Genomic DNA, 72089 nt, shown 5'->3' with positions numbered 1-72089 from the left:
TGTGGTTCCATAGAAAACTTCCTTGCATCATTTCGGTTTCTTGTTTATACTAATGTTATAAACAGCCATTAAACTTCATTTCAGTGAAGTCTGAAGTCTGCTGCTGACATGTCCTTTTTTAGCTAAGTCTGTGCTGAAATAAAATGTCCTATGGCTAGGGGTCGTAACATTACATGAGTATGTCCTATATAGTCGGATCTACTTTGCGTCATGTGAGTGTAGGGGAGTCGAAACCAGTAGTGACCCATGATGTCATATCAACTGGAGATTTTTTTATACATGGTATTCATTTCTAAACGTTATTGATTATTTGCAGAGTAAAGAATTTAATTATGTACAACATTTAATAGGTAAAGAGTTTTAATGAGACAGATATAAATATGTTTTCACATAGCAAATAACCGTGCATTATGCATGATATGTTTTCTCTTTGTAAGAAAAAAACTTCCGTGCTGCTCAAGTGCGCGATCAAGTAGTAGTCGAGTGGGGATCTGCTGTAACTTTCAAGAATGGTCATAGAATTGTTAATTTACAACCCGCAGTTGATTTACAAATTATTCTAGGGAACCACGGCCCGACTATGGTGCAAACAAATCGCGCGCGAATTCTCAAATATCGGCGCGGAGTTCAAGATACGCGGCTGGATATCGGGTGTTGTTGTTGCGTGTGTGATTCAGTAACATTAACCGCAATTTACGGACATTAGCTTGATAATAGCGATCAAAGACTTATATGAGTGGCATAGTAATCGTGTTGATGCTTAAAGCAAGTGAGAAGCGATTTACTGTTGGGATATGACAAATATTAATCATTGCATAGTCAACTCGTTGATACGTTGCTTAGCAACTCATAAACGGACAGTGATAGAATTATTGAAACGCTCTTTTAAGTATTAATGACCGCCACACAAACATTAGGAACTAATTACCCAAAATGTGAGTGACTTCTGGATTGGATGAGTTTTTTTTTATTTCAGCTAATTGGTATTAATAAACTACTTTCGAGGTTGACACTTCATCAATGATGTCGCGCTCATTCAACTTAGTAGAACGATAGATAGTACTAGCTACGCTACTATTTATAGTTCTAAAAGAAAAGAGAGCACATACTTGTTTTTCTTTTGAGAAATGTTCGTACTTCAGTTGTCAGTCTTCTCAAACCAGAGGTACGAGTGATGCTCCCTCACAGCACTACGATATCATGAACCACCACACACATGTGCCCCCTTCCACTACATTTCTGCATTGAAAACCCTGTGATATAGCCACGGTAAGAAGAAGATAGAAAAAGGAGGAAAGATCAGCGAAAGAAACTAAGCAAAGAGGGAAGGGGACGTCACAGGCCTCCCGTCAGGTAGACCGGTCACCTGGTGCAAGTCTCTTGAGTTGACGCCACTTCGGCGAGCCACGGTACGAAGAAGGAAGACAGAAGAGGAAAGGTCAGCGAAAGAAACGGAGCAAAGAGAGAAGGGGAGGTCTCATTTGGCGCCCAACGTGGGGCTCGAGTACTTTGCAGCGCAAGAGACATCTGGTCGCAACATCTAACTTCGCACAGACCGACTGAATAAGTACTCGCTATTGAAAAATGCGAGACTCGCAGTTATGAGTAGACTAGTGAATCAAAATTTGTTATTGTTGTCTTTTGTGTGTGTCGTAACGACGCCAGTAGCAGCAGTGTGTAGGGAGAAAATTTGTGAAAATGCATACTCGAAGAAAAAAATATTTTAATAAAAGTGCGAAAAACATGAATGCAGGGAGCAGTGATAAGGAAATAGAACCTGAGCCTCAGGGTGAGGCGTTTCAGGAATTAAATGTGGGACAGACATTGCATGGGTTAAGGGAGGAGAGCCATGACATGTCACATGTGAAAGAGATAGAATCACAAACATCAGGTTTGGGTGAAAGTGATGTGCAAGATACTGAAACAGATAGGGAGAGAGGTGCCACAGCTGGTGGCCCAAGTGAGGCAGAGAAGTCCACTAGTGTGATAACGGACAGGGACACCAAGATATTGGATTTGTTAGTGGTATTAAACACAAACGGGCGTTCACTGAACACAGATATGAGTTCATTGAAAATGGACATGCATTTATTGAACACAGACATAGGTTCATTGAAAACGGAAATGGGTTCCTTAAATGAGAAATTTGAGAAATTACAACTTCACTGGGAAGAACAATTAAATGCTAAGTTTGAAGAATTTGAAATCAAAGTATCTAAGCATATTAATGATTTACATTCTGAATTTACAGGAAAAATAAATGAAGGAGACAGTAAATGTGATGATATTTCACAAGGGCATACTGATTTATCAAACAGAGTCAGTAGTTGAGAAAGTAGTTGTCTGAAAACCGGTGTGCAGATCGAAGATCTGTCCGCAAAAATAGCAGATTTCGAAAACGACACGTGTAAGGGTATTGATAAGTATTTAAACGAACAAACTTCAAAATTGGAGGAAGATTTTAACAAATGGATTGAGGTTAAGAATAAGGAGGTTGAGGAGAAATTTAATAACACTCTCGAAGTGAAACGATCCTAACTTATCGAAAGGAAACAGTCTCAACACGACTAACTTGTCAAATTGTTTACTTATGAATTTCAAGCAATTACAGAAAGAATAATTGAAGAACTGCCGAAGGGCCAAAGGGACATGAATTTTAAAATGTATGATTTAGGTCGGAGGTCATCACAAAATGTTTTGATTGACGATAATCATTCAATGGACAAATCGAAAAACAGTCGACACTGTAGTAAGTGTAAATGTAACTGTGGTATCACAGTACCTGATAAATCTTATGAACGTTACGAGAATGAACATAATCCATTTGTACAGAGAGGGAATCTATCGTCTCTAAAAGTTGAAAATAGCATATTTAAAAGTAGGAAATTGTCGACATTTTCGTCAGAGAAGGACAACATCCATCCCAAAATTTTCATAAATAACTTCAATCATGTTTTTCCACATAGTTGGTCGGACAAGATAAGCCTCAGTTCATCGTATCCAAAATTACAGGTGAAGCAGCGCTGTGGGCTGCAGAAGCTAGCGAGAACTGTAGTACTTGTGCAGAATTTGAGCAGCTTTTTCTGTCAAAATACTGGTCTAAGAGCAAACAGGAACGGTTGCGTACGGACGTGTACCAACCTGAATATTATAACAGTAAGAGAAGTTCACTGCGACAGTATTTCGAAAAATACATTAACAAAACGAGATACTGGTGTGAGCACATTTCACATCAGGAAGTAATACGCATTCTAAAGGGAAAATTGCCAATTCATATTCGTGAAAAACTGATAAATGTACCTGATTGTAATGTGGAACAGCTTTTGTCTGTAGTTGATTCTATTGATCTGGTTATGGAAAATGCCAGAATTTGGAATAATAATCAATAGTCTATTACACAGTGTAATGATGCGGGTATTAATAATCGTGGTGGTGGTTGTAATGTCGACAACGGAGATAGGAATGCTAAACCTACACTAACAGAAGGAAAGAAAACGACGCACTATGACTATTATAAATTTAACAATAAAAGAGATCAATATAAATGCAATGCTTATTTACTAAGAAAACTTATGGGAATAATGGTAATCGCGTAAATTATGTCAACATGGGAAAGCCTAATCGTAAACGCATACATGATAGATATCCAGAAGAAGACCCTGATAGGATACAACCGTGGGTAGATTATCTACAAGGTAGTGTACCAGCATCACAATCGCAAGGAGCGATACCACTGAGTGACAAAGCAATACCGAACTCTGAACACAATATTCGTATAGTGGAAGTTCATGAATCACCGATGAAAACATCCCCCGAAAGGTAAAACCAAAAACGGTCTTCAAAGCCTTCCTAGGATGACCGGGTATGAAAAGGAGGGCAGCCATCATTTTTCAGTAGATTTATTGATATATAATAATGATTTGGACTTAAGAGAAGAGTTGAGTGAAGAAGTGCCGAATATTTCCAATAAAGTTGCAAGAATCTTACAAGCTGTCGTGCAAGCAGTAGTAAATGGTATCGATATTGAGATCTTGATCGACACAGGCGCAAACATTGGCGCAATGATGCAAGATAGTTATAAACCAATCAGCAGAGGAGGGAGAGTATTAACATTTCCTGTTACTGGATTCACTGTATCCGGCGCATTTGGTGCGAAAGCACAGAGAATATCAAAACAGGTATGAGTCGACATTATAATGTGGGGGCTACTATAGATAGTACCTTTCTGATTGTTTCGAAAATGACCGTACCCTGTGTTTGGGGTCTCGATTTTTTGTGTAGAGCCGGAGTGATAATTAATTTGAAAGAAGGGATGTGTACTTTGAACTCCGGAAACGAGATTATGACTGTTCCTATGATGAAGGGGCAAGTAGTCCCAGAGAAATGTTGTATAAAGCTAATGGTTAGCTATATTGGTGTTAAGTGCGATTCAGCAAATGAAATTTATTTTATCGAATCTTCTGAAGAAGAGATAGATCAAGGCACACTACAGGACAAAGTTTTTGAATCTGAATGTCGGACGTCAGATCAGAGGGAAGACTTACTATGATTGTTAACTAATTATGTACCAGTATTTAGTAAACATCCAGGAATCATCAAAGAGCTCGAGTTTAATATTCAAACCTATCCTCATGAAGCCTTTTGTCCGACTTAATACTCTATTCCATGGTCTAAGAGAGAGGCAGTGAAAAAAGAAATCACTAAGATGTTAGAGTGGGGAATAATAGAACCCTCTAATTCTCAATATTGAAGCCCTATCTTGGCTGTCATAAAATCAAATGGTAATGTAAGACTAGTTCTTGACGCTAGGGAAACTAACAAAATTATTATTCCAGTACAAACGAGACCCAAGAATTTAGAAGAACTTATTCAGAAGTTTAATGGTGCCCGCTTTTTGACATCCCTGGATATGGGGAGCTCCTATTGGCAGACGAGAATATCATCTGAATCACGGAAGTACACTGCTTTTACCTTTCTTGGGAGAAGCTATCAATTCACGGTTATGCCATTCGGCTTAAACATCAGTGGAGGAGTGTTTATTTCCGCATTAGATACCGTAATAGGACGAGGTCTCCTCGACAAAGTTACTTTGTATGTAGACGACCTTTTGATCGCGACTACGACGTGGGAGGAGCATCTCGATTTGTTAGAGAAAGTATTAATGAAATTCTCAGAGTACGGAGTGACAGTGAGTCTGACATAGTCAAAATTCGCTAGGAATGCAATAAAGTTTCTCAGACACATAATTGGGCCAAACGGAATTAAGCCCGACCCCAAGAAGATGAATGTTATCAAAAGGTGCCTGTATCCTCGGAGTAAAAAAGAACTAAAGTCTTTTTTGGGGCTTGCTTCATTCTTCCGTCGATTTCTACCTGACCAAATAATTACCCAAAACTGTTTACTACAACTACTGCAAAAAAAGGTTACTTGAAAATGGACGCAGGAATGCAGCCAAGCCTCTGATAAAATCCGGCATGCTCTGATTAATGCACAACTTCTGCACCATCTGAATCTTGAACAAGTCTTTTGTATTGTGACAGATGCTTCAGAAACAGGTTTAGGTGCCACATTGTTTCAAATAGATGATCTGCGTGACCTGAACACCATCAAAATTATAGGGTTTGCAAGCATAACATTGTCTAAATGCGAGAGAGCGTATTGTACCACTGAATTAGAGGTTTTAGCTGTCATTTGGGCACTCAAGATGTTCAGATACTTTGTTTATGGCAAGAAGATTACGATATACTGTCATCATAAGGCTTTATCATTTACCTTGACAGGTCGAATGTTTCATTCACGGTTAACCTGATGGGCCCTGTTGTTACAAGAATACAACATTTCGATGCTGTTCATAAGAGGAAAAGACAATGTAATTTCTGATGCTTTATCTCGACTTAGAAAAGGGAGAACGAATGAAGAGGATGATGAACTATCTTTAAATTTTAAAGTAATGGACATATCAGTAAATTATTATGAAGAGCAAGTTTCAGAGCTGTGTCAAAAGCTGCCACAGTTGCAAGATGACCTACATTGGAAGCCTATTAGGGACAAGATTAAGCACAAAAATCCTACTAATACTAAATATCAACATACTGTACAATCTAGGGTATTATTTAGGAAAGAATCTACCAACACCAACTGGAAAGTTTGTGTCCCACAAGGTTATATACAGCCATTACTTCGGTGTACTCATTTGAAGTGGGGACATTCTAGGACTTCTAAATGTAAAGCCAAGTTGGGTGAATATTGCTATTATCCGAACCTAGAACGACTAGCGAATAATATTCTGAAGACGTGCAAAATATGCCAACAGATCAAACCCATAAATTTTTGTCAAAGAATCGAACTACATCCTATAATTCCTCACCAACCTTTAACACTAATAGCTTGTGATGTGTGTGGTCCGTGTCCCACTGCACGTGCAAGATTTGAGCATATACTAGCTTTTTATGATATTTTTTCAAAATATGTCCAATTATATCCATTACGGAGTGTACATGTCCGACCAATGTTAAGGACAATTATCATCAGTTACATTACTGATTATGGGAAACCGAAAATGATTCTGACTGAGAGTGCAGCATATTTTACTAGTGGATTGTGGAAAAGGTCTATGAAGGTACATAACATCAAACATATATACATATCCAGATTTTATCCTTGTGGTAATCCGATAGAGAGTCTATTTCGAGAATAAAACCGCTTTCCATGGGCACATACACCACAGCAACAACACCAATAGATCAATCGGTTGCCAGAATTCGAGAGGATCTACAATGACCTACCACATGGTTCGACTGGATATTCACCGAACCAGATAATGCGTGGAAGAAACGAATTTCAAGATTGGTCAGGGAATTGGCCCAGAATTCAAGAAGATGACTGTACACAAGAGGATATTGTGCAAAAGGTTTATGAGAACATACAACATCAGGCTAAACTGTGGAAAGCACAGTTTGACAAAAGTGTAAAGAAAGTAATCACATATACAATTGTTGAGAAAATACTATTAAGAAATCATCCTTAACCATCCAGCAAGAAGAAACTTAACAAAAAGTGGCAGTATTTGTATACTGGGCCTTACAAGATAATCCAAATACCACATTAAGGAAGTTACATATTAGCTGACTGTGACCCAGATACCAAAAGGGACTGTTTCACCATACAGAAATTAAGAAATACTTTCAGTAAGAAGAGAAGGACAATAATATAGAAATAAACTGCAAGAAAGAAAAAGAAAGAAGGACTTTGATACTGAGACACCATAAATGGAATGAAGCCTTATGAATAATACAAAAGTATATCATGAATGCTACTCTGTGTTGGTAATATACAGTTAAGAAGAGTATTTTGTTTTTTTTATGAAGATAATATATGTACATTGTAGAAAGTATTAATATATATATATATACTCAAGTTTAAGTAGTTCTAAGTTCTAGGGGACTGATGACCACAGATGTTAAGTCCCATAGTGCTCAGAGCCAGTAAAGAAAGTCATAATAAACTAAAAGAGTTATCCAAATTGGAAAAATAATTAGATAACAGATTTTCCGTTAAAGAGAGGTAGAGGGAATGCTAACGGATTCCAAAAGTGTTATTCAGTGGAATGAAGAATTGATCTAAGATTTGTAAATATTTTTCTTACATTTTTATATGTTATGAAGAATACGTTATTAGCAATAGTATTAAGATGAAAAATAATTTCATGTGTGTGTGTGTAGGGTTTGAGGAAGAAAAAGGACATGACTTGATAAGAAGTAACATGTATATGGAAAAGGAAAAGGAGATCATCATCGTCAAGATGATGACCTGCATCACATCACATCGGAGAATTCATTGTCAATTAGAGTGAATCTGGACACGAGATATATTAAAATAATTTTGTGACTATTATCGAAAAATAATCATCAGTAATGTACGAATTGGGAGGATGAACATGGTGTAAACACGAAAATGATGGAAACAGTGGAATGGTTCATCAAAGTAATTTAGAAACAACAGCCGATAGGAAAGGATTTTATTATAAAATGGAAGAGAATTATGACACAATGTAAAAGTGACTTGCAAGCAAAAACACAACAAATATACTCACTCTATATATGAAGGATAAACCAATTCAACATTGAAGAGAACTCACAACATATTCGCAGAATGTATCACACGATAGTGAAGTCTGTATTCAACAATGAACAAATGGAGCATAGTAAATGCACACCAGTGCTAAGATGTATCAATAATGATAATATCTATTATTAAATTAAAGTTGGAAATCATACGCCATATAATTGTAGATGAAGGCTGGAACAGATTACGTTACACCATGCAACATGTTGATAAACATGAAATGTCAAGGATACAATGCTGACATCAACGAAAATAGAAAGACACACTGTTGAGATACAGGGATGACTCTGTCAGCTGAACTGCTAAATAATCCGGCAATATGAGCGGCTTGTTTAAAAGCTGGAATAGCCAATCCACGAGCAGCAGTTCCAGGATTGTCGAACGACGAAGAGAGGAAGAAGATGACCAAGCTGTCTTTAGCAGCCTGAACAGCTTGGTGGCAGCCGCTGCCTGGTCATTTTTCCATCAGAACTGGCTGCAATCCCTGCTTTGTACAGTCAGTTAAAGAAGGGATTTTCAACTAATAGTGTTGTGAAGTTAGTGCAGTGAAGTGAAAGTGTAATATTTGTGTGAAAAAGTGCTTAAAAAGCTTGGACAAATATTATGACGTTTGCGGTTTATTTAATGGGCAAATCCTGTTAGGCCCCACATTTAATCAATGTTGTAATGATCAATGTGTGAATGACACAGTACACAACACCATATTGCCATCGTTCAGAGAAAGCTCCAATATCTGTGACCTTTCAAAGATATTAGGTTTGGGGGGGCGATGTAACATTACATGAGTATGTCCTATATAGTCGGATCTACTTTGCGTCACATGAGTGTATGGGAGTCGAAACCAGTAGTGACCCATGACGTCATATCAACTTGAGATTTTTTTATACATGTCATTCATTTCTAAATTTTATTGATTATTTACAGAGTAAAGAACGTAATTATGTACAACATTTAATAGGTAATGAGTTTTAATGAGATAGATATAAATGTGTTTTCACATAGTAAATAACCTTGTTGCATTATGCATGATATGTTTTCTCTTTGTAAGAAAAAATCTTTCGTGTTGCTCGAGTTTGCGATCAAGTAGTCATCAAGTGCGGATCTGCTGTAACTTTCATGAATGGGCGTAGAATTGTTAATTTACAACACGCAGTTGATTTACAAACTATTCTAGGGAACCACGACCCGACTTTGGTGCAAACAAATCGCGCACGAATTCTCAAATACCGGCGCGGAGTTCAAGATACGCGGCTGGATATCGGGTGTTATCGTCGGGTGTGTGATTCACTAACATTAACTGCAATTTACGGACATTAGTTTGATAATAACTATCAAAGGCTTGTATGAGCGGCATAGTAATCGTCTTGATGCTTAAAGCAAGCGAGAAGCGATTTACTGTCGGGATACGACAAATATTAATCATTGCATAGTCAACTTGTTGATACGTTGCTTAGCAACTCATAAACGGACAGTGATAGAATTACTGATACGATCTTTTAAGTATTAATGACCACTACACACACTTTAGAAACTAATTACCCTAAATGTGGGTGACTTCTGGATTGGATGAGTTTTTTTTTATTTCAGCTAATTGGTATTAATAAACTACTTTCGAGGTTGACACTTCATCAATGATGTCGCGCTCATTCAACTTAGTAGAACGATAGATAGTACTAGCTACGCTACTATTTATAGTTTTAAAAGAAATGAGAGCACATACCTGCTTTTCTTTTGAGAAAGGTTCATACTTCAGTCGTCAGTCCTCTCAAACCAGGAGCATGAGTGATGCTCCCTCACAGCACTACGATATCGTGAACCACCACACACATGTGCCCCCTTCTCACTACATTTCTGCATTGAAAACCCTGTGATATAGCCACGGTAAGAAGAAGATAGAAAAAGGAGGAAAGATCAGCGAAAGAAACTAAGCAAAGAGAGAAGGGGACGTTACAGGCCTCCCGTCAAGTAGACCGGTCACCTGGTGCAAGTCTCTTGAGTTGACGCCACTTCGGCGAGTTGCGCGTGCATGGTGATGATATGATGATGAGGAAAACACAACACCCAGTCCCTGAGCGGAGAAAATCTCCGACCCAGTTGGGAATCGAACCCAGGCCCCTTTGCACAGCCTTCCATCGTGCTGTCACCTCAGCTGTCAGGGAAGGCTGTGCTAATGAGTTACAAATGCAAAACAATAAAGAGAACTTTAGTCTAATCATATTGTACCTTATCGTGAATGAACGCACGCTGGATAAGGGTAAGACATCTGTGAAAACGCTTTTCGTAACTTAAAATCCATTTCAAGTGGATATAAATCTTGAATATTTAGCTTTAGTTGAAAAATGTGATAAATATACATTTTTAGAATTTGTGATGGATGAGTGTCTTATTTGGGAACAGCATACCAAATTAATCTGTAAAAAAAAACGCAATATTTACGTGTTAAAACGACATACAACCATAACAATTCCTCTTGTTCTAGTACATAATTAATTGACTCACATTTACAATAATGGACAGAGATTTGAGGGGGGAAGCCTGCAGTCTGCTGATAAGTTCTTCAGGTTCTATTAGAGAGAGGCTGGGATAATTACTGTTGTGGTTTACTAACTGTATGTTCTCATAGAACAATGAATAGAGGTATGCATCATTGCAACACCCAAAGCAGAGATTACTATCATATAATACCAATTAATAAAAGGACCATGGATTACAGCCTACTTAATGCCAGAAGACAGTTTTGTAACAGATTACCTAATGATATAAAGCGACCTTATGGAAATCTTTCTAAGGATAAATTAAAACAGTTATTAAAAGATATTTATACTCACTTAAACATTTTGTTTCTGCCATATTTCGTTTTGTATGTTCAGCTCCATTATAGTAGTGTTAGCAATATTTCTAAATAGTATCTAATATGAAACTACATTTTTTATATGTTTCCACTACTGTGAATATACAAAAATGACAATATCCAAGACTGTAAAGCTATCATATGTGAATAAAGATTATTATTATTTCCTTGCAGAGTTAAAAAATCGTTCTCTGTCTCCATCATTCCCACAGTATCGCCGATCTCTATTAGCTTTTGTGCTGATGTTGTGATGTGTATGACGACTGGGAATAAACTTGGCTAGTTTTTTGCCAGGATGCAACGCCAGTTTGACATCATGGAATGATGAGCACAGAAAACTAAAATTATTATCAACACAACAAAGACGATAGTCATTGTGTCTACCAATGGATGACCAATACTCAACGATAGCAGATCCCTTCAACACAAGGTGTCAATTTCTATTAGGTGTCTATTTGGATAAGGAAGTGCTTTACACCAAAAACATCGACGATAGTAAGAACACAGCAATGAGTATGGTGCGAACCTACATTCCATTCCTTAAGAGCCAGGACTCAAATCCAAAAAACGAAGCTCCAAGTATACAAGACCATAACTTAACCAGTTATTTTGTGCAGCTCTACTTCACGGGGAATGATGTGCGAGTTGAAATATAAGAAACTGCAAACGCTCCAAAACAAGTTCTTCCAGTGAACAACTAGAGCAGTGAGACGGATCAGGAACCAAGACATCAGAACCTAACTTAAAGAAACCGACATTAAAGGGAAGTTAAGAACCAAGACAACACAGGTTCTTTACAAAATAGACGCATTGTGAGCCATAGTCCGACTATTGGAATTGTTCACAACTGTGAATCCAGAAAGATGACACTAGTATCGGGTTTCCAAGTCCATCACGATGAACCCCTCTAGCAGCTCAACTGCCAACAAGAAACATCAAATTTTTCATAACAACGCAATACCAATAGGAAGCGACTTAAATATCAAGGCAGCAGGACAAAGGACCCAAATAAGACAGCCCAAGTGCAAGATGAAAGAAAAATAAGTAAAGTCTTCATGTATCTCCACAAGTCATTAAAGACAATTACTGCAGATGACAAAAACAATGACAACAAAGAACCCTGTCATGGTCTGTTTCAGGATTGAATCAGATCTGGCATCACAATTAAGATTCATTGCGTCATGGGGCAAATGAAGAGCACAAATGGTACGAATAAAACCACTCAACATACGCTTTTAATGTGGTACTGGTTATACCTGAAAGTGGAAATAAAGATAACAATGTGAATGAAAGACTCCTTCAGTTACCTGCACACCCACACACCCACGCATGCACACACACACACACACACACACACACACACACACACACACATACTTTCAAAGTAGAGAAATAATGTTTTTTTTGACTTCATATCATTTGACAATGAGATAACAATATTGTATCTTCACACATTGAGAAGAGCAAATATTTTCATGGCTGTTATGTGCCACAAAAATGATGCAAGATGGTGGTGAGTGACGATAGTAATTAATGTGTAAAGTGCAAAAAACAGAAAACAGAAATAGTTTTTGTGTGTGGAACATGGTGTAGAAAATCGTTTCACAGTGATAGTGTAGGCCACAATAACAGCGAAGCTCGTACTGTGAAGCGACCAAAAGAGAGAATTAAGTTTCATTGTGAAGTCTGCGAGAAGAGATTATGCATCAAATTCTTTGGAGAAAAAGGAACACAGGAAGCTAAAAACTAGGAAAATTGTGTCAACAATGTCTTCATTGTACTGGATTTAGTACAAAATCTTGTCGAGTTAACAAGTGAACTATGAAACAATAACTCACAGTAAATACAAAACCAGATATAGTACTTAATTCAAATGCAGATTGGAAAAAATATATTTTTCAGATGTCTAAGTGCTTTGAAAAACGAAATGAAGAAATCCCTGAAAATGGCGTGGAGTGTGTAGAAAGTAATTCTACGAAAAACAGGGACTTGTGAACAAGACAATGACACAAATTCACACAACCTAAGAGCAAACAATAAACACATGAAATGTTGTGCACTGGAGCTCTCAAGACATAAGCCAGCTGACAATAACTGTTTGTTACGTATTACAAATGATTTCTCAAACATACTGCTCGCATCCAACAAAAAAAAAAAGCTACAGAAGGATGTGGTTCAAATGTGAGCAGGAAACAATCCCACAAAAATAAAGCAAATATGTGCAGTGACTTAATATGTACAATAACCTCTCAAGTAAACAAAAGCATATGGCTACAGTGTCATACACTCCAAATACAAACAGCAAACAATCGAAAGAAACTGAAACAAATCAGTGTTACGATTTCAGGCGTCCAAACAATCTTGCAACTTGCAAATGCCTTTAGGGGAACTCTACATTCAATTTACCACACACAGTTATGATGGAAGTAAACACTTTACTGCATTTACTCACTGTACATAGAATAATGATGCAGTGCACACAATATAATATCACCACAGTAGTCGTCTCCTAAGAATATGCATCATATCGATCAGTGCAAAGACAAATCTCATTTTCACATCACAGATAACTTACAAATCAATCCCCACACTCGCCCCATATTAACTGTCTATTTAAGTCCACCACATCAGTCCCCCCCTCCCTCATTTGTTAGGAGACCTGTATTCGGAAATTCATGTGTGCCACATATATTCTCACATGACGTGATCTGTCTCGTCCATCAACTGGATTTAACTGGAAAATCCAGGGCGCCGCTGGACTATCAGATGTTGACAAAGTACTGCTCTGCTAGACAGTGTAGATACAATCAGGTTCTCAGTCTGTTCAGGAAGACGAATGTTTCTGTGCTTGTCCAACATATCATATGGGGAATACGAGAATTGGGCTCTCTCATTCCATAGTTCGTCTGAACATGCTTCAGAAAATGTTGGCTTAAAACGGTGTCATGTTTCTCATTTTTTTAGCTATAAATGTTTTCTCACCCTTGTCAATTATGTTAAAGGTCCCCGTATATGAAGGGGAAAGAAGAGGACTAGTGCCATTGTCTCTTATTGAGACAAACCCATACCTGAACAAGTCTTTCTGGAAGAAAATTGTTTTGTCTCCACGTTGCAATGGACTAATAGGTTTGAGGAGTTGCCTATGAGTTTGCAGTGAATGTAAAAATATGGCATATTTCCGTACTGACAGGTTGCAAGGAGGAGAGGGGGAGAAAATTCGCCCGGTATTTTCAGTTACTCTCCATAGATTAACTTGACAGAGGAACATCCTACGTCTTCTTTAATTACCATGTGCAGTCCTATAAATATTAACAGTAGTGCCATTGTCCAGGATTCCGCATAGCAGGCGAAAACTGATTTCAGGTTGCAGTACATTTGCTCTATCATCCCTTTGCTTGGTGGTATAGCAACTCATATTTCGTATGTGTTTGCTCCCACATAATCTCAAGAGCTTCTCGAACAATTGGCACTCAAGCTGCCTACCCCTGTACATGGTAATAACTTGAGAAATGCCAAATCTGGCGAACAAAGTGGACATCAAGACTCTGACCACAGACACTGCTGAAATATCTGGTACTAGCGCAGTGTTGAGCCACATAGTGAATCTGTCTTCCCTGGTAACTAGAAGGGGGAAATGGGCTTACAATATTCAAATGCAAGTGTGAGAATCTCTGAGAAGGAGAGGGGAAATCTTTCAGTGCAGCAAAGTTGTGATGAGATATTTTACAACCTTTATGTCACATGTGACAGCGAGATCATTGATGGCAACCTTTCTCTATTCCTATCCAAGCAATCCTACCTCATACTATCTTAGCAGCATCTCTTATCCAGATGTGCTAGGTTGTGAAAACTGTCAAACACTGAGCATCGCCACTTTTCAGGACAAAATGGATGTATCTTGTTTTCTGAAATGTTGCAACAGATCTTTTGCCTTATGTTGTATAATGGTAGGTACTCACGACATAACCCCATGACATTATCCTGCCTTGTGACATGTTGCAGGTCTGTGGAAAATTGGGCAATGAACTCTGTTTGGCGAATTTGATGTGGTGAGGTGAGGTCAGTAGCATGTTGGAACATGAAATCCTAGGTTTATGATTGTACTGTTGTAACATTGCGCCCAGTGCCATCTGACTCGCATCAATCCACAAGACAATTTGCGAGTTCTGAAAGGGATTTATCAATAATGTAGCTTTCGCCAAAGCCTTTTTCAGGTCGCAGTACATGGATGTAGCTTCAGGAGTCCATGGAATCTTACTGCTACCGGATGTACTCTTATCAATAAGCAACTTGTTAAGCAGCAAGTGTCTTCTGTAATAACTTAAGATCCCCAGGAAACGTCTAAGGCGTTTAAATGTAGAAGGTAGGGGCACGTTTGCGATATCTGTCACTTTTTTGGGAAATGTTGAGTTATCATGGCATGATTCAATGTACTGGCAGCTAAAAAACTTTATCTCTTCTTTTGAAACAATACACTTGTCCATATTAATCATAACATTGTAACTCTCCAGTCTACTGAACAAAGTTTACAGATGCTTGATGACCTCCTTGGTTTTCAAAAACACTAAAATGTCATCCATATAACAATATATGAATGGACGCTCATGCAGAATCTCAAGTATGAAACGCTGCCACGTCTGTGCAGCGTTCTGCAGGCCAAGAGGCATAGCATTATGCTCAAAAAGGCCAAAGGGTGTAGTCACAGCTGTCTTTTTATTATTATTTGGAGCCATAGGTACTTGCAATAACTCCTTAGTGCTATCAACGACACTTAAATAACAAGTACCCTTTAGGTTACCATTAAAGTCTGCTATGTGGGGTACTGGGTACCAGTCTGGAACAGTGAATGCATTTAAGCCCCTGCAGTCTCCACAGATTCTCCATTTGCAATGGAGCTGCCCATAAGCTATGTGATCTTGATATTATTCCTTCAGCAACCACGTTAGCAAATTCCAGTTTTGCTGTGGATAATTCAGGCAAGCGCTGAGGTCTGAAAGCCACAGGATGACCCAGTGTTGTCGTCACATAAAATTGAGTGTAATGGCTTCTGTTGCTCTTCATCAACATTGGATCCACCAGTGCAGGAAACTCACACAACAGCTGTTGGCAGGGGTCATTGCCTGATCCGCAGGCGGCTTTCAAGAAGAAATGGGGGACGAAGTTCAGCCACCACCTGACTCATAGCAATGCAGCATAGGTGCCGTAAGTATTCACGTATGCAGTCCAAGTCTTTTTAGTAAAGAAATTTTCCTTCACAATTTAGCGTTTTCGTATTGTAATTCATGAGCGGTCGACCTTTCTGAAGAACATGGTCCTTGTATCTGAGAAATCTGCGCTAATGGTACTTCGCAGGTTTCTCTCTGCTCGACTGTTTCATGCAAATAAGTGTCTGTCGTCTTCTCGCATAGTGCACACATGTGTACTCCCTACTGAGACTGTAGCGATCTCCACTGCTATACAACCTACATGGAAGACGCAGTTACCCTGGAAATCTTCGCGTAACTTAAAGCAGGGCAGAGTTTTGGGCAGTACGAAGTCTGATGTGGAAGTCGGTTTGGGAGAGAGGTATTTGCATTAAGCACTGTTGCACTAAATCTAGTACAATTGAAAAATGCCAGAGAAAATTAGCTTCTAAGATTGGCCCATTCACTTTGGCAATGACAAGTGCCCATGTACGGCGGAAGTCATCGTCCGATTCCAGAGTTAGTGTTTTCTTCCCGTATGCTCTGGTTGTAGAAATGTTGGCAGCCATAGGAAAAATATCACCTTCATTTTTGCAACATTCATTCGGCATTTTTGGATATAAGCTGATTTATGAATTAGTGTCTACTAGGAAAGTGCCTCAGACTTCTGTTGTTTATAAATAATCGAGTAAAGTCAGTGACAGCTGATACCACAGGATTCTTCCTACAATTTAGGTCCTGTGAAAAATCCTAATGAGTACATGTGCCTACTGGCAACTGTCGCTCCCGTTTGGAAATGTGCCTCGCTGTGTCAGCAAAACTACTGTGGTACCAACACCATTTTCCGAATTGCTGGTCGTTCTTGCCTTGAACCCAGTCATCGTTGGGATGCCTTTTAAGCCTAGTATTTAGTCCGGTTAGTTGGTTCATCTACTGTCCCATAGATGGCTCTGCCTGTGGACCTTTTGTCTGTGATGCTGCAGTGGACATAGCTGCAGTCACAATGATGGTCCAGGGCCTCCCACCATGACCTCATTCACAGCACCACAGACTGTATTATCCAATCATGCAATCGTAACTGTATCTGCTTTGTGTGCCAGTTCGTCCAAGGAGAGTTCCGTAAAAGCATACAGAATGGCCCTCACGTTTTGTGGCAGTCTTCAAAGCCAGAAATTTTTTAAAGACTGTTCTGATAGCAGTTTGTTACCCAATATTACACGTAGTAAGCGAATCACATGAAATGGGAAGTCACTAGAACATGTTTCATTGTCAACACTTTTTTGTAACCTTGATTCTTGTGGTAGCACAAAATGCACAGCTTCTTTAAACACAGCATAATATTGTCAGTAAAACTTGGTCCAATTGTTTGATCATATTAACTCCAACTGTGACATAATTAATGTAAATTGTAAACTGTTTTGTGTCAGATACGAGTTCATGTAATCGAAAAAATAGCCCCCACCTGTGTTAACCATAGTTGCGCCTTGGCAGGCCAGAAAGGCGGAATTTTTGTGTTGTAGGTCTCGTTGCAATAGCTTGAGCCTGAGCTGATACATGGAGCAGTTGTCTGTGGTGTAGTGTTTCTGGTGGATGGTGGATCCTGACCCTCTCTCTTCACAGCAGTGATTATATTGGGACTTATTTTGTTGTACACCTGATTGAGTAGAACACTCCATATGGTTCAGCACAAGGTCATCACTTTCGGGGAATTATACTTCCAATTGCTATAAATGTGATTATGATAGTAATCAACACTTTACTGCGTTTACTCACTGTACTAGAATAATGATTCAGTGTGCACAATAGAATATCAAAACAATCATCATCACCAAACAACATATGCCACATTGATCAATAAAAAGATAAATCTCATTTTTATATCACAGCTAACTGATGAATCAATGCTTACACTCACTCCATATCCAACATCCATTTAAGTCTGCCACATACCGCAGACAAGACCTCTGCAAAAAAGCAGAGGCACATTTCCAAGAAGAACACAGGAAAACAAGAGGAAGTGTACATTTTTACACTGAAACAAAAACTTTTGTCAGTACTGAAGGGAAAAAATATGTTAGGACTGTGAATGACAAACACTAACATTCGCACAAAAGTGGACCATTAAGCACCAAACAGAATGTAAGCTCATTACCCCATAATTCTGTTGCATCCTGAACTGAAAAACTCTAAAAACAGGATCAAGATAATAATTGGTAGAGGAACCAAATGAATAACATTACATTATGATAAAGTTTTTCCAGAGAATGGCCAATATTTGTGTGAAATAGACTCTTCTGTGACAAACACACACCAAGTTTATAAGCAGTAAGCTACACAACTGAAAAACCAGGACTTCAGGTATCCACAGATAAAAAAGAAAAGGAAACAGTATAGAAAAAAAATTAAAACTAATTTTGAGTTCCATATATATCATCAAAATGTTCATTATGCTTAAAAACAGCAGAAGAGATAGACGTTTTCTTGGTGCTGAGGTACCAAATATCTTCACAATGAATGAGTTTGGATTGACTGAAAATGAGATAAAAATGTACAATTTACAGGGTTATAATAGTGTGTTATATTTTTGCAGAACTTAACATTTAGTTAAGGGGTGGCATGGTACATGGATAGTAATATAAGTAAATGTGTTCCATAGCCAGTTATAAACTGTAGAGAAATGTATTTTGAAGTAGCAGCAATTCAAACAAATTTCCAGAAGAACAAATGTCTAATGTTAGCTACATATCACCCTCCAAACACTAGGAGAAAAAATTTCCTAATAGTGCTTGAAATACTACACTGCTGGCCACCATAAATGCAACACCAAGAAAGACAAGAGGTAGCACAACAAAATTTATTTTGTAGATGACATGTTGACCAAGTATCAAATGATTACGTTTACAGACGTCTGTGACATGTGGTTCCTGCCAGAATCAGTAGCCAGAGTAGCCGCCATTGTTGGAGATCACCACTGCCACACGTCTCGGCATTGAGTCAAAGAGACGTTGGATGTGTTCCTGGGGTACAGCAGCCCAAGCAGCTTCCACACGTTGACAAAGATCATCTGGTGTGGCAGCTGGGGATGTAATCTGGGTCACTTGTTGAGCAACCATGGACCACATGTTTTCTATCGGCGAAAGATCCGGAGAGCGAGCCGGCCAGGGAAGCACTTCAATCTGGTTATTGACGAAGAACCTTTGGACAATACGTGCCACGTGTGGTCGCGCATTATCCTGTTGAAATATGGCTGTGGCCGAGCCCTAAAGGTAAGGAAGGACAACTGGCTCCAGCACCTCGGATATGTAACGCCGGGTATTTAAAGTACCGGCAATGCGTACTAGAGGCGTGCGAGAGTAATATCCAATACCGCCCCATACCATAATACCCGGTGCAAGACAAGTGTGGCAGTGCATAATGCAGCTGTCCAGCATCCTCTCTCCACGGTGTCTCCACACTCGAATCCGACCATCATGGTGCTGCAGACAGAAGCGTGCCTCGTCAGTAAAGACAACGTCATTCCATTCTGCCGTCCACATCCGTCTGTCATCACACCATTGGCGACGGAGACGTCTGTGGTTCTGCGTCAATGGTAGATGAAGCAATGGACGTCTTACGGACAGACCACTCTGCTGTAAACGGCGTCGAATGGTATGCGCAGACACTGGATGATGCGTTACAGACGCAATGTGCTGTGCTATGGTTCGGGATGTCACTGAGCGATCCGTCACTGCCATGCGCACAATTTGCCTATCAGCACGTGCAGTGGTGCACCGAGGTGAATGCGATCGACCACGTCGGTCCGTCGTACCCTCCTGCATCCAACGGTCACGTATCCGCATTACAGTTGTTTGGTTTCGTCCAACACGACTATCGATTTCTCTGTATGATAATCCACAATCTCGGTAAGCCACTATCCTTCCTCTGTCGAACTCGGATACTTGATCAAACGATGTTCGCTGTTGTCTACGAGGCATAACTGATCGTCTTGTGAAACAACCACAAGGTAAACACACGTGCCGAACGTACACTCGTCGAAATCGCCAAGCCTTAAATGGAGCTATGAGGTGGCGCCACAGTCGTGCATGATGTGCGTCTGCGCTGAAATTCTTATCAGTTGCATATCTCATCGCTGCAAACCCATGGTGTAAATTTCACTTAATTCGGATGCTTCCTTCAGGGTGTTGCATTTACGGTGGCTGGCAGTGTACTTGACAAAGCTATTAAAGAATTCACATACTTCATAGTAGGTGGTGACATCAATGTAAATACATTGAAACAGAACAGCTATGCAGAATGTTTTCATGATGCCATAAATACATACAATATGAAACTGATTGCAAACAGCCTAACAAGGACCAATGAATCATCAGATACAACAATCGATCATGTTTCTACAAATGTACCTTTAAATAAACTGAAAGTGTGCATTACTAACTTAGTCACTTCAGATCACCATAGTCAATTAACTGAGCTACAGAAAAAGAAAATTGAAATTGGAAATGTAATTGTACAGCATAAGCTGACAAACTCTGGAAATCTCAACATACTGGAAATGTTACTCATATCAGAAGAGTGGGAAAAAGTCGAAAAAATTCTGTTTCAGTCATAAATCACCACATAAATGTAACTTTCCAAATGTCAGTGACAGATAAATGTTAAACATACTAAAAAATGGATCACCAGAGATATCATGAATGCTAGGGAAGATTTAAAGATTCGTATGAAATATATAGGAAATGTACACACATAAGAAGAAAGACTACAGGAAGATGATAAGGCAACCAAAATCGAGAGATTATAAACATCAAATAGAAATTTAATCAAAGATTTCTAAGACAGTCTGTTCACACATTAATACAGACAGCAATGAATCAAGTAAGACAGAAAGTGGGAACATAGTACTTACAGTGTAAGGGAAAGAACTGACAGACTCATGTGAAATATATTCCACTTTAAATCAGTATTATGTAAATATAGTTCAGAAGCTAATAAAACAAAATGAAGCATTGGCTAAAAACAGTATAGCTTCACCAATAATAACAGAATGTCTATTCCTATTTCCAACAGATAAAACAGAAGTTACAAATATAATCAAATCACTGAAAAACAAAGACACAGAAAGCATAAATGGAACATCTGCAAAAATAATCAAACACAGTAGCTAGTTAAGCCTCTGACATTCATATTAAACTTAGTAATGGGGAGTAGACTGTTCCCCACATGTCTGAAAAAGATGGCAACAACATGTATCCTGGAAACTACAGAGCTATAACAATTACACCCACCTTATCAAAAATTGTAGAAATAGCTATTAAAAAAAGTTATGAAGTTCATAGAAAAACAAAATACCCTGAATGAAGCACATCATGGATTTAGGAAACAGAAGACTACAGAATCAGCTGTGTCAAGTATCAGGACACATAGAAACAGTTTTAGAAGAACAAAAGAAAGTCCATAACATATTCTTGATCTTTACTGTGTATCCCATACTTCTCTGTTAGATAAATTTCACAGATATAATATTACAGAAAATGCAGCCACTCTAATAAAATCATTTATAGAAAACAGAAAATAAAATGTAGAATTCACATATAATATGTGAGTACACAAGCTCTATGGACTTCCATCCCAAGAATATCGCTGCAAAAATAGTATCTCTGGACCTTGGGCAGTGTGTTCTGAGACACCAAGTGTTTAAGTTGTATCTGTCGATATAATGTGTATAAATAAATATTGCGTATGTGAATTGGTAATGTTGAGTCATTTCACATCATGAACATCGTGTTCACTACCGAAACACAACAAATATAAACAATAACATAGAAACCTTTTACTCTGTGTTTCAAGTAGTTAGGTATGGGGCAGCACAAGGCTTAATACTTGGTCCAATAATGTTTAAATTGTATGTCACTGTCAAGTCAGCATCAATAAAAGAAAATGTAATCATATATGCAGATGATACATCCCTCATTGTAAGCAGTAGCTCAATAAATTATTTAAAAACAAGAATTATCAGGGACATATTTAAGCGACAACAATGTATTTGTAAATGAAATAAAACAACCTACATAGACATACTTAGACAGGGAACAACAAATGAGGGTAAAGTATATATAAGACTTAGGACCATGTAGGTAACAGAAGTTGACAGTTGCAACTTTCTAGGATTAATAATAGGCAGATTTATGACTTGAGAAAATCATATAGAAAAGATCAGCTCAAAAACAAGTATATGTGTTTTTAATGAAGAAAATGTGCCACAGAGTTCAAGCAGATGCACTGTTAAAGACGTGCTGTAGACTAATTCATCCACATTTATCGTACTGTGTAATAATACGGGGAAGGACATCAATGTGCATAAGAACAGTCAGCTGAAACTGCAAAACAAAGCAAATAGATATAGTGGAGGCTATAGCGAAGAGAGTTCTGCAAAATCAAAACAAAAGAACATAAAATTATGACTAACCCTATATGTGTACATTTCAAACTAAGATGAATCTCAAATTGTACAATAATGCTGAACAGAGAATTACACAATTACAGTACAGGAGTAAAAGATAACTATTACATCAATATTAGCCAACTACAACTGGCCAACAAAGACACCACTGAAACAAGGTGTCCATTATACAAAATTATCGTCAAGGAGTTTAAACAATATAAATTTATGAAATATGAATATATTTTCAGGACAAAACTAAAGGAATACCTATGAACAGCATGTTTGTAAAGTGTTAAGGAATATTTTGAGTCCTGTTCACAAGAATTAGTAAGAATTGTGTATACAAAAGGAATACATTGTGTCAATGAAAAGTAAACCTAATTTTTTATGTTTCATTCATTTAAACAAAACCTGAACTCAGTTTCCTGTGTGTAATAAATTTGGTTAATATTAAAAATCTTTCTTATGCCTATGTTTTCATTAGTTATTAATATGTATGTGTCTATTACAAATTAATGATAAATGTGCTAAAATTGTAATCTCCTCTATAGTTGTGATTATAAATGTATACTGACATATCCAATATCACTGTTTCCAGTAGTGCTCTAAAGAGAGATCAAAGGATGCATAAATAAATAAATATTGAAGATGCAGTCAAAGACATGTTCTATGAAGACCTGCAGAAATGCCTGGAGAATGTTCGTGGATCAGATAAACACGTGTTACTGGGAGACTTTAATGCCAGGGTTGGGAATAAACAGAACAACTGGACCGACTGCACTGGCCCATACGGCATTGGAAATATGAATGAGAACAGTCAGCGACTGCTGGAACTTTGCACCTCTCTTTCTCTCTGCATCACTTACACTTACTTCCAGAACAGAGATGTGCACAAAGCAACATGGAAACACCCACGTTCAGGCCATTGGCATCAGCTCGACTTCATCATAACCAGAAGAAGCGACCTATGTCATGTCCTTAATTCCCACACATATCACAGTGCTGAGTGTGATACTGATCACTATTTAGTTATGACCAAATCACAGTTCACAGCAAAGAAGACTCACTCAGCTGAGAGCGTTTCTTGAAGAGTGAAGATCAACACCAAAGCCATTCAAGATGATGCGCTATACAAAAAGTTCAGTGAAGAAATTGAGAGGAAACTGAATCCTGAGCAATTTATAACTGCACAGAGCGCCGAAAATATGTGGCATCTAGCTAAAGAAAATATTATGCAGACAGTTATCGGGACATTTGGGAAGCAGGGTATGACTCAAAGTGACTAGTTTACTGAATGTGAAAGTGAGTTGCGGCCATATATAGACAAGAAACGTAATGCTCATATACAGGTTGTGAATAATCCTAAAGACCAACGAGCAATAGCTGAATACAAGGCCTGCAAAGCAGATCTGCAACGAGTTTCTCGCCATTGCGCAAATAGATATTGGACCAACCTTTGTAAAACTATTCAGATCTGCCGGGACAAAGGACATTATAGTGGCATGTATCAAGGCATCAAAAAGGCCATTTGACCAACAAGCAGGAAGTTCGCTGCAATAAAAGATCTAAATGGAGACCCAATCAACAATAAAAACCAGCAGCTAGATAGATGGGTGCAGCACTATGCTAAACTATACTCAGAAGAGGTCAACATTCCTTCAGAAGCTTTGGGCACTTTACCAACTTACCCAGTTATGTCTGAGCTTGATGATCCTCCCACTGTTGACGAACTAAAACTCGCACTTAAAAGTCTAAAGCTAGGCAAGAGTACAGGGCGTGATAACTTACCAGCAGAAATCATCAAACTTGACTGCATTTTGCCGATATTGTATCAAATCCTACTGCAGTGCTGGGAAGAAGGCACAGTACCTCAAGACATGCTAGATGCAAATATAGTAACAATCTATAAAGGAAAAGGCGACAGAGGTAATTGTAACAACTATAGAGGAATATCTCTCTTGAGCATTGCTGGAAAGGGGTATGCAAGGATAATCCTGAAGAGACTGGAAAACTTGGCTGCTCGGATCTACCCTGAGTCACAGTGTGGATTTCGAACTGGCAGATCCACAAGTGACATGATATTCACCTTGCGCTAACTACAAGAGAAGTGCCGCTAACACAAAGTGCCATTATATGTGGCTTTTGTTGACCTCAACAAAGCCTTTGACACCGTCAGTAGGGAGGGACTCTGCAGCGTATTGGAAAAAATTGGATGTCCCCCAACTTTGCTGTCTTTAATAAGATCTTTTCACGACAATATGCGTGGCTCTGTAATCTTCGATGGCAGTACATCTAAACCATTCAGTATGAACTGTGGCGTGAGAAAAGGCTGTGTGTTGGCACCTACACTTTTTGGAATTTTCCTCTCAGGTCTGCTCCAAGTGGCTTTCGAGAATTGCAATGTTGGAGTACATCTGCATACTAGGAAAGATGGAAGGCTTTTCAATGTCAGTCTTCTGAAGAGTAAGACAAAGCTCTACGAGATAGTCGCTCGTGAACTCCTGTATGCTGATGATGCTGCAGTTGTTGCGAACTCTGCAGAAGAGCTGCAAGAGCTAGTATCAAGATTTAGTCACGCATGCCACCTATTCTCGATGAGTTTAAACAGCAGTAAGACCATAATTATGGTTCAGGGTGCTAACACAAAGCCGAATATCACACTAGATGGCACTACTCTGCAAGTCGTAGATAACTTCTGCTGTATTGGATCTACTATAGAATCAAACATGTCTGTTGACAAGGAAATTGATGCTCGCATTGGAAGAGCTGCGACAACTTTTGGCAAACTCTATACACGTGCTTGGAAAAACAACAAACTCTCTTTGACCACCAAAATTCTTGTATATCAAACTTGCGTCCTCAGCATCCTTTTGTATGCATCGGAAACATGGACTACCTATGCCAAACAAGAACGTCGCCTTAATGCTTTCCACATGAGGTCCATCCTCGGCGTAACGTGGAAGGACCGAGTGAACAACGAAGCAGTGCTATCTAAAACTAACTGCAACAGTATTTCAGCTATCTTGAAGCAGAGACGACTCCGCTGGCTGGGACACGTCCACCGTATGGATCCTGACAGATTACCATGTGAGGTGATGCTTGGAGAGATCTCTATAGCCAAAGGACCTGTAGGACGTCCTGTATTGAGGTTCAAGGACTCCTGTAAACGAGATATCGAGAGCTTTGGAATCGACACAAACAGATGGGAGTCACGGGCTAGCATGAGACCAGAGTAGCGTGATGATATATCATGTGGAATGTTGAAGCGTGATGAAGGCTTGTTAGACAGATTAAGGCAGAAAAGGCTTCGCAATGCTACCATTGCTCCTGCCTCAGCAGCCAGATGCACTTGTGACAATTGCGGCAAGAAATGCCGTGCTGCCATTGACTTGACAAGTCATATGAAAAAATGCATCCCATAAACACACAGACACTGCAACAATCATCTACCAAGATATCGTGGCCAATATATATATAGTTTCTGGATGCTCCATATTCGGAACATGTGAACACTGTACCAAAGTAGTACATATTTTAAGTGTATTTATCATAATTTTCTGGTTCGAAGTATGATATTAACTAGAGTATCATATTATTATTCAGTTTCTGAAGCACCTCACAATCTATGTTCTTCAAGTCAGTAGTTAATGTCACCATTCCCTCCTTTTAAATGAGCTTTGAGTTACACTAAAGCGCTCCTCAATCTCATTTATGATTGTTTGCGTATCAGTACCCATTCGTCTTCCGCACATGTTGACAAATGTTGTTTAAAAAATATAATAGGAAATGACATTGATCTTCTCAAATAGAAAATAAACAAATGATTCTAGACAAGTTACTGTGAAGTACATAATCGTAAAAGCCAGATTTCACACGCATATTTTTAATCATTCTTCTGGAGTATATCATCTTTTAAAATTTTTAAATGAGCATGATAAGTAACGATGTGATGAACTTTGGCATAGATGATACATTTGAACGTACGTTTCAAATTAGCATCTAATTGAAATTTGTTGCATGAAGTACCATCGCTGTGGTTAACATTATTTAGTTGTTCGAGTAGGAAGAAAGATGGTACGACGAAGAGACTTTCATTCTAGACTACAGAAATAGTTAGTAACTAAACCCTCGGACAACCCATTAATTGGCACTAGCATTGCTTTTAAAAAGTCGTAACTAAAACATCTTTCATAAGAAGGTATTTTTGTTATTATTATTCTGTTCTTGCGTATCTTATCATATCAACGAATGCTTTGTTCGAATTAACACTGTTTTGCCGAAAAACGGAGTATGATAATCGCTCAAATATATTTTCCCCCTTTTCATATGAGATACGCAGCCTAACAAATACTAAAGATGAATATGGTGACCGCAGTGAACTCTGTCGGTAATCACAGAAATTACAATAGACCTAGCAAATTCCAGAAATTTCTGCATCATTTAATACAAATGAATGCTCCAGAGTTGTGTATATTCGACGCCTTCTATCTCAAATACCTTAGCATCGCTGTTCCACTGGTCTATTAATAACCACGAGACTTTTACTGGAAGGGAAAATAGTTTGTCCCTGATCGGATTTGTCACCTGCAATGTAAACGTTGAAGCTAGTCTTCATCGTTGCAAATCAATGCTCTTGCATCACAGGTTATGGTTTATTTGCACACGGCATGTGGTGTTCTTTAAAATTATATATTATACGACAGTATTATTTGTTACGCCCTCTTATCAAATAACAGTAATATTTTAGCCAAATTGGATCATATCTGCTTTCGTGTGCTACCGTCATCTCGCGGTAGTTTATGGAACTGCAGCCGGTTGATGTGTGTGCAGATCGTGCTGTTGGTGGTTATATTTGTAGTAAAATAGTGATAAAAGTCTTCAAAAGCGCATAGTGGTGGTGTCTTTAAGTTGTCTGAGCACCTGCAAAAGGGCTGGTGCGTTTTATGGATCCCAGTATAGGTTGGTTTCAGCCAGAGCAAGACGGACCATCGAAAGTGCTGTGGACACGCATTTGGGAAGCCCAAAAGGGGCTTGATAGTATGAATATTATAGATACTAGTCCAGCAATAGGACAGAAAGGACAGGATTACATTCATTTAGATAGTTTAACGAACAATGAAGATTTTCATGATCGTGTGATAAATAATAATACGTACTACAAGCGCACACGCAGGAAAAGGAAAAATCGTGCAAGTACTTATGGCATGAACTTTAACCAGGCGTCGTTGGTTGGTGAGCACGGTGGTTGCCCATGGAGAAATTCTAATAAAACCTACGGCCGTGGTGTCATCGGGTATGTGGTTTTTTTACTCAGTTCGACTTTCGAACGTTTCGTATCGTAAATTATATGCCTCTTAAAGCTAATGAAAGAATACGATTTTCAGTCTTCATGAAGAGATCGAGGACTTTTACGAGTACATGAGTCCAACGCAAGCAGAACATGAGCTTCGCCTTAGTGTGGTTCGAAAGATTAAAAAAGTTATCCGTAGTTTGTGGCCAGATTCAACAGTTGAAATATTTGGAAGTTTCAGGACAGGCCTTTATCTCCCAACAAGGTTAGTGGGTAGCGTATTTCATTTTTAGTTAAAAAAATATAAAATAGTTGTACATTTTTGAGTGTTAATTTAATAAAAATACGTGTCAGTTATTATAGAATTAATTGTCGCGTACATTGTTGTGATGCGGTGGTTGAAATGTTTTGGGTGTAGAGCCGGTTGTTTATTTTTATCCTGTAATAAAAACAATGTAAAAATCCAATACAAAACGCTGGAACAGTTCAGTCTATGTAGGTATAAGATTTTCTGCATGTTCGCAAGCTTTATGATTTACTTAACATTTACTGTCTTTTCTATCAATTCAGTAGGAAATGTAATGTGCTGAACCAAGTTTACAAGTGTTATAATCGTAAAAGTACGAAAAACCAAGTCAGGGTGTACCTCAAAAATAGTAATCTAAGATGTCAGTGTTAGGACAATGGAATTATGTATTTTTTGAAGTAGATCTTTTCCAAGTTTGTGTTACACTCCAAAAGTATATTACAGATGTGGAAAAGATGTCAGCAGCATGTTTATTGCAATTTGTGCAGTTAGTTGATAATGAACAAACTTGTTACTTCATTCAGTACAAAACATAGAAAATAGTATTCTACAGATTGCGTAATTATTTAAAAGATATGGGAACCAGTCCGTGTTTTTAGCAGTCATAGCATCATCTTTTTTCTCATAGGAATCATAGTTCAGCAAAATTCCATATTCACCAGGCATGCAACTACTCATGTCTCTATCCTAATTTTAAGCTAATAAGGCAATTGCCTTGTTGTGAATGTGACATTGTTCATGTGGAAAGTATCTTCCTTTCTGTATTGTACACACACGGTTAGAATTATTTGTTTTGTACTCGCTGTATACATTTTGACATCACAATATATTTTGCACATAATTGTTATAGTTTTACTGTCCGTGAAAGCTGAAGTTGACACTTGTGTATGGTTGTTCCTGTCAGTTATTGTGCGGTGCTAACTTAGTTTGCGCAGACAGTAATATTGATGTCTTGTAAACAAGTTGAAGACATGCTGCAACTCAAAATTGTTCTTATACAGTGAAGAGCCTGTAGGTAGAACGAAATAAACAGTGGGTCAGTTGCTAGCAAATATTCTTCACCCGTTCCTGTATGTCACACCTCTCCACCCCACATTTCCTACCCCGTCTCCTGCCTCATAGCACCACTACGTGTTTCTCATTCAGCAGGACTGAATTAAAGTGGCTCATAGATTCGTCGGACTGTTACACACTTACCATGACAGCCTATGAGCATGATGCAGTTGCGTATTTGATCTAAAGATTTCTGGCACCTCCCACACCTTTGGAATATTTCCATAGTAAAATATTTTGATAAGTGTCGGGCTTCTCAATTGCATTGAGATTATGTAAAAATTATGGTACAAATTGCTACCATCAGCATTTTGTACCATGGTGTATTTCACACTACAATCCCGTGATCAGGCATTCAATCGTGTAGCTATTAGTTTTTGCGAAGGCATTTTCAGATAAGTCGGTGTCAAAAGGGAATGTCCATTACTTGCTGGAAATAAATGAAAGGTAATGCAAAATTTTGGCTTACATGTGCTGGAAGAAACATAGGAAGGAAAAAAAATCTGTTGGACTCTCCTGATGTTTATTCAGTCCGCTTGCTCATCTCTTTTTGCCGTAAGCAAAGCAAGACTTCTACCACATTTTTTGTATCCTAGGTACACTAGTCAATGGTGTTCACTGGGATGTATATGTTGGAGAATTTTTTCAGTATTGGTTTGGTTGGTCCTGCCAATGTGCATGTCAACTGACACACATTCACAAAGCTTGAGCAGAACATTGGCAGTAGCTTGATTCTGTTTAATCTTTTGAAGTGTGATTACAGTTAGTGATTGTAGCGTAGCCAAAGGTCTGGTTAAGTTTGGAAGAGTGACAGTTTAGTTGATGATTGGCGAAGTCAACAAAATAAACCTTGTTATGACTGGTCTTTTATGTATGTCAGATTTTGTTGAGTGGTTTATGTTGCAACACTGATGATTCGGTGCAGGTCTGTGGTATTGTTAGGTTGATTGTTTCCCAAATATATCAGTGGTCATTTACACTGCTGAAGCTTATGCCAGAAGCCCCCCTCAGGTTCTTAGTGTATTAATTCATTTGTTCTGGACACACAGTGCCAGACATCTTATCCGGACTTATTGTTCAGTATCACTGATGTGAAATATCATCTGTATTTGTTCTCTCACAGTGACTGGGAAAAATTATCTAACCATTATACTTAATACATTGTTCTAAATAGTGAAACATTCTTTTCGTGCTGTTACTAAAATAAGTTCACACCTTGATTTTTGAGGTAATCAAAAGTCTGTGAAATATGGAAGTGATCCTCTCTACAGTCAGTCAATTATAATGATCTTTTACTTTTTTCTTGTTTATGAACACCTTTGTGTCTCATGACAACAAATCCTCTCATTTTATAGAAAGACAAGACTCTTTTCACAAAAAACATGGAATGGTTCGCCATGATTTACTTTTGGAAAGTGCCATTCAAGATATTGCACATAGAAACATTTGAAAATGAAAATAGTGATCCCTGCTTTTGGCACTGTGTTTTTCTTCTATTGAGAGGAAGGAGAGGTTGATAGGGGAAGGGAGCAGGTCATTAACTCTTAAACTAAGAATGACCCACCTGTTGAGGCTGAACAGAGCGAGGTGGCGCAGTGGTTAGCACACTGGACTCGCATTTGGGAGGACAGCGGCTCAATCGCGCGTCTGGCCATACTGGTTTAGGTTTTTCGTGATTTCCCTAACTCGCTTCAGGCAAATGCCGGGGTGGTTCCTTTGAAAGGGCACAGCAGACTTCCTTCCCCATCCTTCCGTAACCCCATAAGACCAATGACCTCGCTGTTTGACCTCTTCCCCCAAAACAACCCAACCCTCTTGAGGCTGACCCCGGAAGAGAAGATCACCATAAGGACGAAGCAGTCATTTCTGTCTTAGTAATTTTTATCACTATAAGCCTACTCACTTGAATTTCCTGTATGATAATTTTCCCGTGGTTTTGGGCCACAATCATGTAATACTTTTTAAATGAAAATTCCGTTGCATAACTTAACAAAGAATTCTACGTATATTCAGAACCTACCCCCCTCCTCTCTCTCTCTCTCTCTCTCTCTCTCTCTCTCTCTCTCTCTCTCTCCCCCTCCCCCTCCCTCTCCCTCCCTCACCCGCCCCTCTCCTCTCCCTCACCCGCCCCTTGGACTCTTCACTTTAGAAAGTGTCATTGAAAATTAAGAGATCAAGAGCCCTGAACCAGATTGGAAAGGAAATACTAGTCGATATAAAAACCTACTGAGGAAGAACATAAGTTCCTCAAAATATAAGCAGCACAGATACCACATGAAAAACTACTTTTTTGTGGGTGAAATAATTTCATGACTTTATGTGGAAATAAATTCTGATCCAAATGTTCCATACAGCATTGTAATACCAGGGGAGAAAAGGTGGTGAAGCAATTATGTGTAGCAATTTGAGAACCAAAGAAAATATTGAAAAGAATCCATGTGCAAAATAAATACATTGAACCTGGAAAGCCGCATATCAGCTGCCTTGGCATATGCCTGAGATTTGAAAATTGCTTAGAGATCTTTGATGAGGAAGAGAGTATTTTTGAGTGTCCTATGAACACTTGAGGAAATTTGTCATGATAATCTTTTCAATGAAAGGATAGCACTGTTACGAAGATATATGTAAATTATGTAGTGTACCCCTCCCCCCCTTGTATTTTTCGTACTTTATTAACAGTGTATATGCATAACAAGCATCAAAATACTCTTTGGATACATTCCCATTATTGTATATACATTTTCTGTATTTACCTTGCAGTTTTCGTTTTCACAGCGAAAAGTGCGTTACCTTCGTAGTACCATTAACCTTCATAGTACCACTGTGGTCAGTATGATCCCATAAGCACATTGGAAGATCATCTCACTATGCTTTTTGTTTTTTACCACCAAAATATGACTCCCTGAGTCAGTTGTACCTTGTGATGTTTTATATTTACAACACATTAAAATTTATTCATTAGTTTTAGCACTGAGTACCCCTGAAGTCAGTATGTCCCCAATTTAAATTTTTTTTGTTCATTGGCCGTAATCTTTATGAAAACGGTATCATCACTGTTACATTGAACAACTGTAATGTATGTTTTTATGTTGTTTCATTAAGATACTGACTGTATATCCAGCATATTGCTTTGGGTCTATATGACCCCTTTGCTACACAGAGAGAAGAAACCTGGTAGCAAGGTTGGCGGGGGGGGGGGGGGGGGTGTTAAATATGGCAAAGCACATTTAAATATGACACAAATGTTAACATTAGGCTACACATCATATCAGTCTGTTACTACAGTCTTCATTTGGCATTCAGTCATCGGCTTCGCATACTCTCAACCATATTACAATCTTTCTACCTAACGTTGACGTCATGCTGCACTACAAATGTTAGTCGCAACAAAAACAACCAAAATTTGAGGGAAGCTGTGAGGGATTCAAATTTCACAGACCAGCCTAGTAATATTTTAGAAGTCAACAACAGAGAACTGCAGTAGTTCACCATAGTTGTCAATGTATTCTCTTTTTGAATTTGCTAACTTCTTCAGTACTTTTGAATTTTTATAATGTGGTGACATCTGTTACAAAAATTTAATATTTATTTTAGTGATTAACAATCTGCTGATGTTTGCAGTTTTATGTGTGGAGGAATTCTGTTTGACTGAGTTGATGGTTTTGTAATCAAGTGTAATCATCTAGTGCTTGCTGGTTTAAAGTTGTTTGTGGCAGCATTTTGTATGTGCTTACATATTGTCTTTTAATTGCATTATGTATTTGAGAATTTGGTGCAGATAGACTAATCCATGTACCACTTTGTGACTGAGTGCATTGTGTGTTGGTGGGTTTCATTTTGTGACTGTGCCCAGTATCCTGCTGTCATGTGCATGTGCAAACAATAATACATCCCTGTCACCACTTTTTTGCTAGCTCAGTTCCGAAGAATACTTACTGCACAAGTTTAGCATCAATAGATTAAGTAGATCTATGTGCTAACAGCCTGTCATCTTACAGTTACCAGTTCATTACTTCATTTTCCCCAGGCAGTTTTCAGGACCAATTGAAAACGTTGTTCCCATTGTTACACTGAAGCATGTCTCTACTCAATTTTAGACAGGAAGTATTTACTGGGATTTAGTGGCTCATAATGGTTCCATTCAGGATTGAGGTAAAGTACTGTTTTCATAGTGATAATTTAGCAATAAATTGAACATTGGTCATTGCCCTTCTCTGGAGTGTCATTCAGTGTCATGCAGTACGGAGTAATAGTATCCTCAGATTGCAGAGAGCCAAGTGCCAAGCAGGTTCCAGAACTAGTCCCGTATTGGTTCTTAATGTAGATATCAGAGGTGGTAAGATCTCGGGAGTCTCTCTAAATCAGTACTGTACTCGGGAAATGAATGTTGGAGGCAGACATGAGAATCCATCATTGGCATTGTAGAGATGATAGTTCACAGTTGTCTCCCTCTGGCATTTTAGACAGTATTGAATACGTCTTCGTAGTGTGGATGAGTAATAAGAGAGCTAGTATAACATACAGTGTGGTGTTGCGTTTGTGTATTATGGATGAAGAGAACTGTCACAGTGAAGCACAGTGCCAACACAAAGACTAATCCTTTCGAATAGCACCAAGGATACCTCCTACCTGAAAATCCTCATCTGTTGGTCAAGTCGCCACCAGCAGTGTCACATGCCTATTCTCCAGAAGATACTGGACACTTTCTACTGTGTATTGTGCAAACAGATTTGGAATTTTACACAGGGCACTGCCACAAAATCTAGTGCTCAGGAACTTTGTCACCAACTCCCCTCACATCACCAGAGAAATATTAGCATTTAACATTTCTTCTGCCACCAGAGTGAAATGGATAATACATAGTTATGTGCCACTGCAGATAAAATTTTATTCCCATGGTAAATTCGGTGGAAGAAAGTTCGGAATCTTACTGTCCATCAGTTAGAAATTTAAGGAATACTTGACACAGCTCACTTGTTTATCAAGCATGTACATATGTTCATATGTACATACAACGGTGGGAAAATAATTTGCATGTAATTTGTAAAAGCTGAAGGGCTTACATTCTAGAGTAGATGAGTTCAAATTCTGAAATGTCCTTTGCTTCTAAATGAACCCACCAAACATTTTTTGTTCGAGAGTTTTCGTTCACTGTACATACTTAAAACCGCATATATTTTCCAAATTAAAATTAATTCATTATGTAAACATCACATCAGTGTGGAACACCCCCCTCCCCTCCCTTCCACACCCACCAATTGAAATAGAGCACATTATAGGCCAGCTTTGTAATCTTCACCCAATACTCCCACCTGTATCATAAACAGAAAGAAACTTTATGTATCTAGATGGTTGCTGTCTGCTTCAAAGTCAAATCTGCCTTTCCCGTTAGATTGGCTGTCCATCTAGGCTCATTTGTTTTAATGTTCTTGGTTTAAACCTGTGACAAGTATTCCTACAGTGCCTTTTGATGCCCAGCTTTGCTTGAGGGCATACACAGCATTTTATTCTTTTTGTTGATGCTCACATAAGGTGAATCCCTATCCAGACCTAATATGGACATTTCTCTTCTGCCCAGCTCCATGTTGGTCTGAAAATCATAAAAACCTTTCTCTGCCAATTTATGATTTGGTGTCACTTCCATCTAAGGTTTCTTGTATGTCGGCCAGAATAAAGGTCAGCTGGACACTTTCTACTGTGTATTGTGCATCATCTCCCCTCCACCATCATCATCCTTGCCACTGCCGCCACATCTGCAAGTGTTTTGTACCACACTTGTCAAAAATAAAAAAACTTTTCCCTGTTTCTGATCCCTGACCTACTGATTGACAGAAGGGTACATTATTGCCAGATAAGAAACTTAGTCTTCATTGGAGGGGGACTGGTCATTCCAGCATTTGCCTGAAGTAATTCAGGAAATCTACAGAAAGCTTAAATGGTTAGACGGTAATTTGACACCTGCTCCTCCAAATTAAAAATCCAGTATTAACCCTGTAGTACCTGAATTGTTTTTGTTAATTTTTTTTACATTTATTACTTCTTCCTTGTTAGTTGTATTGAAAAACAAGTATTTAAAGTGAAATATTTTTACCTTTCTTGTTTTAATATACCGTAATTTACCATATACGTAATGCTAAGAACTATTGAGTGTTGCATACATTTATATGGATAGTTTACACATCTTTCTACTGAAAGAAAGAAATCTATCACACGTGCAGATTACAAATGTAATGAGTTACTTGATATGGTATTCCATGTTCATATATTTTCACAATTGGTTGGTTTGTTCCATTACACTGGAGCTCATTTTCTACTGTACAGGAGTGCAGGGCTGATCAAAGTCCTTTCGGTGGTGTTGCAAATCTCCTCAACTTCTCATCGAAAACTTATATCAGCAATAGTATTTTCATTTTTGCAGGAGAGTATCCAGGCATTGCATACAGTGACATCCAGAAACCAACTGAGAAGAGCCCAGAACCGTTACCTGTTGCAGATATTTGTTTTTTACTGACTCACATTTTGATCCCCTCAATCAGTTTCCCCTATGCACACGTATTCTGTAAGGGTGGAGGTTTGAGGAAGTTGTATGTTTACTTGATGGCTAAGGATATCTTTTAACGTTAGTTACTGGGTTTACACCACGTGGGTTTGCAGCTGCAGAAGCAATGGAGTTATTGTGGCATTTACACAGAAAAAGACCTCTCTCTCTCTCTCTCTCTCTCTCTCTCTCTCTCTCTCTCTCTCTCTATTTTCTTTCTTTCTTTTTTTCTTTCTTCTTCTTTTCCAGCATGAATAGTACCATCTTTCTCTATTCCCTCTTCTTTGGAAAGGAGCTAATTTTAGGGAGAACATTTCATAGTCCCAATGCCTCAAAAATCATGTTTTCTTAGAAAAATTACGGCAGCAACAGGCGCAATAGAATAATGCATAAAAATTATTAGAATAGTGTCATTAGTACTTATTGTTGCTTTTAAGTAATGCTGAAAAATTAGTATCTGTTCCTGCGATAAAAATAATATTGCAGAAATACCCATGGTCTAGGGTTAGTGTCTTTGATTAGTAATCAAAAACATCCTAGGTTCTGGGTTTGAACCCCACCACTGCTTAAATTTTGAATAAAAATAAGCAATAGTGGCCAAAGACTCCTGGAATAAGTAGTTACCTCACTCTGCCAGTGGCCTTGTCAAAGAGGGCAGAGAAGCGGACAGAGGTTCAGGCCACTGTCTTAGCCTTGGGGTGGGAAACTGCCCCTAAAAAGTACAAGGCTCAGCAGTGATCAAGGGCATGAGGATGGAGGAGGCAATGGAAATCACTGCTTTAAAGACCCATACATGTGGCTTGTAATTAAAAAAGTGTTATAATGATCTCTCCAATGGCAGTAGATTCTGGATTGGTCCCCCTTTTGGATCTCTGTAAGGGTCTGCCAAGAGGGAGGTGACCATGAGAAAGATTGAGTAACCAACGAAAGTATAACCCCTCCCGAAGAGTTGTGGGTGTAGAATGCCTAAAGTTCAAAAGTGGTGGGGAAGCTAGAAAATTTGATGAGGGAAACACTAAAGCTCAGTCTAGACGCAGTGAGGTTCATTGAAGTGAAATGGAAAGAGGGCAACAATATCTGGTCAGATGAGTATAGGATAATATCAACAGCAGCAGAAAAAGTAGGGCAGAGACTAAGCTGCTGTGAACAGTTCAGTAAGAGGGTTGTTTGCATCACACTCTACAACGAACAAACGCCCAACAACAATAGTTCAGGTATACATGGCAACGTCACAAGCAGAAGATGAAGATATAGAGAAAGAATATGAGGATATTGAACAGGTAATGTGTACTTAAAAGAAGATGAAAATCTAAGAGTTATGGGGGATGATAACTTGGTTGTTGTGGAAGACATAAAAAAGGGTTATTGGAGAATATGGACTTCGTAGTAGTAATGAAAGAGGAGAAATACTAACTAAGTTCTGGAATAAATTTCAGATGGCTATAGCGAATACTCTGCTCAAGAATTGCAAAAGGAAGTAAACTTGGAAAAGGTCAGGAGGTACGAGAATGCGTTGGATTGTAAGGTGTACCCAGGGGCTGATGAACACAATTTGGTAAAGTTGAAGAGAAGGCTGAACTTTCATACTAATCAGGAATAAACGCTGGACAAGAAGTCGGATACGAAAGTACTAATGAAGGAAAAGATATGCAAGAAGTTCTTTGAGGCAATAGATACTGTAATAAGTAGCTCACTAGGCTGTTCAGTTAGGTACAAGGAAGGTAACTGCGAAAAAAGTATGAGTAACAGAGGGAGTACTTCAGATAATCAACAAAAGTAGTACAGAAATGCCCAGGGAAATTCACAAATATGGAAATACAAGTCAAACAATGGAAAATCTGGGATGGAATGATGACATTATTATGAAAAGACTAGGTGATAATCACCATGAAGCAGAGATGTTGAGTTGCCAATAGGCACAACAAAAGACTGCCAAACAAAGCTTTTGTCCAAACACGGTCTCTCTCTCTCTCTCACTCACACACACACACACACACACACACACACACACAGTGCGCGCCGTTGTATTTGAGTGAGATACTGTGTGCGTAGGTGCGTGCACACGCGCGCATGCTTGTTTATTTGTATTGTCTAATTCTCATGGAGGCCTGTTGGGCCAAAAACTTTGTTTGACAGTATTTTTGTTGTGCCTGTATGTGACTTGGCATCTCTACTACATAGTGGATAACAAGTGGCCTTTTCATAATATTGTGAGAAATACAAGTCACTTAGGAATGAAATAAATTGGAAGTGCAGGGAAGCTAAGGTGAAAAATAGCTACATGATAAATGCGAAGAAGTGATAGTTAGAAGGGATGACTCGGCATATAGAAAAGTCAAAACAACCTTTGGTGAAATTGAAAGCTGGAGCATGTAACACTAAGAATGCAGAGGAGAGAGCTGATAGATGGAAGGAGTAAATTGAAGGCCTCTATAAGGGGGAAGACTTATCTGGCAACATGATAGAATAAGAAACAGGAATTGATAGGGAAGAGATAGGGGTCCAGTATTAGAATCGGAATTTGGAAGACTTAAAATCAAATAAGGCAGAAGAGATAGATAAAACTCCATCAGAATTTGTAAAATCATTGGGGAAGTGGCAGCAAAATGATTATTCTTGGGTGTAAAATGTGGAAGACTGGCAACACACCATCAGACTTCTGGAAAAAATAATCCACATAATTCCCAAGATTGCAAAAGTCAACAAGTGCAAGAATTATCGTACAGTTAGCTTAACAGCTCATGCATGCAAGTTGCTGACAAGGCTAATTTACAGAAGGATAGAAAAGAAAATTAAGGATCTGTTAGTTTACAATTAGTTTATCTTTAGGAAAGATAAACATATCAGAGAGAGAATTGTGACATGGCGATTAGTGATAGAAGTAAGACTGAAGATTAATCACAGCAAGTTCGTAGAATTTGCTGACCTAGAAAAAGCATTTGACAATGAAAACTAGTGCAAGGTGTTTGAAAACATGATAAAAGTAGGGGTAAGTGATAGGGAAAGGCAGGTGTTATACAAGATGCACAAGAACCAAGAGGGAACAGTAAGAATGGGAAACCAAGAACGAATTGTATGCATTAAAAAGGGTGTAAGACAAGAATGTAGTCTTCCGCCCCTGCTGTTCAATCTATACATCAAAGGAGCAATGACGGAAATAAGAGAAAAGTACAAGAGTGGAATTGAAATTCAAGGTGAAAGGATATCAACAATAAGATTAGCCAGTGACATTGCTGTCTGCAGTGGTATTGAATAAGAATTACAATGTATGTTGAATGGAATCATCAGTGTAATTAGCACAGAATATGGATTGAGAGTAGATCGAAGAAATATGGAAGTGGTGAGAATTAGCAGAAATCGGAACAGTAAGAGACTTAGCATCAGAACTGGTGATCACGAAGTAGTAGTAGTTCAGGAATGTTGCTACCTAGGCTGCCAAATAACCCTAACAGATGGAGCAAGGAGGGCATAAAAAGAAGACTAACACTGGCAAAAAGGGCATTCCTGGCCAAGGCAGGTCTACTAGTGTCAAAGATCGGTCTTAATTTGAGGGAGAGATTTCTGTGAATGTATGTTTGGAGCACAGCATTGTATGGTAGTGAGACATGTATTGTGAGAAAACCAGAATGGAAAAGAGCAGAAGAATTTGAGAAGTGGTGCTTTAGAAGAATGTTAAAATTAAATGAACTCGTAAGGTAAGGAAAGATGAGGTTCTCCGCAGAATTGGAGAGGAAAGGAATATACAGAAAACACTGACAAAGAGAAGGGGCAAACACTGACAAGGAGAAGCAGCAGGATGATAGAGCACCAGTTAAGACATTAGGGAACATCTTCCAGGGTACTAGAGGGGGTTAAAACTGTGAAGGAAGACAGAGGTTGGAATTCATCCAGCAAATAATTTTGGACGTAGGTTGCAAGTGCTGCTCTGAGATGGAAAGGTTGTCGTGGGAGAGGAATTCATGGTGGACAACATCAAACCAGTCAGAAGACTGGAGACTAATAAAAGATAAATGAGATATGACAGTTGTTTAATTGAGGGAGAATTTACAGTTTCTGAACGCAATGGAAAATTATTTTACTAGTTAAACTGAATCTAAACCCATAGTCTCATGAGATTTGGGCTGCATAAGTAATGTTCAAATTCAGTTGCCAATTGTTTCCAGTAATGTATTACTTTTCAAAACAATTAAGTCAGTTATGAAAGAATAGGTGTTTTGAATGAGCTTAACGAGGTTATAGAAGTTCATTGTTGTCTTAAAAACCAGCGAAAGTCCAGTCTTGTCATGCGTACCCTTAATATAATGCTGACAACAATGAATTAATGATATTGCCAACACCTCTCTTCATTTCTTTGGTTATGGATTTGTTACATTATACACCTAGTATCTGGCGTGGCAATTCATGTGTAAGTTGTCCAATGTATTACTTAATTATTTTGCAGGTGGGAAGCTGCTTTTCAGTGTTTTTGTTCCCTACTATATTTGAGCAAACATTCACCACTTTAGCTGCTATAAGTTCAGTTAATCATACAATGGAAGACCCAGGATGAAATAATGATAATATTGTGAAAAGGGCAGATTGCTAATCACAATATAGTAGAGTCGTTGAGTCACAGATGGGCACAACTAAAAGGCTGTTACACACGTAAGCTTTCAGTCAGGATGAGGCGACTAGCAGTGTACACTTTTCCTAATAATTCAATCATATTATGAGAGAGCAAGCTATCCAGTTTCATTGATTTTGAAATATTGCAAAGGTAGCAAGTATATGAGAAGCTAACTGCAAATACTGTATAGTTGGATGGATAAAAAGATCTACTCGCAAAGCAGCGGCAGGAGAAAAAACATATTAAAGATATGGAAATGTGTGAGTTCTTAGTCAGTGGCTTGGTCTTCTGGCAGAAGGGTTGAAGGGAAAGGAAGAGGCATGGAAAAAAGGACTAATGAGTTTTAGGAAATGGGGAGAGATACAGAAAAGTCACTCAGAAACCTAGTCACAGGAGACTTTCTGGGCAACATGATGAGGAGAGACAGATTGTTGGTACCTGCGGCCAACAAGATTAAATTCAAACCACTGTCCTCATGCAATCATAACATTTTATTTACACAATTTATTGTTCTCATTCATTAGAAAAAGAGTGTCAAAGAGAGGTGACAAATCTTTTAGCATAGATTTGTGTGAAGGTGGTATGGGCTATGAATATTAGTATTCCACATAATTTCTTGCCCCCAAAAGAGAGCATTTTTCCAATTTACATGTATGTGTATGTGTTCATTCCCATATGATACATAGAATACTGTTTTGCATAATTGTTTATACAGAATATTCTGAAACGAAGATCTCTTGGCATAATAATCTGTACTTTGATGTCAGATTTTTTTTTATCTTTCTTATTATACATGTTGCTTGCATGAAAACTGAAATGGACATTTATAGAAATTGTGATGTCTTGATATGATGTTGTTAATGATGTTATTATAGTAGTAGCAGTAGTACTATTTTTATTATTATACATTATAATATGCTAAAAACCTACTTGTATTGATTTCAGTGATATAGATCTGGTTGTGATTGGCAAATGGCAGACCCTTCCACTTCGGACGTTGGAACAATCGTTGTTGGAACACAACATTGCAGAACCATCATCAATTAAAGTTCTTGACAAGGCTTCGGTAAGTTATTCACTTGCAGTATAAAAATATTAAGTTGTTTTTATTGCTCTGGTCAAAGAAATAACTAGTCTGTGTAATGCTCTGTTCTATGGGAGGGCAGGGTTTGAATGCTGGCCCTAATGATCGTAATTTATCTTGTCAGACAATTTCTTATCCTTTCCCTCCCATACCCAACTCTCCAATGTTGATAGCTTTGTCACAGAAGTTAAATGTAAATCTGTCATTGAGATGTACCCAGGATGTTGGACCTAGGCTATTTCTGTCTGCAAAAACACTTCAAGCTGCACAGGAGAAAATACCCCTCACTCACCTTCAGAAGCCGTGATATTGACACAATTCAGTGTTTTACGCCACTAATTCCATAGAAACAGGATTCTTGTTTCACTTGTGTATTCCCCATGTAAAATTTGAAATTGTCGTGGTTCATATTCTGACAATATTGTAGTCTTAAATTGTGTCGGAGGAACAAAATGATCAGTATCTAGTTTTTAGAAAATGGATACCATAGCAGCAATCAGTTGGATAATGAAGTTCATAAAGACAAAATTGATAATGAGTGTTATAATCATGCTGAGCAAACTCAGTACTACTAGTGGGGGTAATGTGAACACCCGTGCTCAGCTGTAACCCTGGGTAAATTACAGGCTGTATTTGTCCATAGTGAATGAAGAGGAATTTTTCTTGTGTTTATGCAATACATACAGCAATAAAATGTCAGCAAAATGTATAAAACCTGCAATAAGTGAAAAAAGAAGTAGCAACAACATAAATTATTAATTAAATATTGAACAAGGTCTTGGATAAAGAATGAGATCAAATGTTGAGCATGTGTAAAACGTACTGCAAGTGCTGTATAGTACAATAGTCGAGAATGACGCAACTTAATTTCAGTTACTGTAATCAACAGTACCACAATGAACAGTGTTCTCTACACACATTACATGAAAGCCTACACATTGTTTTGTATTCTCTGTAAAATGTTGTACAAATGTGATTTACAATACCCAACTCGTTGAAAATTTCTAACACACACAACCACAAAGTATCAGTAACAAATATGGTATTATTCCACTTCTGTGCTTTGAAAACATAACACATATCAGAATTTAATTTTGTAGAATCCTACAATTACAGCAAATACAGTGTTGTTTGGTTTTCAACCAGTTGTTTTAACTTTAAAATGGAATAGAGTAATGCATACTACATTATACTGTCCTACTTCAAATAATCGGTTAATTTGTTTCTTTTTTACATTTAAGATGGGCATGCACATTTTACATTTAATGCAGAGTTTTGAAACCAACAATCTGCAGGAAACAAGAATTTGAAAATAGTATAAAATTGTTGTTAGTAATCCCAAAATACGTTACAGACAGAAATGAACTTCGGACTTCATAGCTGATGTTTTTGTCTGAAAATGTAATAAAAAATTATTGTGTTTCATATAAGTTAAAATAATTGATGTTGTACAAAGTGATTTTGTAAGTATAGCATTTACATAGAATTTAGATGGGACCATTAAATTTTGCTGTTACAGCCAATATCATTAAAAGCGATGTTGCCATAAAAAGTAGTGACTGTATTAACAAAAGATGTCTGTATAATGGATCTGTTCACAAATATACCAACAGGTAAAGAACACTGAATTCACTTGCTTTCATCTGAGTAATATCTGAGCCAACTGTGAACTTGATGTATTTTTCGATAGTAATCACCTGACCCATAGCAATTACCCATAATACCTTGGATTTAAACATGATAGAACCATTTCATTTAAACAGAATCGAACAAAGACTGCAGATAAAGTGAGATCAAGAAATACTATTCTGCAAAAATTGTACAGTACAAAGTGGGATTCTGCAGCGTTGGCTCAAAGATCACCTGCCCTCTGCCTTGACTTCTCAGTGGCACTAGATAAACAGCAGCCACCTGAAGCCCGTAGATATGCAACTAAGTTGATGTACATATATAAAGTCAACTCCCGTATTCTCGTTACGTGTCCCGAGCAGCATTTCACCACCTAGCCTGAGAGGAAACAGTATCTTTCGGAGGAAATATGAGAAAATTTGCAACGATTAACAGCTGCCAATTCATGAGGATGTAACTGCTATCCACATCAGCAGACTCCACTCCAGATGAAAACCACTCCGAACAGCTAGCACCTTGCAGATTCCATGAAGCTTGGAAGAAAGAATAGTACCTAATATAATACTCTGCAGGAGTTCCTTAGCTTTCTCAAAGCCAACAACAATCTGTGGGAATTTGATCTAACCCAAAAGACAAAACACTCAGTATGATTCGGACTACCGATGAGATATGCAGTGACATACTATACAGGTAGGGAAAGAGTACCACAGTGGAATGCACCAGTGGGCTCCCAAGACACACTGTCAAACATATTGTTAAAGAATGCCCTCGGAATCCATTCCCTGGAAATCCCTTGGACTTCCTGGACACTATTGCAGATTTGATAAATTATACACGGTTACTATAAATGAGCCATTTGTTATCAAAGCTCTGTATTTTCTAAAGTGTCCTATGTACAGATAGACTGATGAATGAAAAGAATCATAAACTCACAAAGTTTGCATTTTGCACCCCACAAATTTTCTAAGATTGCCCCTACGTCCGTCGTCATCACAACAGTTATACTTTCTCAGGGCTGTTGCAATGTTCTTCGCAGTGAGAGTACGTAAACATGGCCCTTGATGTATCAAACCCTCGTCCCAAGGGAAATATTAAAAGGCCTTAGGTCAGGTGACTTGGGAGTCAAGGGAACAAAGCCACATCATCTTCACCACTACGTCTAATCGAGCAATGTGGAACTTTGTTGTTCAGTTTGTGACGAACATTGATGCTCCAATGAGGGGATGCCATGTCTTACACCAGCCACAATTTACCTGTTTTAATTGTTGCCCAAGCTGCAGACAATACGGTTTGAAATTTAACTACCATCACAAAATCTTCCAAACAATTTTCTGCAGCGTTCAAAGTCTGTGGTTTGCGCAGATCGATGAATTTTTCGTATTTCTAAAGTGATGTGTAATTGGAATGATAGTGATAAAATAGAAATAAATTGGTATAATTCTGTAAATTAACTAAAAACAGGGACAGACAATTGACATACTTGGTGTTACATGATCAGTATGGAATTTTGAGAATAAAAGTCTGCCATATTCCCACGTTTAGAAATGACCGTACTGCAGATTTTGAGAGTACCAAGGAACACCAGAGGTACAAATATTGTGAAAGGGAAATGGGAGTTCTCGTGCCTTTTGAGAGGGCAGCTCATGTATGGGTATGAAGTTCAGAAGAATTAATCACAACTTTGATCAAATAAAGATAAATATATATTTAATTCATGAAATGAAATGAAATTTGCTAACTAGTTAATAATCGCATATTCTTTGCCCTTGTAGCTCAGACCTTCGATCTGCTGCCATCATTTCAACATTTATTTTTTCTTTAGTAAATATACTTGTTGAAGGATTTCTTCGTGTGCATGTGTATGAGGGAACAATAGATACTCACATAAACATAGTGTTCATGAGCATAACTCAGCTTCTAAAATCACCTTCTCCACCAAGACGCACATACAACTGAGTCAATGATGAACACGGGTAGCTGAGCTTGATTACCAATCTTGAATATGTTCTTGTTTGTTGCTAAACATTTCCTTTGTATAGTATTCTTTTCGACTATCGCATGTGTAAGAAAAAGTAACATAGACAAAGACGTGGAAATAAAAAGTAACCGTTGAGAATGCGGCATTATTGGAAAATTGAATCGTAACATGAAGTTGGTAACATATTATAGTAAGGCATTTTAAATAAGGGGGAGGACTCCAGTTGCAGCTGCTGATACGTTGTGGATACCCTTAATCCACAATGAAGATCGCTCTGAACAAACATAATGTTGTATGTTGATGCTCCTGTTTTCAGTAATGGAAAAAGAAGACCATGTAAATGTGCTAATTTGATTTTTGTATATATTATATTTGTATATATACTAATGTTAATATTCTGTCAACAAATTGCTTCTTTATTATTTTATGTTCCTCCCCCCCCCCCCCCCCCAACAAAAAAAAACACACGCACACACACACACAATTTTTTTAAAAATAAGTAATTAGACATAATTTTTTTTCTTTTGTAATCTGTATTATTCTTATGGAGAAAAATATGTTTTGAAACCATTTTCTGTTAATGAATTCACAGGTACCAATAGTAAAGCTGAAAGATCGGGAGTCGGACATCAAGGTTGACATCAGCTTTAACATGAGCAATGGTGTGAAGTCTGCAGAGCTCATAAAGGACTTCAAAGAGCGCTTCCCAGTTTTGCCAAAGCTAGTCCTTGTACTAAAACAGTTCCTTTTACAGAGAGATTTAAATGAGGTTTTCACTGGTGGTATCTCATCTTACAGTCTCATACTCATGACGATTAGCTTCTTGCAGGTATGTAACCAGTACAAATTAATTTTGAGAGGCTGGAAAGAGCGAGCTTGCTTTTTGTGATTTTTCAAATGTGGTCATGTTCTCAGGTATTGGTGTTCTTGTTGTGTTGCGGAGTTGTTTTATTAGGTATTGGTGTAGTTTTGCTAGAATTAGTCTCTGTCTGTGCTCAAGTTGTTTCCATTTTTGTGAATATTACTGTCTTTATTGCATATTTCAAGTAAATAGGTAACTATTGGTAAAGGTTATTGATAAAGGTTAATCTTACAGTGGCACACATGTTACAACTGCCAGTATGCATATTTTCTGTATGGAATACACTATGTGGTCAAAAGTATCCGGACACTGCCAAAAACAAACGTTTTTCATATTAGGCGTATTGTGCTGCTAGCTGCTGCCAGGTACTCCATATCAGCGACCTGAGTAGTCATTAGACATCGTGAGAGAGCAAAGTGGGGCACTGCGTGGAACTCAGGGACTTCAAACATGGTCAGGTGATTGGGTCACTTATGTCATACGTCTGTACGTGAGATTTCCACACTCCTAAACATGCCTAGGTCCTCTGTTTCCGATGTGATAGTCAAGTGGAAACGTGAAGGGACACGTAAAGCATAAAAGCGTACAGGCCGACCTCGCCCGTTGACTGACAGAGACTGCTGACAGTTGAAGAGGGTCGTAATGTGTAATAAGCAGCCATCTATCCAGACCATCACACAGGAATTACAAACTGCATCAGGATCCACTGCAAGTACTTTGACAGTTAGGCGGGAGGTGAGAAAACATGGATTTCATGGTCGAGCAGCTGCTCATAAGCCAGACATCGCGCCGGTAAGTAAAAAACGACGCCTCGCTTGGTTAAGGAGCGTAAACATTGGACAATTGAACAGTGGAAAAACGTTGTGTTGAGTGACAAATCACAGTACACAATGTGGCGATCCAATGGTGCTTGTGTGGGTGTGGCAAATGCCAGGTGAACGTCGTCTGCCAGCGTGTGTTGTGCCAACAGTAAAATTCAGCGGTGGTGCTGTTATGATGTGCTCGTAGTTTTCATGGAGGAGGCTTTCACCCATTGTTGTTTTGCACGACATCATCACAGCACATGCCTACATCGATGTCTTAAGCACGTTCTTGCTTCCCACTGTTGAAGAGCAATTCGGGGATGGCGATTGCATCTTTCAGCACGATCGAGCACCTGTTTGTAATGCATGGCCTGTGGCAGAGTGTTTACACGACAATAACATCCCTGCAATGGACTGGCCTGCTCAGAGTCCTGACCTGAATCCTGTAGGATACCTTTGGGATGCTTTGGAATGCCGACTTCGTGCCAGGCCTCACCAACTGACATACCTCTCCTCAGTGCAGCGCTCTGTGAAGAATGGACTGCTATTCTCCAAGAAACCTTCCAGCACCTGATTGAAAGTATGCCTGCGAGAGTGGAAGCTGTCATCAAGGCTAAGGGTGTGCCAACACCCTATTGAATTCCAATATGACCGATGTGGGGGCCGCCATGAATTTGTAAGTCATTTTCAGCCAGGTGTTCGGATACTTTTGATCACGTAGTGTAAGTTGCTCAAACAAATAAGCCAAGCAACTTCCAGTCTTCTTATAATTGCTAGTCTTTCAAACAAACAAACAAACAAAACTAACTCCAAACATACTTGACTTATTGGTACTCGATAATACCTTATGGAACAATTTTCTGGGGCCAGTTCTCATGGGAATTAATTATTTATTGGCCAAAAGCGAGCTGTAAGAATATTATCTGTTGGTCACCTGTCGTCATCTTTTAGGAGTTAACGCTTTTTAAATGTACAGTCACAATACACTTTCTGATCAAAAGTATCCAGACATTATTAGTAGACATTAATGTGGGATGTATCCACACTTCACCTTTGATGACTCGAACTCTGCTGAGAACACTTACAGTGAAGTGTCTGAACGCCTTTGAAGTAATCACAGCACATTCTTCCCAAGGAACTGAAACCTGCTAAGATGGTGATGTTAGAGCTGGAGCCTGGAGAACAGTTGAGAGTCTTAACTCATCCCAAAGGTGTTCTTTTGGGTGTTTACTTCATATGAAATGATTTTGAATCTGGATTTCTATCTTTGTTGAGAGAGACATATTGCTATATACCATCTGTGCAATTTCCTGTACAGAATTTTCACATAATATGTATTCTGCTCTGTAAGAGCCTAATAAACTATGTTTCTCAAACTGAAACTGCTGCAAGCATTAACTTCAATTACGATTTTATTTTTCTATTCATTGCAGTTGCATCCACGTCAGAATGCGTATAGCCCAAACGCTAATCTTGGTGTGCTGCTAATTGAATTTTTTGAGCTGTATGGCCGTAAATTCAATTACATGAAGACTGGCATTCGCGTTAAGAATGGAGGCACCTACATCTCAAAGGAAGAGGTGAGTCATGTAAAAAAAAAACTAGAAGTAATTCTTTGAAATGTTGCCTAGTGCAGAAAATATTACGTAGTAATTTGAGCATTTAAATTCTGTTCTTAACCTTCATCACTACATTTCAGAAAATTTGTATGATAAGCATTGATTGTGCAACAAAAGTGTGTACATGTTTCCTGGAACATTATTATACAAAGCCATGCAACCTGCACATCGTTTTCTATTTACATCTTCATTTATTGTTATGTTGTTGTTGTTGGGGGTGGGGATGTAACACCGCCTAACCTCCAGGAAGACCAGTGATCCAGGCCATGAATACATCAGTCACTGTTCAGAGAGGAGGGTAGAATGGAAATAACGTCTTCATATTCATCTGATACTTGAATCTCTTGTAGTTGCATTTGCCTATTTAATTTTGTTTTAACAAAGGTAGTAAATTATTTCGCGAGTGACGTTTTTAGCCAGAAACTCATTAACAGAGATGGCTGTGTGTGCAGGTGCATTGTCATTTTGGAAGAACCCGTCTTCTGTCTGTCACAGTTCGGGTCTTCTTTGACAAAAACTGCTGCAAAATCTTCTTAAAACTTTCAAATAAAAGGTTTAATTGATAGTCTGATATGGGGGAACAAGCCCTTGGCATCAAGGAAGCAGATCAGCATAGTTTTGACATTTTATTTGACTTGGCGATATTTGTTTGGAGGGGGTAACTATGATGCTTTCCATTGACTTGACTGTTGTTTTGTTTCTGGGCCATTACCATAGCACCATGACTCATCAACCAGTAGTAATCTTTGACAGAAACTCTGGATCAGTTTCAAGTTGTTGTTTCAAAGCATGACATGATTCACCTTACTATTCCTTTTGATGATCACTCAAAAACCGAGGAGCAATTGTCAGCAACCTTTTTCGCTTCCAAATCTTCTGTGAAAATTCTACATCTACATTTATACTCCGCAAGCCACCCAACGGTGTGTGGCGGAGGGCACTTTACGTGCCACTGTCATTACCTCCCTTTCCTGTTCCAGTAGCATATGGTTCGCGGGAAGAACGACTGTCTGAAAGCCTCCGTGTGTGCTCTAATCTCTCTAATTTTACATTCGTGATCTCCTTGGGAGGTATAAGTAGGGGGAAGCAATATATTCGATACCTCATCCAGAAACGCACCCTCTCGAAACCTGGCGAGCAAGCTACACCGCGATGCAGAGCGCCTCTCTTGCAGAGTCTGCCACTTGAGTTTGTTAAACATCTCCGTAACGCTATCACGGTTACCAAATAACCCTGTGACGAAATGCGCCACTCTTCTTTGGATCTTCTCTATCTCCTCCGTCAACCCGATCTGGTACGGATCCCACACTGATGAGCAATACTCAAGGACAGGTCGAACGAGTGTTTTGTAAGCCACTTCCTTTGTTGATGGACTACATTTTCGAAGGACTCTCCCAATGAATCTCAACCTGGTACCAGCCTTACCAACAGTTAATTTTATATGATCATTCCACTTCAAATCGTTCCGCACGCATACTCCCAGATATTTTACAGAAGTAACTGCTACCAGTGTTTGTTCCGCTGTCATATAATCATACAATAAAGGATCATTCTTCCTATGTATTCGCAATACATTACATTTGTCTATGTTAAGGGTCAGTTGCCACTCCCTGCACCAAGTGCCTATCCGCTGCAGATCTTCCTGCATTTCGCTACAATTTTCTAATGCTGCAACTTCTCTGTATACTATAGCATCATCCGCGAAAAGCCGCATGGGACTTCCGACACTATCTACTAGGTCATTTATATATATTGTGAAAAGCAATGGTCCCATAACACTCCCCTGTGGCACGCCCATTGATAACAACATGCTGTGTTCTGTTTGCTAAAAACTCTTCAATCCAGCCACACAGCTGGTCTGATATTCCGTAGGCTCTTACTTTGTTTATCAGGCGACAGTGCGGAACTGTATCGAACGCCTTCCAGAAGTCAAGGAAAATAGCACCTACCTGGGAGCCTGTATCTAATATTTTCTGGGTCTCATGAACAAATAAAGCGAGTTGGGTCTCACACGATCGCTGTTTCCGGAATCCATGTTGATTCCTACATAGTAGATTCTGGGTTTCCAAAAACGACATGATACTCGAGCAAAAAACATGTTCTAAAATTCTACAACAGATCAACGTCAGAGATATAGGTCTATAGTTTTGCGCATCTGCTCGACGACTCTTCTTGAAGACTGGGACTACCTGTGCTCTTTTCCAATCATTTGGAACCTTCCGTTCCTCTAGGGACTTGCGGTACACGGCTGTTAGAAGGGGGGCAAGTTCTTTCGCGTACTCTGTGTAGAATCGAATTGGTATCCCGTCAGGTCCAGTGGACTTTCCTCTGTTGAGTGATTCCAGTTGCTTTTCTATTCCTGGGACAGCCAGCTCGACGACACAGGCGGCACTGAACTGGCAATGCGTTGCGCTGTACTTGCCTAGTGGCAGAAATCCATACTACATAAGCTCCACCCATGGCTATGGTATCCCAGTGTTTTTTGGGTACACTTTGTATGGACGTATTAGAACAACTAAATTTAATGAAGTAGGTTAGCTGATTCCGCACTATTGTCTTATCTTCAGTAATCGAGAAGGGTTAAAATTTCCTTCACTATCTTTTGTTATCCTTAAGACTTTTAGGTGAGCTTTTAATTTATTGGCAACTTCATTATATTTCTGGACTTTGTTGGCTTTATAAAAAATTTAATAACAAACAATAGATAGCAAATGAAGAAAAATACCTGAATTAATTGTTGTTTAGTCTTTTTTACTGTTTGCAACTGTTTCTTGAAAACATTGAGTATACGATAACGAATTGTGCCATTACATTGCACTGCTTTGGAAAGATCGATGATAATTACTTGGACAAATTCTCATTCATACAGGGGTGATTTTATTTATTTATTTTTTATTTTTTTACCTCCCCAAAGGCATATTGCAATTAGTTCCTTTAACAGCTAACATCAGACAAAACAGTTCTTGCGTACATATTTGTGTAAATTTTATTAACTTTCAACCTAGTGCATAGATCATGTAAACCAAATATTCTTCAGTCTCTTAACTGTTTTCAAGAATTAGATATTTCTGTTACCCAGGCTGTTCTCAGAAAAACTAAAACATAACCGTTGACAGGCAATTCCACTTTGTTATATGAGTGAATTATCAACAGGAAACTATTAATTAATTATTACTGATTATTAATTCAGGCCCAGACAGTCAACCAAACTTGTTATTCTTGCAGGTGCAGCGTGATATGGCAGATGGACAACACCCTTCACTTCTTTACATTGAAGACCCACTAACACCTGGGAATGACATAGGACGCAGTTCATATGGTGCACTGCAAGTAAAGCAGGCTTTCAGTTATGCTTATATTGTGCTTACACAAGCTGTGAATCCACTTAATCACCTCATCTATGATGCTAACAAGGCCAGGTATGCTTAAAATGTATTTTTACATAAAGTGAAACATGTGATGAGCCATAGAAGTGGCAGCTGTCTAATATTAAATTGTTCTGCGTACCACTTCTAGACACTTACTGTTAAGTCACAGAATGAGTGGGGTTACTGATACCCGTTTGTGTGAAGTATTGTGTAGATGAAAAAACAAAGATGTGGGCCAAAAATAGATAAAAAATTGTAATGTATATGACACTATTTTTACCTTTCACAATGGGCCTATAAAGCTTAAAAGAAACAGGTTAGGTTGAGATGAGCACTGTGACACAGTTGAGAAACATGGACTCGTATTCTGGAGGAACCATATTCAAACACCCATCTCATAACAAATTTAACTTTCCTGAGATATCCCCAAATGGCTTTAAGGGCAAATGCTGGATTCCTTCCACAATTGGAACTTCAAAAAGCGTTTTATTAAGTTTCCACAGGTATTCAAACACACACTTTTTTTTATTAGCAGTGTAGTTTCAAAGGAATGCTTGGGGAGACTTCAGACCAGTATATTTTCAGTCTGTAATGTAAATTTTATTTCACAGTATTCTAGGCCGAATCATCAGGGTGACTGATGAAGTGATCCAGTATAGAGCATGGATCCGGGAAAATTTTCCCGTATCATCTACAGAGACTGAAGGAGAGCACGAGCCTGAGGCTGAACCTGAAGCCGAGCCTGAAGCAGAAGCAGAGGAATCCTTAAGCTCGTGCAGTGATCAGTCAACTCTGGATACTGGAGATTCAAGTTTAACTTCCTCCAGCGATTCGGTGGGTCAGCTACCGCTCCCGTTTGGTGGGTGTGGTGTGCCACGTCATTCTGCATATAGTAGTAGTAGTAGTAGTAGTAGTAGTAGTAGTAAAAAGTTCCAGCTTGTTAAATGTTATTTCCACTTCTTCATCCACATTTATGTCTATAAACAGTCATTATGTATGAACAACAAATTATAAGGTATTGTGTGTCAGTTGAAGGGACTAGCAAAACAGAGAGCTAAGTCTTTCAAGTTGATGCAATTTCTATGTTTTTATGTTCAATTAAAGGGTATAAAATACAATAAGACTGACAGATATATATTTTGGGCAGTGGTTTCTAGCAGTAAATATGGAACTACTTGTTAAAGAGGTCTGTTCAAAAACTTCCAGAATATTCATAATTTTGCACCAATGGTGTGTTGTAGCAAAAAGAACTTGGCATCCCTGCACATGCCTGTGTGTAGTGCGTAACTGCCAGAAGTTTCATTGTATGTCTGTTGGTTATTGTTCAGTGCTGTATTGAGTAGAACATTGTGTTGCACAGTTTGAAAATTTTGAGATGGCAGAGTTAGAGGAGCAACACATCTGTATTAAATTTTGCGTGAAACACAAGAAAATATACCAAATGATGCAGGAAGCTTATGTTGATGAGTGCTTAAGCCATACTCGGTGTTTCGAATGGTTCACACGGTTTAAAAATGGCCAGATGTAAGTCAGAGGTGACTCTCATTCAGGATACCCTTTGATGTCCACCGATGACTCTCTCATGTCAGAGAGGTTAAAGAAATTGTGCAGGCCAGTCGAAGACTTGACTGTCTGAAAGATTACAGAAGAATGTAATACTTTAGCTGAATCATTTTATGAAATCCTGACACATCTTGGAATGAATCGTATTGCTGCCAAATTTGTCCCACAGCTTACAAGCCAATACCAGAATTCTAGACTTTGGCCTCAGGATCTGTCAAACCGACAGACTAGGAGCAGGAGAGGCATCACGGGACATTTTAACTTCCATTGGCCTGCATATAGTTTGATGCATCCACTATAAAATATACATGTTTGAATTCCACAGAGCGAAATGCAGTGACATGTGATAGAAGAATGCTGCATGAAGACCAAAAAGAACGCTTTTGGAAAGTCAATTTTTTAAATTTTTGGAGTCCTACCTCAAACAGTCAATAATTCGTTCATTTCCCTAACGTCAAATAAAAACAAAACGGATTTCTATGGTGGGAGCTATGAAGTGAATTAAAATACATTCACATAATTACAGAAGGCTAAAATATGTTGTTAGTTGCAGATTTTATTTTATTTACACCTTTCTGACATTCAAGCATTAATCGCCTTCCAGAACAATGAAGTAATTTCTGTCGGTTTGCTAAAGAAATTTGGCTTTTGTTAATCTTTCATGCTGAGGCAGTCAGTTTGTTTGAAAGTAAGTGTTTTGCATTTGAAGTGCACGTTAACATCTTCTAGCACGTATGGCATTATGCCATAATAAAGAACCAAACATGAGATAATACAGTACTGGTACTCCAGGAAAGTTTACATCTGAATCTGGACATATGAATGTGCACTTTAAGCTGAATTAAGGATTTTAATATGGTTCACGAAATTATGATGCTCTTGAAGTATCCTCCGATATCTTGTTTCTTTTATGACATAATGTAAGCTATTTTAATGTCTTACGTGTACGAATATAAAGGCTTCCTGTGTTGTCATAGCTGTGCAAGCACGGTGACACCTGTCTGGCCCTCTCAGGCAACTGCTGAAACGAACCTGTTTCCACAGTTCACGGGAAAATATTACGAATGGTGGATTGAAGAGTGTTGCTTTCAAAGCAAATTTCCTTTTACGCAAGATGAACTATATGCGAGAATGTACGATGAACTTCTTAAATCGCAGAGCATTAGACTCTCATTTAAAAATCAACTCTTTGAGGACAACCGTTCAGAAGAATTTCGAGCCCAGATTATAAGACATTTATGTCATTATTAAAAATTTTATTGGCACAATTGTATGATGTATCTTAAAGTGTAACATGCGCAAAAAAATATTAACATTATATGTGAAAGCTCAGCTTCTCTTGCAGCTTGTTAATCTCGGAGACCAATATTACATGTGAAAGCTTTGCTTTTCTTGTAGCAACACTATGTATATTAATTTAAACCATTAACATTTCCTGTTTGTGTGTTCGTGCTACACAATAGTGATGTTGCTGCTATTGGCTGACTACATCAGGTGTCCTATGCTCTATAATATCCACTGTCATCAGCTGGCAAGATCATGTGACTTGAGCTACATCTGGCTTACAGAATCACACCGCAATCTCTACTTCAGTGCTTTGGAAAGTAATATGCGTAGTTTGATGAAATTCGAACTTATACTTTCGCAATACGAAAACACGCAATGTACGTCGCAAATATCCCCCCCTCCGTGTTTCGTTCTGAAAATGCCAGGAAATTCTACATCGGTGTATAAAACCATAATGATTTAAAGGATTGATAAGTTTTACAGTTGGGAGGAAAATTATACTGCCCCTTAATACAGAAAGTGTATTTTTAACTGGGAGATCTGGAAATTTCTTTTTACTTGTCCATGTATACACCCTGTATTGCTCCCTAAAAATTTGAATACCCTACTCGAAGTGGTTTCTGAGATTTAGGGGAAAATGCAACAGCAAATGTAAATTTTCAGGAACAGCTTCTAAAGTTTTTATTTTATTTTTTTTTTTTTATTTTTAGTCACTCAGAAGCACCCTGCGCCACACTGCATATCATCCTCTTGATCTTTTTCCAAGTTTTTTCTTCTTTTTGGACTCCTTAGTAGCCAACTGTACTTCATACTCCACTTTATCAATGCGAACTTTGTCCATCCATTCAAGTTCTCTAATGCAGTTTTCTCCAGGATTAATTCCCATATGCTGTAGCACTTTCACCCTACCAATGTTGCCATCATTAAAAGCAATAACAGCATCACTGACCCCTCACTTTATTGTCTTCATTCCAACCAAAACATTTTTAGGTGTTAGAGTCCATATAAGATTATTGAACGACTCATTGAGGTTTTGTGTCTGACCATGCAGACACTTCTTCAGTAATTCAGGATTTGCCAAGTCTCTGTAAATATGCTTTATGATTTCCATGACTGCTGCTGGGCTGGAATGTTTATGGCTGTATGAATTGTTAGAGTACTGGGCATTGTGGTAATTGCACCATGAACCAGGTCCAGTAGGGCAAAAGTGGTGTACTGGTTTTTCATCAGTTGACAGTCTAGCGTACTACCTGCTTAATTTTTGATAAATCCTCAGTATTATTTCTAATGGTCATCCCATAATACTGCTATAGTTCATCAATCATTTTGTCTGTCAGCCTGCCTCTTACGGTTTTACCATAAGAAAGTTTCTTGTCTCTCAAACTTTGTTTCAACTTCCTCAAACTGGTGCCCACCCTCTTCTGGACACGACCAACACATTCCATTTTTGTGATAATCCTCTCACCATAAGGCATAGAGGCTACTTCACTTCTTTTGAGTCTCCATCATCTAAGAACTTAGTGTAACACACTTCCCTTTCGTTCACAGATCAACTAAAAATTTCACTAAGTGCAGAGGCCTCCATACCACTGTTTGTTCCTTCATCATTTTGTCACAGATATGCCATTCTTCAGTCCCTGATTTTACACTTACAACAATGTTTGGTTAAAATCTGGAAATCTGTTACCTTTCCAGTATCCACACTAGTCACCGTAGCAACAGAATTCTTAGAACTGTAGCCGCAATTCTGCCAAGTGCTATCGAAAGCTCCTGGTATGTCATTCATACCATCATTTATTTCAACAGCTTCATGTGCAGTGTCCTTCATTGACTCACATGCAACAGATTACACAGCAGCTCCAATGAATCTTGGATACTTGTTGATATTACAAGGTGGGCATGGCATATTCATCACAGCACACATTGTTTCTGCTGCAGTGTGTCCTTTGCCAATAGCTTTCAATCTGTAAAACCACGTAACATTTACTTCAAAATAATTATCTTTACACTTATCAGAATTCCAAAGTGAAAGAGTACATATGCAACTGGCACAATTAATGATAAGTTTCCTGGCTAGTCCATTTGATATCTCCAACTGTCTTCATGTAAACTAACTGTACCTCTACATATTTTACAACATACACATTCACCTAACACCCTTGTTAAAATGTGTAAATCTATTCGAATATAACCTAACCTACCATGCTCATCACTTTCGTTTTGAGAAAACTTTGTATCACAACATTTTATTTCAATCTGGTGTTTATGTAGATACTGATGAGTTTGTCTGTATTTCATTGTCTGTAACTTCACATGCCACATGTTGAACATAGTGTTTCCCTTTATTTGAAAATCTGTTGCCGTGAAACCCATGTTTCTTAAAAACACTTCATTTTGGTGTCATAATTTACTTTTTGAGAGATTTACCAATCTATTCATCACTTTTCCTCGGAAAAACATTAGCAGTTGGACATACAAAGTGTGTTTGTACTATGAAAAGATATGATACTGTTTTTGACAATGCTACCAATACAAACACATAATTTAACCTTTATAACACAGCAGTCTACAGCTTTCTACCTAAAAAATTACTGATTTTATTAAATCTTGAAATAATCCACATAACAATTAATTTTCAACCAGTGTAGATTATATTTAAAAAATAAAATAAAATAAAATACTTCCGATGTGAGTTTATAAAAGATACACATATCATTTTATTTGGAAAATTTCAAATTTTATAATGAAGATAAAAATCCGAAAATGTGAAAAAAAAAAAAAAATATTTTTCTGTTCTGTGACTCCCCTTAAGGGAATCACAAGGTCATGAGATGTGGGTCTGTGGCTGTGACGTTGAGTCCAAGGTTCAGTCTCCACAGTGGGTTGGGAAAGGTTCTTGAAGACAAAGAAAGCTTGTCGTGTCATTTCAAATTTCAAAGGCGTGCTGGTATTTTTCTTTGACTCGGAAGAGGTAGTTCATCATGAATTCGCGCCACTGGGGCAAATTGTTAGTCAATAGTACTATCAGAATGTGTTCTGATGCCTGTGAGAAAATGTTATTTGGAAATGTGGGAAGACAATTCATGGCTCTTCATCTCGGTAACACACCCGCACATTCATCCCTGCTAGTACATGACTATTGAGCAAAAAACAAAATCGCTGTGCTGCCTCATCCTCCATACTCTCCAGACCTGGCACCTGGGGACTTCTTTTTATGTGCAAAGGTGAAAACCCCGTTGAAAGGACAAAGATTTGCAACAATAGATGAGATAAAAGAACATTCGCCGACAGTGCTTCGTGCGATCCAGCAAGAGGCATACCAAGGTTGCTTCCAGAAGTGGAAACAACTTTGGGAACGGTGTATCAATTGTGAAGGAGCGTATTTTAAAGGAGACGATGCACAATATGTTAAAAGTAAGGATAGAAAAAATTTTTGAACAGATCTCATAGTATCTGATATGTATGTGATGTAGCTGAAAACACAACAAATATTGTGATCAGCCTAATCTCCACTAAATTGAGGGGTAGCACCTTTTCCCTCTAACCCCCTGAGTTGTGAGCTGGAGCTATCAAGCGTACATTATTCAGAAATATGTAGTTGCGGAACTTCTTTGAAGCTTGAGTTAAAACCTGAAATTAATATTAATTTCGTGTTCTGGTTCATGATCAGAAAAATATTTCCACACTTCAGTGTCTTGAAACTACCAAGAAATTATTGCTAGTGCTCGTAACATTTAGAAAAGGAAACTTTTTGTTCCGAACCTATAGCCATGTTTTAAATGTATATCAACTTATCATAAAAGCAGGCATACAGACAGTAGCAATTGCAAGCAGATATTAACAAGTAGCTCAAGAAAAACCTGGTTCTTGTAAGAGCTTGAAAGGTATGGTGAACCCACTGCTTCTTTTCAAATATCCTTCAAAACTCTCCTTTCCTTATTACAGACATAGACCAGAAAATAATATCGTCACTGAATATGCATTTAGCGGTGCATACTTTGTAAGCTGACATTTGCATAAATTGCCTGTATTTATTATAGAATTGCTGCAAATCACAACATTCAATTTGTAAAATTGAACAGGGAAATGAAAACTTTGTCCTTTTGTTGTACCGCCTTCTCTAAATACTGTTCTCTCTCTCTTAATTTCTTGTTTATACTGTAAATATATTGTTGATATAAAATGTGTTCCACGAGTGATGGAAGTGCACATGTGCAGTTGTGTGCTAAGACACAGTGTGACAAACTGAGATTACCTTTATCACAGCAGATATCCAAAATAATGTCGCTCTTGGATAAGACCAGTCTGAAACATTCTAAATGTGATGTCAAACATTTAACAAGTTCCAGCTACCTAAGTTCTTCGAATCTCGAGCCAAATAGTGGCAAGCTAAATGTAAAGTGAATGGGAAGTTTTTTGTGTGACTTAATCGTATTCACCTACCAAAGCTAAAAATTGTATAATGAGGTGGTTAGTTATCTAAAAAGCATCATAATATTCTCGTACACACTTGAGAATGGTTGGGATATTGCATTGTCATGATTAGAATAAATGTGACATTATTCATTCATTGTTAGTTCTCTGAAAAGCTAACAAAGTTAGTTGTGGCATCAAGCAACAGTGTCTGAATTTGTATATGTGGGCACAGATATGAAGTTGATGATAAAGTTACTATTCCCACATTTGGCACACCATGTGCCTGCCTTCCATCTAACCCCATACAAAAAAGTTGCATGTGGTTATTGTGGCTAGGTCAGAAGAGTGTGGAGGCCATTTCATGGATTGCTGATCACCAACTCCCACTATGACCGATTAATCAGTTTCCCAACTTTGTGTTTGAGAATCACAAACGTCATGATGGAAGTGGGGTGGAACACTATCCTGTTGGTAGATGAAGTCCACACTGTTAGTCTCCAGTTGTGACGTAAGCCAGTTTTCCATCATATTTAAATACACTTGTCCTGTAATGGCCTTTCCACAGAAGAAAAAGGGACCACAAACTTCTAAGAGCGAGGCTGCACAGAATGCATTAACTTTTTGGTGAGTCTCGAATGTCCTGCATGATAGTGTGAGGGTTCGCTGTCACCAGGATTCACACACTGTGCCTGTTTATTATGTTGTTAACAAAAATTGTTGCTTTCACTGAAAATGAACTTCTCCCGTAACCCATCCTCTTCCATAAGTTGTTGCAACTGTGCTTAAAATTCAAAGCAGCTTACTTTGCTTGCAGCAGTTGCAAGCAGTAAGGCTTCAGCTTCAATTGTTTCCTTAAGATCTTCCAAACGGTTAGTTGTCGTATGTTCAGGACTTTGCTTGCCGAGTTTCTTAGACTTCTGTGGGCTATGTGCGAAACTGTCATACACGATCAGCTGTTTTTTCAGTCACTGCAGGCCAACTGTTGCTTTCCCATTGAAGATGTATCTGAAGCTTTAAATTGCACATACAATCACCAAATTGAGTTCTGCTGCACTCATATAGCAGAAATCTGAAATGTGGCTGTAACAGTACAAAACTTCTTTAGTCTTTCTGTATGACAGTTGAGTTTTATACTACAGTAATCAGTGTTATTACAGTGAATTTACAGAATCACACTAAAAATTCAGTGATCCTTCACATATGCCATAGTGGACAGAAATAGCACATAACAACGGCATTATCTGTGGACTGGCTAAAATCTGTGTTGTCTTGGGAAGGCACAGCTTGTGTGTGTGCAGATATGTAGTTGGAATTTCAAAAAAATATTAGGATTACATGTTGTCTTCTTTCCTTTACTGCAGTCACAGTTACAGAAATTACATAGGTTAATACCATCGTTTCCAGCTGTAATATGTCTTATTTAGATCATACACATCTTACTTTATTTTAAGCATTTTTATTGGTCACATCTTTTTGCTTCAGACTTCTTTCTTAATGTTATTACACATGTATTCTGGCTTTTTGTGCATAGCTCTTTCATATACATAAAATACATTCACTTTTTATGTTGTTTAGGTCAGCTGCCATCTCAGAGTACATGATAGTGATATGGCAGCTGACAAGCACTGTATAAAAACATAAATGTATTTTGTGTGTAGAAAAATGTTATGAATGAAGTAGGAGACAAATAAACCTGCCCACTGGACATGTTTCAAAATCAAACCAAATGTCATTGGTTTAAATAAGGCTTCTGTTACAGTTGCAAACGGCAGTAGTAAACTACATAACTTGTATTTCTGGGTTTGTTGGTCTTCATAATTTTATTAGACATCTGTGTTGTTAAATTTTAATATACAGATGAAACTTCAACTGAATACTTTTTGTCACAAAAAAAGTTGAAAAGGCGTTATAGTATTCAAATACATAAACAGGCATGATTTTTCTATTTAAATTTCTTTTGCAGCCAGTTTACATAACAAAAAAACACACAGAAATGTTACAAACAAAATTTAGTGGTTACAGTGACAAAACTTGAAACATGGATACACACAGAGTCCTTGGACTGCTATGCTCAGATTGATTTCTTGGTGTAACCAGGAAAACCATTGATAACAATACAGTTTTTGAACATAGCATGATAAATGCATGCATCACCTTATCTTCAAAAAAGTCTAGAATTATTATAATTTTCAGTTGTCATCAAATACTTCGTTTTCATCATCCGTAGCCTCATAAGGCTTTGCAAATCATTTGCTCCAAATATTTCTCCTGTTTACTGCACATTTTGAACACACAACCATATGAAATAGACAGAGCTTGAATGTCAGTTAATGGTTGTAAAACAAAATCAGTAACGAAGGTTTCAAAAATGACAAATTTTTCCAGTGATGCCATTTCTGCCACCAAGCAGTCACAAAGTCTGCAGACCTCACAGATGTTTGTGGGACTGTAAATACATTGTGAACACCATGGAAAATCTTTGTAATTGGTGTGACATAATACTACGTTAGTTACTCATTCCCATTTCCCGCAATCACCGTAATATTAAGACAGCCACATACTAAGTGCTAATTGATGTGCCATTTGCAAGAACTGAACTATGGTCTGTAGAATGATGCAGTGATTGGAACCTGACTACAGGATGGTGGTTCCTGCACCATGCTGGATGCACCCAGATTTTTTTCAAAATGACAGCGGTTATTCTTAGTTTATTGAAAATGCCAACATCATGTGTAAAAATTTGTATTATCATTAAACATATTTCACCATTATCCATTCATATTTTAATTGGATCACTCCGTAAAAAATTGCCGGTTGGTTATTGTTAAGTTTGTTATGTATTTCTTCTGAGATGTTTACCCTCCTCAGGTACACAGGTTTCACTTGCCATTAGGCTCCTTTTGTCTTCATCTAGTGTTGAAGTTGAGATATAGTCTTTAATTTTCCTCCTTTTGAGTGTTTTGCTTCTGTTTTACTTGCTCATTGATATTGTTTGAGTCTGTTGTGAAAAAAATTAAGTATTCACCTATTTGTTCCTGTGGAGTGTCCAGTTGGTCTCTGGTGAAGTGACGGTTGGTCTTCTTCTCATGCATTTTATGTAACTGTTTGAATGGTCACTGAAATCCATTTCTCGCTTGTCCTTATTACAGTTGCTCTTGTCTCCTTTCCAGAGCCACCTAGTGTTTCCAATATCATTTTCGGTATTGTAAGAAAGAAACTCTTAAAAACTTCAGATGGGTAAATAACCCAGCCCAGACAGGTCTCATAACTGTGTTTCCAACCCAGATTTGAACTATAGCATCCACTTGAAATGAGGTGTATCACAGCATTTCTTGTGCACCAGGTGTTGGCAGTACAACACAAAATGATAAGTAAGGTTACAACATCAGATGTTTAAGTTGACTTTCGTGTGAGAGTAGTGTTTGGATGACTATGTTGTTATTTTCATTTCCATTGTGTGTCATTTCACATTGTAGTTTTGTAATTTAAACCAACTGTCCATTCCCTTCCTTAAAGTGAACTTCTTCTGTTAGCATTTGTAAGCACTCTGTATACAATAATAGTTCGTCAAACTTTCTATATTTGTCAAATATTGGACCATATATGGCACTGTTAAATGTGTTTGTCAAACAGTGTGATGGTAGATTTGGCAATATGATGAACATTGTGTATTTTGATGTTCTGCTGCACATGTTCAGTGAAACAGCTTTATTATAATCTATCTCACCATATCATAAGGTGCAGAGACTGTGATAAAGGATAAAAACAAAACAGCACTAACAATTGCCAAAATTGTAGAGGTGTTAATATTCTGTGCACATCGTACAAGTGGGAGTACAATAAAATAAAAATAAAAAATTGCATCTATCCAGTTCTTCCATAGATGATGTATACAAGCTGAGGCACTTAAGACAGACTCATGAATTACTTTAGTAATAGAAGAAAATCTTTCAGGTAGAGGAGATACGACAGTTACATTTTTTATTTTAAATAGATTGACACGTTCTAGTGTTCATCATTTAATACTTTGAGAGGTGCATAGTGCGTTAGGTCCTGTTACGTTTGGTTATGTATGTCTGTTAATTATCTCCCCAGGAGTCTGAGTATGTCTCAAGTGGAGAGGGAAGGCATGCTTTCCAAATTTTTGTGTACTTAAGAGGATGAAAAAAAGGAATTAAATTCTTGTATATTTGGCTGTTGTTGTAAGTTGGCAGCTTCCCGTCTTTTCACTGTTCATGTGAATTTTAAGAAACTTTTGTCCCATTAAACTATAAACATATAAAATTTACTCGAAGATAAAAGAGCAGAAAATAAAGTTACTTTAATTTAAAAGAGTTATTAATAGAAATAAGGCAGGCAGAATCATCTTCCATGCTACCATGCCTTCAAGAACAATCAAAACCTGTTTAAATCATTCCATGTTCTTTTTAAACTTTTGTGTATTTCATAAAGTGTTTTATTGTACACTCAACAGCAAAGAAATTGGGCCACTGTAGACAAAACGGCAGAAAAATAAGACCATTTGGCAATAACAGCATAAAAATCAGGCCAGGGCAATGACATCAGAGGACGCGTGTCATTGATTTGAGAAATGCAAAATATCCATTGGTCTTTCTGCACTCACCTAAGCCCTGAATGTTAAGGATTGCTTACTTTGGGGAAAGATTATGGACACGATAATGATCAAATTGCAGCAATAGCATCTAGAACCAACAAATAAAAGGCACAGAGGCTATAAAAGTTTTAAGAATGTGCTTATGAGGGCTCACTATCTACTGTTAAGCCTTAACTGATGATCATCTGAAATTGTTATTTATCATTACCATAGCAAAGTCAGTCTGCTACAGACGAAATCAGTTTGTCTACCTGCTTAACAAATTGTTCATTGCCACTAAGTATTTAATCACATTCTGTATTCACAAAAAAGTAATAAATTTTAAATATTGTTGGCTGAAGCAGAAAAGTGCTGGTATTAATGGTGTGTAATTCAGGAATTTCATAGGTTTCCACCTACAGATCTAAAATGTACTGAATAAAGGTTATGAGGAGACGACTTATGATAGAGAAGCTTTCGGAAAATATCCCTGCTGATTTTATTCGTCATTTGCTGTACAAGGCTGCCTTCGCTTAGTTACACCATCTTCTATCTCCATACAAAACTGCTCATCACATGAATCTCCCACCGTCAAATCAAGAACTTAAATGCTAAATCACAAAACACATGCTCATCAGCAACACAAGTCACAGAAGTGGCGTCAAATAAAACCACTTGCACCCGGCAGGCGAACAACCCCGATGGCGTGGGGTCTCGCCAAATAGGGCAGTATATACATTTGATTTTTTGCACTGAAGGAAGCATAGTATTCTTTACTATATTGGTGTACTGCCTGCAATCAGTAGTTCCTTCAGTTCTGTGAAGTACTCCTGTTTCTGTCACAGAAATCCAACTCCTGCAGGAAACCAATAGCCACCCACTTCTCATTATAGTCACTGCATATTCTTCACAATGTCTTGTCCCTCGCGGCCTTCAAATAACTCTTGGACCATCGTTGCTCATGGAAAACACCTTATGTTGGTGAAAATTAAGTTTTCCTATGCTGCATTCAGATGGAGCTCCATGAACATCAGATGGTATAAAACATTTTCCTTTCAGAGTTACTGTTTCACAGTAGATCTTTGAGTGTGCTGTGCAGTTTCTCTCAGCCTTCGGCAAACTGTGTCATTGTAGCTGAAGGAGTTGGTCTCTTGTTGCAGCTGCTTTGCTCTTATGTTCTAGCTCTCGTTCCTCCATGTGCATTCTCAGTCACTTCCTGCATGAGACAGGAACTCTGTTCATAGTGCTTCTTTGAACATAATCCCTCTGACCTCTCTTAGCATTAGCAGGTGGCACGGTATACCTCCTGCCAGTATCTCCAGCTGAAAACCTGTCTTCACTCATAGAGATGATTCTGTCTGGAACTGAATGCTCTGTGAGGAAACGTGACTGACTGTGTACAATATGATTTCTGCTTGCCATTCTTATACTGATATCTGAGGAGGAATAGTTGTCAGGCCGAGGAAGTCATAGTCAAAAATTCTGGCCACTTTAGATCTGTTGTTAAGATAGTGTGGCTCTGGTTTGTAGAAGCCATGTGGGCCAAGACACTAAGACCCCCAGAGCTAACGGATTCGAATCACGCCCTTGGAATTGATGGTTTTGTCTTGTGTTTGTGCTTGTCTGTTAGTGTCAGTGTGTGTGGCTCAAACATTTGTGGACTAGTTGTTAAGAAACTTGTTTGAATTTTTAACTAATAATCAATAGCTACTCTGTAGAGTTGCTAAATTCCAGTAGCTACTATCTGTCACATACATGTGTCTGAGGCCAGTTTCTTTTAAGACACGTCTAAATAAGACAAAAAGTTAGCTGGCTGACATCCTGTTGCAGATGAATTTAAGACAGCAAGACAAAGGTCTCTGATTCAAATATGTTCCAAGGCACAGTGATTTTTGTAGTGTTTGTATTGACGTTTTGTGTACTTGGTGAGTAATATCGATTTCAGTAAAACACAATTAATGGCTGTTTGTCCTAATTACCAAATGCCAGTTCCCAATACACAGACAACATAGAGTCCCATAGTCATCTTTGAGGTGAACTTGTTCAGCCTTTGGCAGTAAATGTTTCTGACACTTAAAAGTCGTGTGGGTTCAGGATACCTAAAAACTGATAATTGTGCCAGATATGTGACACATGCTGGGGGCAATTCACTTGTCTGCATACTGCAGGTGTTTGCTGGATCCTGTGCTGCTGCAGCTAGGCTCAGATCATAGGACAGCCTGTGTGATCAAAGAAAACTGCTCTAAACATCTTCAGCTTGACAAGATAAATAAATATCAGATCAATATGCTACATCTGACATAAATCCTAAACCCTTCTCACAATACCTCAGTTACAGTCACCCATACACAATCAGTACCAGGAGCATAATACAGTTACCTGGAGATGTAGTGTTGGAGCTTAAACTACGACTGAGTAACTACATCTAAAATGTCTTCATTCGATTGTAGAAGTTTATTTGTTATGTTTGTTACTAGCAAGTCGTGTGCTGCATTTGTTCAAAGACGTCTCCCAATTTCTTCCACTGCTCTGTGTCCCATGCTGTTGTTGCCATGATAGTTCACCACATGGTTCGTGCTCGTCTCACCATCTTCTTAGTCATCACCAACTAATTTTTGCTTTATGGGCAATTAGTCTGGTGTTGATTTGTTTGTTAATAATCAAAGGGGCATCCACATGATGTACAGTGTTCCACAATTGCATCCAAGACGTCAACTGCACATCACGAGAACCTGATTAATATCGCAAACCCCATGAAAAAGTGACATAGAAAGGTTTGTGGAATGATATTTTACATCATCGACATTGCATTGGATCCTGTGCAGGCATTTTAGATGTGGGAATGGAATGAAATATTAATTCAGCACATGTGATGGATGAAATTTGTAGATATATAATGCTGCATTGTAATGCAATGGTTTACTTAAGTATACCAGCGACAGGAAGATACAATGAATTACAGTTTCTACTGCTTTCGTTGTTTCACTATGATGTTTTGTTTGTATTTGACGAACTGTACCAAACTAAAAGCCTGTAAACTGCACTCACCCCATCACTCTAGATGCAGACATCTGAGTTCACTCCTATGTAAAGCTTTGAATTATGAGTAATTTATTTCTAGAAGTCCATTTCATATGTTACAGTTAATATTTTGTGAGAGGTAGGAGATCCAGTGACATGTTGCTAATGTAATGAAACTACCACTTTGGAGACGCTTAATGCATGTTTGTAGGCACTCATCTTCTCGTAACAACCTTATTTGTTCACTGTCAATCGACGTATTTTATTGTTAATTTATTGGGAAAATGTTGTCATTGCTTCTAAATGGTTATGAGGAATAACTGTTAGGTGAAGCTGCACGAGTTTGTAATGTTTCTTACTCTAAACTAGTAATGATTTAATGTTTGGTTCTATGTTTAAAGAACAGCTCTTGAAAAATTGTTTTTGTGGTTGGATATTTTCTGACATAAGGCATGATATCTTTCACAACTTTTGCTGCTTGAAGAACAACATTTGAAGTGTAGCGAAGGTGATACACAGTTACTCAGTTTCTAATTTTGGTAAAAATTGTCCCAAATTTTGCCATCTTTTTCATTCCAGTGAATTAGTATAAATGATAAAAAAAAATCGAAACATGTAGGTTTCAACACTGCACCTTCATATTATCACTCCACTCTTCTGACCATTATGCCACGAGGAATGCACATAAGTGCAATCTCCATTAACAATTGAGTCCATATGTTCATTGACTGTAATTTTGATTCTTTTATCTTCATTTGGAAACATTCACAGTTATCATTTCAACTTGGAAAAGACAAAGATGAGTGATTTTCAGGGAAACAGAAACTTAGAGGTAAAATTGGCCTTTCATCCGTAGTTAAGGATAAATGGCAGACAGCGATCCCTTATAAGTGTGTTCTTAAAACTTTTATAGTCTCTATAACTCATGTTTGTTAGTGTCCAGATACCATTGCTGTTATTTGAACATTGTTAGGTCCATTGTCCATGTCCCAAAGTAAGCAATCCTTAGTACACAGGGCACAGGTAAATACAGTGATGATCGGGTATCTCACATTTCCTGTCACACGTGCTTCCCCCGTGTCACATCAGGCCCTAGTCCAGTTTTTTTATGTTGCTGCCAATTTTCTCCCATGTTGTCTACAGTGACCCAGTTCTTATTCTTCTTTTTCTTTGTGTAGGTTGCTTCTAACAAGAAACATAAGTGAAATAAGATTTTCAGTTATTTATGTTAACTGATGTACAACCAACTTTCAACTCAACTTTGAGTCTCGCACCAGCTGCACTTAGCCACAAGGACAGTCTGTATCCATCAAATGTAACATGCCAAACAAAAAACATTTGATTGTACCAAACATGGATAGCTAATTCGATGTCTTCCTCACTTCTGTTCTTGCTCTCAGTTCCTAGGAATGGTTTTGTTTCTCCTAAACCTCATAACAGGTGGATCCCCCTAGTGGAATCTGAGTGACCGGCCACTCCTTTTTAACCTTCTAAAACTATTTTTGTAGGACTGAACTAATGCTGTATTTGTGTGAATATAGGCCACTACTAAACTTTTGTCAAAAAATTATAAAAGAAAGTAAATCTTGATGTAGGCAGCACTACTAAATTTACTTCGGATTTCGAAATACTCCTAGTATGTACATGATGCAGACACTAAATTATGTTGGCAACCCTACATTATAATTGAACAACCTCAAGTTATCGTATATGTACAGACAGATTCCATGAAGATAAACAAAAAAATATGCTTGTCAGTGGTATGCTGCAGGTAAAGTTTCAACTTAAAACAGTTTGAAAAGTCAGTGTTCATTTTGAGGGCAGAAAAGCAAATATCAAGATATGGAAAAAACTTCATTGATTCTGTACTTCCTACAACTGAAATTATTCAAGTTGAAGGCTGCTTAGCACGTAAAAGTCATTTATCAAATGGAATTTAAAGTTTCGTATGGGTAGGTTCGGTGCTCTGTGCAATGAAATAACCTATCTTTGCAGCATAGAACTAAAATTGCACAAAGACTGCCTCAAGCTTACGAAAAGATTTCACAAGAAAAAACAATAAAAATACAAAGAAACAAAAGCATTACTGGTGCAGCTTCAAAGGAAAAATTTTTTATTTACATTCCCAAAAAGGGAATGTAGACCCAACATCCGTCTATTTTGATGTGCCAGACAGCGTTACAGCAAATGATGTTGGGTGCTGAAAAAGCAGTGATGCAGCGGTTTCCTTTTTCAAGAACAGCTGCTGTATTTGTGAACAAGATAAAAGTTTTTCCACTTTTTTCCATAAGTTTTTGATGGTTTACAAAAGTAAGTGCAATAACTTGTGATATATTACTTTCAAACTTGCAAGGTAAATGTACATATCATTTTTATTTAAAATTTATCATCAGAGAGGAAAACCTTGATGAAAGGCTGCACCATCATTTTTCAAGCCAAAATTTAGGCAAAAAGTGCAGCTTGTATTTGTGCAAATACAGTAGTTATGGAAGTTAGGATTAGTGTTTTCACTTTTATATCTGTCAGCAGTGTGGAATTCCAAATCCTGAAAGTAAGTACTAGCCTGCCCTTTTGTTTCTTTGTATTTTTATTGTTTTTTCTTGGGAAATTTTTTTTATCCAAAACCTTGTTAATAACATATGACTATTACATTATGTCTACTTTTACGCAATAATATCAAATTGTACTCTTGGTGTATTATAATGACAGTGGAAATTAAAAGCAATTTGAGGACAGTTTCAGTTTTGTGCATGTGTGGCACAAAGCTGTAGTCGTCATTTTATGTGCTGGAACAGCGAAAAGTTGTTAAATGAAATTTGTATATTAATGTTTGAGAAGCAATTTTTTTTTTCTTTTTTTGGCATGTATCCTAAAATCTTTTTGGGTGTGCATGTAGGATTCAGAAAGCAGCAGAAGTTCGTCGAGGCGGGAAGTGACCAGTGTTCAGTACGAAAATCTTCCAAACCATGCAACAGGGTTAGACTTCGAACAGATAGTTGGAGTCGGTCGGAGATATCGTCACCTGTCAAGGGGCATGACAACAACACGGGGCTGGCCCCGACACACAAGACACTACTCCCCGTCTGCAGGTAAGTTCCTAACACTTTCATGTAAAACACAATTTTTTGTGACTCTTTATGCAACTAGTCTTAAGGAACTATAATGTAATCATAATCTCCGATGAAAATGTCTGTACATAATTTTCATCATTCACTGAATTCATCTGACGTTTTAATCTCGTTTTTCAGAACTAAAATTCGTTTGAGTTCTTAAAATTTTCACACTTTCTTTGTTTCCAGTGACAACACAGCAACAACATCGAGTAACACAACAGATGTCCTACCATCCCACTGGTGTTCACCAGACAGTAGTGCCATCTCTACAACAACAGCAGCAACAACAGACTGCACCTCCCACGACCAACAACATTCATCGAGGCCGTGCCAGCAAGCGGCGCAAGAGCGGACTTCCTCTACGGAACGGAGCCGTCCCCCCTCCGCCCCCGACCTCAACCGAGCGGTACGCCCGGTGAGGCCCAGTGATGGCGCCCGTCCTCGTGGGTCTACACCTGGCCGACGTGTCCGAATTTTTGCCCGCAGTCGGGCGTCGTGTGTCGCTTGACCTCTCTTCCTCACTTTGCAACCATGTGCCAAGTGTTGGGCGGAACTAGTTAAAAGTTCTTGCTGTTGGCAGGTGCATTGACTGAGCTCTTGAAGTTGCAAATCTACTTGCAACACTTTGAGATGCACTTACGTGTGGGGCCACATGTACCCTTGTGTGATTAGACTGTTTTGAACATGATAATCTTCAATAAGTCTTATTTATAAATGACTCGAGAAAAAAAATGTGAGCCATCGTGTACGTGTCTGTGTGAGCGCATGCTTGAAATGTGTGAATGGGTGAGTATTCTGTGTGGACAGTAACTGAAGAAGACAATTCAGTGTAGTATCGTGAAAACACATTTATATCTGTGTATTTATGAGCTTGTAATTTGTCATGTTCCTTTTCTTCTTTTTCTTTTTTCTTTTTTTGTGAGTATGTATTCCAAGGCATCTGCACTAGAAACCAACAGACTTGAAATTTCATGACCTAAGGGCTTCAGTGCATTTATTGTAGCAGCACATGTGGTTGTCTTGTCTCTGGCATCTTTGTGATGTCACCAATTGCCTCTTTTTCTGTACCACAACAATTGTTTACCAAAGTTATAAACTGATCTTCTCATGAAACCATAGTTAAAAGTGAACAGCTGAATTTTGGAGCAAGCGGTTCTGTAAATGTGCTTCCAGTAAGTTACATATGTTTGATATTTTTATGTAACATTAATTTTATAGATTATCCCGGTATATGCAAAGGCACAAAAAAATCCCTGATTTTATTTACCAGGACAGTGTATTATTTCTTTACACTAGCTTTCACATGAAAGACGCTTCAATTTTTTAGCACTCAAGAAATCATTATAGTTATGGCTGTGTCGCAGTGAATGTGTGCAAACAAGAGCAGTTTATAATCTTTTTACTAATAGCTGTTACAGCTTATTACCACACAATAAAAGTTGTTTAACTTATTTTAAATCCACTGTCATAGCTATTTTATTTAAATCCTTTTAGATTTCCTCTTCGAACTCATCGATGTTCAAGGCAGTTAATCATTTTTGTATATATTTTCTCATATAATGAAGGACTGAATGTTTACTTGCACATTTACATAAACTATAAAAATTAATGGCATAAAATGAAGAAGTCATTTAAATAGAATGTTTGTTGTCCTTTTTAATGATGTGTTTTGACATGTTATTACAGTGCTTCACAGGTGAAACCGTCAGACAAATAACAAGTGTGAGCATGAAACCACCTTTGTCTTGCAAAATTTGTTCAAGACAGTCCCCGTTCATATGAAATTTCCACAAATTCTACTGTTATGGTCAGCATAAGATAAATTTAGTAGTATCATCAGAAATGTGTTTAAAAAGTTAATATTGTGAGAGTCATCTGATAGAAATTTTGCTTGCATCACGTATGTCTTAAACATAACTACAGATTTGATTTATTTGGGTGACACAGTTTCTTCATGTGTGCCACACTTAGTATCTACACAGCTGGATTTATTTCAGAACCTGTGCATTCACAAAGCCATATTAACCATATGAGGCAATAATGTGGAAAGACGGAGAACTATAATATTACTTACAGGGATGCATACAGAAACTTTATTACAACATTATAGAGCATTGTAAAAAGATTATTATAAACATAATTAATTTATCAGATTGAACTGAAAAGTTTGGTGAAGATTATACTGGGAACAAAAGGAAAAACAGAAAGATGCTGTCCCTAATAAAAAAAATCCACTGAAAGAAAAGTAAGTTCTTCCCAGTACAAATTTATATTATTTTCAAGTGTGCTTTATTTCCTAAGTATGTCATACTGCTGGAAATCAGTTAAAAGTTCATCTGTTTTATATCATTTGTATGA

At 38.1% G+C, this 72089-nt stretch overlaps 1 protein-coding gene across 2 annotated transcripts; it reads left to right on the top strand.

Moving 5' to 3' along the window:
• The first annotated feature begins 26987 nt into the window (after positions 1-26987).
• LOC126416095 (terminal nucleotidyltransferase 4B-like) lies at positions 26988-71189 on the top strand. Of its 2 annotated transcripts, none has more exons than XM_050083589.1 (9): positions 26988-27893; positions 27985-28155; positions 41340-41460; positions 45678-45914; positions 48184-48330; positions 51595-51788; positions 52349-52596; positions 69515-69707; positions 69918-71189. In XM_050083589.1, exons 1-9 carry the CDS (start codon positions 27544-27546, stop codon positions 70237-70239), a joined length of 1983 nt encoding a protein of 660 aa, XP_049939546.1. In that variant the 5' UTR covers positions 26988-27543; the 3' UTR covers positions 70240-71189. The 2 variants fall into 2 exon arrangements, with proteins under 2 accessions (XP_049939546.1, XP_049939547.1); XM_050083590.1 differs by having other exon boundaries at positions 27001-27893; positions 52349-52571.
• The last annotated feature ends 900 nt before the right edge of the window (positions 71190-72089 follow it).

Source organism: Schistocerca serialis, chromosome 8, assembly GCF_023864345.2.
Source record: "Schistocerca serialis cubense isolate TAMUIC-IGC-003099 chromosome 8, iqSchSeri2.2, whole genome shotgun sequence".
NCBI lineage: Eukaryota > Metazoa > Arthropoda > Insecta > Orthoptera > Acrididae > Schistocerca > Schistocerca serialis.
Note: the sequence above shows the minus strand (reverse complement) of the source record. Positions and strands in the feature narration are given on the sequence as shown.

Excerpts from the sequence above, each read along its gene's own strand:
- LOC126416095 (XM_050083589.1), top strand. The coding sequence starts at position 27,544 with ATGGATCCCAGTATAGGTTGGTTTCAGCCAGAGCAAGACGGACCATCG. Across the intron at positions 41,461-45,677 it reads AAGTTCTTGACAAGGCTTCG|GTACCAATAGTAAAGCTGAA; the intron begins GTAAGTTATTCA and ends ATGAATTCACAG. Across the intron at positions 69,708-69,917 it reads ACACTACTCCCCGTCTGCAG|TGACAACACAGCAACAACAT; the intron begins GTAAGTTCCTAA and ends CTTTGTTTCCAG.